The sequence below is a fragment of the Cornus florida genome, unplaced genomic scaffold (assembly GCF_030987335.1).
Source record: "Cornus florida cultivar Cherokee Brave unplaced genomic scaffold, ASM3098733v1 CherokeeBrave_3.0.0_Hap2_Chr11, whole genome shotgun sequence".
NCBI classification, from domain to species: domain Eukaryota; kingdom Viridiplantae; phylum Streptophyta; class Magnoliopsida; order Cornales; family Cornaceae; genus Cornus; species Cornus florida.
Genome location: NW_026775581.1, coordinates 139763020 through 139819612, shown reverse-complemented (window position 1 = coordinate 139819612; position 56593 = coordinate 139763020). Strand labels below are relative to the sequence as shown.

The following is a 56593-nucleotide window of genomic DNA, read 5'->3' as shown; positions in this document are numbered from 1 at the left end:
TTATGGATAATACTTCAATTCTGCCCCATCAGGACAAATTTTGTCCTACATACTATCGTGTCCCAATAAGAGGTTGACACCTATTTTAAATATAAAAAAAATACAAAACAAGGATTATACTCATTTTTTTAGGGTTAAACCCAACATGTCTATTGTTTTTCCTCTCTTTAGTCCCATCTATGTATCTGTCATCCACATCTTTCTTCTCTCTTAGCTCCGGCCACCAATCATTCCAAATTCTAATATTAAAACACAACTAATACCTTTCATGCATTACATTTATGTGTTATCTTAAAAAGTGAATCAAATTATCGTTATGTATTAAATATAGAGTCAAATGCAGGAAACACCCTTAAAGTATGTTTACAGTGCATTTCACACACTTCACGTGTAAAAAATACTCCTAAAGTTTTAATTTAGTGCAAATAGATCTCTTTGACAAATTTAAACCCCAAGTTGACTAAATTACCAACCATTTTATAAAAAATATAAAAGTAAATAATTTTGTAAAATGATAAAAAATGACACTATTAGAGGACGCTCCTCACATGCAAAAAACACATCTAAAATTTCAATTTTGTGCAAATAGGTCCCGGCCTCTGACAAATTAAAACCCTAAACTAAATTACCCTTACTAAACCATTTTATAAAATATATAAATTTGTAAAATGACCGAAAATGACACTATTTAAAATGACCGAAAATGACACTATTGGAGAACGCAGACAATGGACAAGTAAAGATAAAAATAGAAAATAAAAATAAAAGTATAAAACTATAAAAGAAAGTAAAGATAAAACTATAAAATAAAAAATGAAAATAAAGGGCAAACTAAAGAAAACAAATCTGCTCAAAACTCCGAAAACTAGTGCACATTGATATTGAGACTTTTTTACCCTTTTTTTTTTTTTTTGGTTTAACAATGTTGGTAACAAAAAAAATAAAATAAAAAATAAAAAAATAGTAGAAAACAGTAAACTAAAATCTTATAAAATTAAAATCCTTATTATACTAATTCTCAAAGTTTCAAAAAAAAAAAAAAAAAAAAAAAATTGAGATATATATTGAGAAAAAAGTTTCAAAAATATATATACAAGGTAATGTGTATATAACACCCCTATATTATGAGATTACTAGCATATATATACCCCTTGACATTTTTGGAAGAGTAAAAGGACAAAATGGACATTACAATACTAATTTATGTTAGATTTCTGATTGAGGTCCATTCAAAATTCTTTGTTTTATTACAGGTACATTATTCTTTGAATTGCATTAATTATGTTGATTTTTTTAAAATTATGTATTATTCTTTGAATTGCATTAATAATGTGAATTTATTTTATTTTTTTGTGTTTGCTTAATTATGTCATGTCACCATTTATTTTTTTAAAAAAATATCTTAATTTATTTAGATTGATCTGTTTTGCAACACGGTTCAAAATTCTTTATTTTATTACCGGTGGATTATAATTTCTTTCAATTTTGGTAATAATTTCTTTGAATTGCGTTGATTTTTTCTTTTTCACGACTCCATTTATTTTTTAAAAAATATCTTAATTTATTTTGATTGATCTATTTTGTAGTATGATTCAAAATTATTTGATTTATTACTGGTACATTATTATTTGAATTGCATTAATCATGTTGATTTATTTTTTTATATTTTTTTAATATGTTTTATTCTTTGAATTGTTAATTTATTTTTATTTTTTATTTTTTATTTTTCTGTGTTTATTTAATCATGTCATGTCAGCATTTATTAACTAAATAAATAAATTTTGTAATATTATATATTTCCTTGGCTATAAATTTTTAAATATATACATAAGGTAAAGTGCAAAAAAACCCCCTGAACTTTCAGGCATTTGCACAAAACCCCCCTGATTTAATAAGTGTCTCTCTAAACTATTAAAAAGTTGCAGTTGAGGACAACAGTGAAATTTCTGGTACTGGAAAAAAAAAAAAAAAAAAAAAAAAAAAAAAAAAGATTACTAAATTATCCTTTACTGAAACTACGTCATTTTGGTGCTTTATAAACTTGTGATGCTGATGTGTCAAAACAAAATTTTGACAACCAATAAGAATTGGACAGCTCATCGTTTATCACAAAACAACATCCCACACTTTGTGTGGAACACATATTCCCCACTTCATTTTAGTACTCCTCCTTCCATGCTCATGGCCGCCACCAACCCTCTCCCACAAATTCTTCTTCCCCAACCTCCACGGTTCCCAGCCACCCCAACCCTCTCCATTTTCCTTCTTCTCACAACACCCCGCTAACTTAAGAACCAAACCTTAGGAGCCATAAAAATGAGTTTTGCCGTAACTTTTCTCTCTCTAACCTTATTCTCTCTTCTAGCCGTCACGGCACTAACGATCTCAGGCTTCTGATTTTGCACTTCCAATCGCACCTCCAATCGCCCCGAACCCTCCTCGGTGCCAACAAACTTTCTCTCTCCACTTTACCCAACCAGTCTATTACAGCGAAGAAAACAATCAAATCATCTACCTTATCTTTGCACCAACCAGTAGTTGATTTACATGGTGGTAGCTGATGACGGCCTGGACCACATTGCGAGGGATGTATTCTCAGTGCTGCTGATGTATCAGTAGATCTAGAGCGGGAATGAGATTGCTGATCAGAAATTAATTGAAGTAAACAAAGAAATCTTTGTAATGCATACAAATTATATGATTTCTGGATTTCTATGGTGAAACGAGAGGGAGATAGAGGCGTCCGACTCTTTTCCACATTCAATTGTTCAAACAAAGATGGCAATTTGGTAGGGATAGGATTTGAACTTTCCACGACTGATTTGGGGTTCAATTTGGGGGAAAAAAAAAAATTATAACGTATCATCAATTTGGAAAATTTTGTTTTATGGTCTCCACATTCAATTATTCCAAACGTTCCAAATAGAGAAGGCGATTTGGTAGGGATAGGATTTCAACATTCGATGATTGATTGGGGTTTCAATTTGGTGATCTCGCAATTTGAAAAAAAAAAAAAAAATGAGGAAAGTATCGCCAAATTTGGAAATTTTGTTTTATTTATACATTTAACAAGGTAATAAGGTAGCAAGGGTAGCTTTGTCATTTTAAAATTACATCCTAATGTTCACGGGCCAATTTAGCCGGAGGAACCAAACAGAAGCTTGCCGGTGGGTAATTTTTGCAACAATTTTAATCGTTTAGGGGGTTAATTGTAAAAATAAAAGTTCAGGGGGGTTTTTGTAGGAAGAGAGAGTAAAGTTCAAAGAGTTTTTACACTTTACCCTATACACATATTATACAAATAATTATAACCCCTTAAACTTGAGGTTTTACTTTTAAATTTTAACCTTGACAACACATTCTGCTTCGTAAATATTTAAAATTTTAATTACTCAAAAGAGTTACTAATCAAATATTTAAAAAAGTAAATTTATTTTAATAATTTTTATATAAACATTTTAATTAAAATTATAAAATAACAATGCACTTGTGTTTTACTAATATAAATATGTTATGTGTGTGTGTGGGGGAGGGGGGGTCCAATTTTGGCGTGAGAAGGAAGATTGTAAGAATGGCTTACAAGGGAAGCCTCAGTGTATGCCTATAAATAGGCTTCTCTGTATACAACAGATGGTGAAAAAATAAAAAACAAACAGTTTTTTTTTTTTTTCTCTCTCTCTCTCTATCTTTACAACTTTCTCTCTTATCTCTTTCTTTGTTCTTTGTATTAATATTTACTTTAATTTATATTTATTACACATTATCAGCACGAGCTCTACCCATCTGAGATTTGAAGAAGAAACTTTCTCTCCCTCTTTCTATCCCAACTATATATCTATTTTGTGATATTAGTTTTGATAGATTGTTGGGTTAGTTTGCTTTATCGAAGAAAATAGTATTTCTGACTCCAAAGGGTAAGAAAATTTTAATTATGGATTATTATTCATAAAATAAATTTGTTCACTTAGATGATATATATGTATACACTATGGTTGATTCTACCACCTTTATTATTTAATAATCTACTAAGTATGGTCGGTCTTACCACCTTTATTATTTAATAATTTATGGCCGTTTTTACTGCCTTTATTGATTAATAATTTATTCACTATAACTAGTTTTACCACCTTTGTTATTTAAATAATTCATATTATGTTATTATTTCATTTAATGTCATTTTATTTATTTATATACTATTCTAAATTATATTTTTATATTGTTACGTCTAGTTATTATGAAAATATCAAACTTGACAAAGCTGCAATTCGTGGCCTTGGATATTTCTGGCAAAAATTATTTATCTTGGATTCTGGATGCTCAAATCCATTTAGATGCCATGGGCCTTCGAAACACAATTAAAGAAGGGAATGATGCATCATTACAAGATAAAGCGAAAGCAATGATTTTCCTTCGGCGTCATATTAGTGAGGAGCTAAAAACTGAATAACTCACTGAAAGAGATCCACTGTGTTTGTGGAACAATTTGAAAGAAAGATATGATCATCAAAAAATAGTTATCCTCCCAAAGCCTCGAGCTGATTGGCAGCAACTGCGGTTGCAAGATTTTAAAACTGTGACTGAATATAACTCTACCCTATTTAAAATCAGCTCTACACTGAAATTGTGTAATGATACCATTACTGATGAACTTTTGTTGGAAAAAACACGCCTCGAATGTGCTCTTACAACAACAATATCGAGAGCGTAGATTTAAAAAATATTCAGAAATAATATCATGTTTACTTGTGGCAGAGCAAAATAATTGAGCTTTTGTTAAGAAACCACCAGTCTCGTCCAACTGGATCGACACCGATCCCTGAAACATATGTTGCCTCATCCCATGGTCGTGGACGTGGTCGTGGTGGTAGAAATGGCTATAATAATGAATATGGTCGTGGTAAAAATAACCACCACAATAATGAATATGGTCGTGGTAGAAATCCTTCTTATTACCGTGAAGGATATCAATCTCACATTTTCGCAATCAGAGATCCACACCATATCCTCAAAAGAGAGATTATAATGAAATAAAGCAAGTAAAAGGGAAGGATGTGGCTCAATCTCTCAAGGCACATGATAATACTTGTTATCGGTGTGGCATGACAGGGTATTGGTAAAGCATTTGTCGTACACCTAAGCATCTGGCTGAACTTTACTAAGCCTCAATGAAAGAAAAGGGAAAACAAAAGAAAATGAATTTTATTGATCATGATGAGCCAGTTGACATCACAAATCTGGAAATGAATTTCATTAATCATGATGAGCCAATTGACATCACAAATCTGGATGTATCAAATTTTTTTGAAGACCGTGATGGAAAGATGGACTTCCTGATTGGTGATGGAAATGTCCATACCAATTAATTCTATTTACTTTTCATGTTCAGTCTACTATGTTTTTGTTTTCCTTGTATTAAAGTTTCTATTTTCTAGTTTATATTAAAGTTTTTTTTGTTATAAATGTTTCTTTTCTGATAAAGAAATTTGCATGAATAAGAATGGATCAGACCAATTCCAAAATAAATGGTGAAGACATATGTCTTGCAGATAGTGGAACAACACATACAATCCTTCGAGTTCAAAAATATTTTTCTCACCTAACTCTGACAGACGCTAGTGTCAGTACAATATCAAGTCCCACCGACTTGATTGAAGGCTCCGGACAAGCCAACATCATTTTACCACATGGAACAAGATTACAAATCAATGATGCCTTATATTGTACAAGATCTCGGAGAAATTTGTTGAGTTTTAAAGACTTGCGTCGTAATGGGTATCATATTGAGACCGCAAATGAAAGAAATGTGAAATATCTCTACATTACCTCTATTACCTCATGCAAGAAGCAGATATTAAAAAGACTCCCTGTTTTCTCTTCTGGGTTATACTATACAACCATTAGGACAATTGAGTCCAATGTTGTGATACATAAAAAATCTTGTGACCCAAAACTTTTTATGCTTTGGCATGATCGACTTGGTTACCCAGGGAGTACAATAATGCGTCGAATTATTGAAAATTCACATGGACACTCGCTAAAAGGATCAAAAAATCATCTTACCAAATAATCATTTATGCACCGCCTGCTCACAAGGTAAGTTGATTATCAGACCATCCCCTTCAAAAGTCATTGTTGAATCTCTCCTATTTTTACAACGAATTCACGGGGATATATGTGGGCCAATTCATCCACCTTGTGGACCATTTCGCTATTTTATGGTTTTAATTGATACTTCAACACGATGATCACATGTTTGTCTGCTTTCTACTCGTAATATTGCATTTGCTAGACTTCTTGCCCAAATCATCAAATTACGGGCACATTTTCCTGGTTACCTAATTAAAACAATCTGTCTTGATAATGTCGCTGAATTTTCTTCTCAAACTTTTGATGATTATTGCATGTCAGTTGGAATTAATGTTGAACATCCTGTTGCACACACTCATACTCAAAATTATACGGCTGAATCTTTTATTAAAAGACTTCAGTTAATTGGTCGTCCTTTACTTATGCGAACAAAATTATTTGTTTCTGCCTAGGGTCATGCCATATTACATGCTACATCATTAGTTCGTATACGACAAACTGCTTATCATAAGTACTCACCATTGGAAATTGTTTTTGGTCAACAACCAAATATTTCTCACATATGAGTTTTTGGTTGTGCTATATATGTTTTAATTGCACCACCCCAACACACTAAAATGGGTCCTCAACGTAGACTTGGAATTTATATTGGTTTTGATTCTCCATTTATTATTAGATATCTTGAACCCCTGACGGGTGATGTCTTTAAAGCACGATTTGCTGACTGTCATTTTTGATAAGACTGTTTTCCCACCATTAGGGAAAGAAAAGGCACAACAGTAACGTGATCTTACTTGGAATGCCCTAGAATTGTCTCATTTTGATCCTCGTACAAATCAATGTGAACGAGAAGTTCAGAGGATCATTCACTTGGAAAATGTTGCAAATCAATTACCTGATGCATTTACTGATACAAAGAAAGTGATAAAATCACATATACCAGCTGCAAATGTTCCAGCACAAATTGCTGTCCCTGAGGGACCTAATCTCAGTAATGCAGCAAATGCATCTAAAACATGCCTGAAGCGTGGTAGACCAGTCGGTGCAAAAGATATTGTTCCTCGTAAGAGAAAATCACAAAGAAAGCTGGCACTCCTGAAGAGGCCACAAAAGGAGCAACAGATATTATTGATCAATCTGAGATAATAGTCTTTGATAAGGCAGAGGCTCTTGATGAGTCTCAAGTACCTAAAAATGATGAAATAATAAATATTGATGAGGAAAAGGCAACAGATGATGATATGACCCTTGATGAGGCACATGCCCTTGAGGAAGCAAAGGTACCTGAAAATGATGAGATCTCACTTCATTATGAAACGAGATGGAATGGAAATGAAATTGTTCTCGACATCATATTCTCATATGTCGTTGCTCTTGATATTGATAATAAGGATCCGGAACCTCAAAACGTCGAAGAATGTCGACGAAGAAATGATTGGCCAAAATGGAAAGAAGGGATACAAGCAGAGCTAAATTCATTAGCCAAAGGTGAAGTATTTAGACGAGTAGTCCAGACACTTGAGGGTGTTAATCCTATTGGGTACAAATGAGTGTTTGTACGAAAGCGTAATGAGAAAAATGAAATCGTGAGATACAAAGCTCGACTGGTAGCTCAAGGTTTCTCATAAAGACCTGGTATTGATCATTAGGAAACATACTCCCCTGTGATTGATGCACCCACATTTAGATTCATAATACATTTGGCAGTCACTGAAAGATTGCATATACATCTCATGGACGTGGTTACAACATATTTATATGGATCACTAGATAGTGGTATTTATATGAAAATTCCGGAAGGATTTAAAATGCCTAAAACAAAATCACTTAGTATGTACTCGATAAAATTACAACGATCTTTATATGGATTGAAGCAATCTAGATGAATGTGATACAATTGCCTTAGCGATTACTTACTCAAAGAAGGGTATGTAAATAATCATATTTGTCCATGCATTTTTATTAACAAATTAGAATCTGGTTTTGTTATTGTTGCAGTATATGTTGATGATCTGAATCTTGTGGGAACATTAGATGAGATCGAAAAGACGGCTACTTATTTAAAGAAAGAATTTGAAATGAAGGATCTCGGAAAGACAAAATTCTGTCTTGGACTGTAGGTTGAACATTTTTCGAGCGATATTCTCATCCATCAATCAACATATACAGAAAAGATTCTGAAACGTTTTCATATGGATAAAGCCTATCCATTGAGATCTCCAATGGTTGTCCGATCACTTGACATCAAGAAAGATCATTTTCGTCCTCGAGAGGATGATGAAGAACTCCTTGGTCCTGAAGTGTCCTATCTCAGTGCGATTGATACTCTTTTATATCTTGTAAATTGCACAAGACCTGACATAATTTTTTCAGTTAATTTATTAGCACGGTACAGTTCTGCACCAACTCGCAGACATTGGAATGGAATCAAACACATATTGAGATATCTTCGTGGCACAACTGATATGGGATTGTTTTATTCAAAAGTATCAAGTTCTCAATTAGTTGGATATGCAGATGCCGGCTATCTCTCTGACCCACATAGAGCTTATTCACAAACAAGATATGTGTTTACCTATGACGGCACTGCTATATTATGGCGATCTATGAAACAGACAATGATTACCACTTCTTCAAATCATTCTGAGATACTCGCAATTCATGAGGCAAGCAGGGAATGTTTTTGGTTGAGCTCAATAATCCAACATATTCAAACAACATGTGGTTTCTCACCAATAAAAGAAAGCCCAACAATATTATATGAAGATAATGCAGCATACATTGCACAGATGAAGAAGGGTATATTAAAAGTGACAGGTCCAAGCACATCTCACCAAAATTCTTTTATGCACATGAATTCCAGAAAAAGGGTGATATTGATATTCAGAAGATGCGTTCATGTGAAAATTTAGCAGATCTATTAATTAAAACGCTTCCAACTACAACATTCAAGAAGTTGGTGCACAACATTGGAATGCGTCAACTAAAAGATCTTCAGTGTTAAACTAATGAGGGGGAGCAATTGATCAAAGAGATATTTACATGCTGTACTCTTTTTCCTTCGTCCAGGTTTTGTCCCACTGGGTTTTCCTAGCAAGGTTTTAATGAAGCAGTTTTTAATTTATGCAATATCATTTTCAGATACATAAAGAATACTATGCTCTTTTTCCTTCGCTAGGGTTTTATCCTACTAAATTTTTCTTAGCAAGATTTTAACGAGGCATATTATTAATATAGTATTGTAGATCCCAAGAAAGAGTGTTATATATAGGTACGCGCATGTGTGTGGAGTTCACAATAAAATAAATGATGACACCAATTTTGCCGTGAGATGGAAGATTCTAAGAACGGCTTAAAGATTTACAACTTTCCCTCTTATCTCTTTCTTTATTCTTTGTATTAATATTTACTTTAATATTATATTTATTACAAAATAAAACTAAACCGACATTTTACAAGCACGTAGACGGTCGTAGCATGTGCGCTGTAGACGCGCAGCACGTGCGCTAGTTCAATTTCCGATCTTAATCGCCGACTCGGATCGGTGGGGACTCAGATTTACTCTCCGACTGTCTATCTGTGATTTGAGCGGTGCGGATCGGATCAGATCAGAGGAACATGAGGAGAGCTCTGAAGGCATCATCAGCCAAGAGACCAGCACTGCTTCACCTACTCTGCGCTGCCGCCATTTTCTCTCTCATCGTTTTCGCCATACAGTCCTCTCTCTTCACAGGTTAGTTACTTAGTTATCGCCTGTTTCTTCTACTACTTTTTTTTCCTAAATGGAGGAAAATTTTCTGTTAAATGAAACAATATAATACCAGGGAGAACCGAGTGCATACCCTCACACAAAAGCACAAAAAATAATAATAATAATAATAATAATAATAAAATAAAACAGATGACAGAAGCCAAATCCTAGAAGGGGAAATTGCTAGCTAGAAGAAAAGGTAGTGACATCTTGGAGGCTGATTCCCAATATATCCATGACATCCCAAAGAATATTCATAGCCAATGTAGATGGGTCTTTTGATTTATCATTGTACAATATATCATTCCTCTCTATCCAGAGAGAATACAGTGTGGCAGAGAAGAGCAGCTTGATCATCTTGTTCTTTGTTGACGTACCCCTGCAATTTTGGTTAATCACCCATGCCATCTCTTGAATAGTTTGAACCTTCGTAATTGACCAATGACAGTAAGAAGCCAAGCTCGACCATACTTTCCAAATGACAGTAAGACGCCAAGCTCGACCATACTTTCCAAGCAAAGTCACAACTGCAGAACACATGATTTACATCTTCACTACTCTTATAACACAGGCTGCACCTGGACACAAGCGTAAAGCCTTTCTGTAGGAGATAATTGTTGGTGAGGATCGAATTCTGTAACACCAAAACTGAATGTGTTGACCATCTGGGACGGCCCCCATTCCAGCAAACAGCATGCCAAAAGACTTCTTGATTTTTGGTTCTACAAACATCCCAAGCCGATTTGAAATTGAATTGATTGGCAGACCATCCAAACTTGTCCTCACCCCCATGAATTTTGTGTTGCCGAAGTAGTTGAAGCACCCCATTTGTGATAGAATCAAACTTTGATTCATCCCAATGATTTGCAACAATAAACTCTTTTAATCTGATCTGCTTATTTCTGGAGATGTGATTAAGAGTTCTGTGATCAAAAATTTCTGCCAATAATTTTCCGTCACACCAAGGATCAAGAAACATGTTAATATCCTTCCCATCATCAATTCTAAATTTACAGCTGGGTTTGATGAAATCTCTAGCTGCAACAATGCTTTTCCAGACCGATGAATGTGTCATTCTAGGAACCACATGCCAATAGGAAGCCTTACCTTTGCTCATATAACAATTCTTGCACCAAGCCACCCAAATCCTGTCCTTAGAGAGCAGAAAACCCCAAGCAAGCATGCATAGCATTATCCACATCTCTGATTCGCCTAAAGACCCAAGCCTCCTTCTGATTTGGGTGCAGCCAATTTCTTCCACTTCAATCCATGCATTTTGGGGCTGTTATCATTGTGACCCCAGATGATATTAATTACAGCAGCGGGGAGAGAATACATAGAAGTCCAGTAGAGGATTAAAGGAATGATAGCAGCCCTGCACAACTCCACTCTGCCAGACATTGAGATGTTGAACCCTTTCCACCAAGTAGTGGTTGCCATAACCTTGTCAATAAGTTTTGCACAATCTGTTCTTCGCAACAATTTACAGAAATGGGAAGACCGAGGTAGATGAAAGGGAGCTTACCCACTTTGCAGCCAAGAGACCTGATTATTGCTTGCTTCCTTTTAACTGATCTGGACAAGAATATCTCTGAATTCTCTTTATTCACTTGGAGCTGTTTCTTCTACTTCTCCCCCACCCATTTCCAAAACCCTATTTCTCATTTACTCTCTGTATAATTACAGGTAACCAGAAACTCAATATCAACAGAGGGGAAGTTCGGATCTTATCTGATTTTCAATCAACCGTTCAGCAATGCGTGGTTAGCTTTCCGCCTCTCCCTAATCTCTCAATAAATTACATATATAGATATGGATCATCAATTTATTTTTATTTTTTATTTTTAAATTTGTATTGATTTCTGAGGTAGAAATGTTATGCAATGGAGTTGCAGTAGCTTATTTTTGTTATACTTTGTTTGTTTGTTTAGAAATGTTAACCATGACTTGCCCTCATCTAATCTTATACCAAAGCCTCATTTACTTTTGGACTTAGTTGAGTTTTTAGAATCAACAGTTTGTTAACAATTATAATTAGATCATTGGTTCTAGCATACTAAAATGTACACTATGCAGATTAATGCATGTTCCAGGATTTTGCATAGTGACTTCCAGTCATATATCGGAGTGCACTTTTAATGAATTTTGATATAACATATATTTGTTGGGTGGCAGCAGACGCGAACAAAGAACATGCATTATCATTTAACAAAATCAAAATACAAGTGATTCACTCAAACTCTGGGCTACATCCACAGATGAAGATATTCCACTATAATGATGAGGAGATATTACAATTTGTAGAGAATTACCAACACCGGAACAACATGTACACTCACTCTCATCTAGAGTTTTCTCTATGTAATATGGCTCCCAGGGCAGAGGCAGAGATACTTGAGTCTAACACCATCTACTGCAAGACACTCTTTCGTCGCAAGACACTTGCCTTCAGTGTCCACTCTACCAAACCTAACTCTCTCCACCCATCATCAACTCACACACAATTTCCTCATGAGACTGCCCTTACGGGCTACATGTCTCTCCACCCTCAACCCTCAACCTAGGTATTTACAGTGTTGTTAAAGGAGTGCCTAGGCTTGAGGTGCATGTCTAGCGCCTGTTGTCATCCTAGGCTCTTCCTTTGGATGGAATATGCAGTGCCCATATTTTACAATATACATTTCCCTATTATACCTAATACATCTTATTTGGAGCCAGCAGAGCCCCTATGGAGCTTGACCCTTACTTCCAGGGGATTAGCTTTAAAGGTACTAACCCACCAGCCGCTCACTCCCTTTGGTGACAATAAGAGGAAGCTCTTTGAAACCATAAGAAAGTCCTCCTTTGTGATGTTAAACAAAACTGAGCAAATTTGTGACAGGGAAATTGGAAGCTTTAAAGATGGTGTTAGACCACTCGTAAGAGAACGGTCGACGCCTATCAGGCATTGCTATTTAAGGGACAAAAAATGCTCTGTAGTAGGGCCCAGGGCTGCAAATGAGCCCAGCCTAGCCGAGCTTTAGGCTGTTCGGGCTCGACTCGCCTAGGTCAGAGAGGTGCTCGGGCTCGGGCGAACTTGGACTAGCAAGGCTCGAGCTTGGCTCGGCAATTCTTTGATGAGCCCGGGCTCGGCTTGGATCGGGCTCGTGTGTATCATGTATATATCGTCGTCGTCTCCCACTCTGTCACCCATCTTCTCTGATTATCAAATGAATAAACTGCTCAACACAAAAAAAAAAAAATCACCACCAATCTCCTTCGAATTGACTTCCAAGTTCATCTATTAATCACCCATCTTCTTCGCAAAGTTCGGATTCATCAAGAGAATATAGAGAGAGAGGGAGAAAGAGAACACCAACCTGTCGCCAAGGATGGTGCAACGGAGGATTGCCGTAGAAGAGTTCTGGTTGCAGAAGCGTGGTTGTGCCTGTACTTTAGGGTTTCATCTAATCATTTTAACATAATATACATCCAATGGCTGAGATCAATAATCAGTTGGGCTAGTGGGCTATTTAACTTAATGGACTCTATTTGTCAATGGGCTTCTAATTACTAATTAACTAACTGCACCAATTAAACAAACATGAATTTGGGCTAGTATATATGGATTAAACTTTTTAATATTATTATTATTTAAACGAGCCTACTCACGAGCTCACGAGCCGAGCTTAACATTGCTCAAGCTCGGCTCATTTACTAAACGAGCTTGAAAAATGAGTTCGAGCTCGGCTCGTTAACTAAACAAACAAGCCCGAACCGAACTTTTAACAAGCCGAGCCCGAGCTGTTCATGAATAACTAGGTTCATTTGCAGCCCTACTAGGGCTAAACTTGATTAGGTTTGGGTCTCGTGCTTGCGCTTAGTAGGATCCCCATATTCTATACTTCTTGTAGTCGCTCTTGCCTTTTCTCTCAATCTCTTGGAATTCTTTTGATTCCAATGGTGGGGGTGCTTTCCTTACCTGCACAACAAGAAGCTCACTTCGTCGCAAGGAAGCCACCAACTCTAGTTCAACTTAGGGGGAGAAAGGAGCGAGTTCCACAAGAGTACTTTGAGATATTGTGTCGATATCTAAGAAGTACCAATATCAGACTAATACGCCTACTCTACCTTTTACTTTACGAATAGATCGTAGTTCGTCCTTGTGGCGTGAAGGCGAATGAAAGAAAAGATGATATAACAACAGATACGTGAATCAGTGCAGTCTCTATTGGTTGATCAAGTGTTACCTTAATGAAAAGGTTAGTACGAACCCACATTCATGGATCCCACTAGCTCCTCAATCCCCTACAAAGCGCTTTATTGGGAGATTTTGGCGAGACCGAGATAGGCTTTCACACTGTTTCTGTCAATTCTCAGATCTATACACCTACGGAATCGAAAGAGGCACAAAGAAAAGAAAGAAAATCCAGAGAGAGAGAGGAAGCATACGCTCCCATCTCAAGAGACAGGGAGATATTCTTTCGCTTTATATGATAGTTCGTTTTTTATAGGGAAGGTAATGTTGACACTGTTTAAGCCCCTACCTTGGCCCTATGGGTGGCCCCTTCTAAGTGCGGAACGGAAACTAAACGAAGCTAACTCCTATGCTGACCTTTCTGGCTAACTTTCAAGACGATCAGGAAATAGGGCAATCAAGGCCAAGAACTCAAAGGGATTCATGAAGGTTATTTTAATGACCTAAGCGATTCCAACGGTATGTTCTGGGTTTGCTTAGTAGAGCTACCGGCCGAACGGAAGTGACTTGATGGGAGGGTGAAGCCCGTGTGCCAGACCTAGTTTGATCATTGATCAGGCAAATGGCACAATATCTCAAAAAAGAATAAAATCGGGGGTCCTGAAGTGGTAAGAAAGGCAACTAAGGAATAGAAAGAAAGGAAATAGGTAAATAGAGGTCAGACGAAACCCCGTATGTGGGACCTGGCCCAATTGATAGAGATTTGGCTAGCTATTGATCATTGCATTTTCTCTGGTCGGTAGTCTCACCCCTTGCTTGAATGCGCGGAAGGTACTTGAGATCATCTTTCTCATCTACAAGAGCACAGGACTCTCCAGAGTAAAGGAAATAAAGGTCAACATTAAAACTATGCAACCTTACTCGCTGCCCCAGGAGTTGCTGACCCTGTTTCATAAACCACTCGAATGGGGGAACCCGCTGAGGTGAACCGTGCTTACGACCTAGGTGGGGATGCCGCGCCCCCCTAAATATGCTTTGGGTTTTCCAAAGTCATGGCATGGGTGGAGGGGTTGAGAATGGAGTCACCTCGCTGTTTATCATATTCCTGCTCTGCTGCTCCCTAATAACGTAGCATTGCCTTGTTAAACCGGGCCCTCTTCACTCACTGAGATTGATGAGGGAGCGAGGGAGTTGTTTCCTAAAATAGAGTAACAGAATATGAGTACGGGGCAATACTACATAAGAGATTATTTTCTTTCGTAGTTGTTGCTATAAGGCTACCAATTCTTTTTTCTTGGACTTTGAGTGTGAAAAGAAGAAAGCCGAGTACGAAGCACTCATTTAAGTCCTATTATTTTAGACATGGGAGCCTTTCACCGCGCAGGTTCAAGGTGATTCTTTCCTCATTTTGAACCAACTCACAGGAAAATAAAGAAAAATTTGAGAGTTAGACTCTTAGAGCATTCCGCTGTCCATCTCACAGCTGATTGGAAAGGTTCGATCGAGTCGAACTCATACATTGCCCTTTTTTCTCCCATCTGACTTGCGGGTAAATGAACTAGCGGCCGGAACTAGCCAATTCATATAGAGCAGAGCTTTCTAGCCCGTCCAACTCACTGCTCAAAATCAAGATATTCTTTGTGAAATTGAAGTTTCATCCATACATCCGAATAGATTCCCCGCGTACAGAGGCGGGAGAGCTGTTTCTAATTTCACGTCCTTAGTTGTAGAATTCTGTGAGATTGCGTTCACAGGTTCCATTTCTGGACGCTACTGGTGGTGTGGGGTCCGGCTATGGTATGGATAGATACCCTTTGTGCGATATCCTCTCAAACATCTTCGTTCCATTAAGGGTTGAACATAGATTTGTGCAAAAAAAAATGTTGACGAATATGAGTGAGCCAGAGGGAGAATCGGGTCGTTCAATTCGTCTCAGGCAGTGTGAACCTTCTACTTAGGGTTTAGGGTGGAAGAGGGACTAAGTAAGGATCAACCCCTCCGGCTTCAAGTTCCGTTTCTTCACTACTTCTTCGTGCTAATGACTTCTTGTGGAACTCTAGTTTCCACTTCCTTAAGTGCAAGTTCAGAATTGAATAGATGAATTTCCTCTTCAAAGAAAGATCAAGTATCAGGGTCAACCACACACACCGTACTAGTGAAGGAATCTGGCCAGATTCCTTCACTATGAAAACCTTGCCACCTATTCTAACATGGGCGGGGAGGCCTTTCGAGTTGGAGACCGGGTAAGAGCTTTCAAGATATGCATCTCAATCCATCGTTAGGAACCTGCCATTGCCATTGTGGGTCTGCATAAAACGCCGGGTTCATTGGCTTTATCAGCCAAAAGAGGGGAAGACCAGACATTTGACTTTGACTAGAAATATGCCCTGGTCCGTGACCTCCTTCTTCTAATGGTTGCCCTAGGAAGGGTGGCACCCGAAGATCCTAAGTTGGAGCCTTGAGCCAAAGCCATTGACATTTGAAACTCCTCTATTCCCAACTAACTCGGAGATTGAGTGAAAGGGGCATGCCAACCACAATAGAAAGTGTAAGTCATCCAGTAGCTACAATCATCTTTTGTTGCACAAGATTACCCATTGAGAAAAATCCTTGACTTTCGGACACAAACTAGTGAAGAAGCGGCGCAAAGGGCTTCCCCAGGGATCCGTCTCCTATTTATGGTGTGGTGAGAAAGAAAGTCCTTATCTCTCTGGTTTGTCTACTATCTTTTGAGGCCTCTATTTATAATGATTTATAATGGCGGGTTTGACTATGAATAGAAAGGGTCTGGAACAGGCTTCGCTTATGAAGTGAATGAGTGGTTACGGGCTTGTCCAAGGAAAGGAGGGCCTTTCAAAGAATATCCATTTTTTCTTCAACAGCTCTCACTTTGAAGCCGTCATAATTTGTATATTCCTTCATTCTTCAATAGACCAGTTCAGTTGAAAGCTCTGAATCGCCATAAACTGTTAAGGGGTTTCAATGCCCATTCGGAATACTGATCTTACTAGAGCAGTACTGTGGTTGGAGTGACATCCTAATCATCTGTGTAAGGCGACCCAAATTTATATGTCAATTTGTTCAAAGCTCAACTCTAGTGGAGATGGTTCTGTAGCTCACTAATTCATCTGAGTTCTTTGTGTGAACTGGATGATGATGTTGATCTCAGGGTGTAGGTGTATAGTTGGCTGTTGGATCTGATGTTTACCAAGCGCACAAATTGGTTGCACCTCGTCCTATTTGTTAGGCGCGCCTCACTTTTTTTTTAAAAATGATTATTCTATTTCTTAAACCAAAAAGGTACTTCTGGCAACTTAATAACCTAATATAAAGGCCTAAGCGTATGAGAGAAGGAACTTTTGTTCAAAAGAATAAATAAATAAGAAAGCCAAAGAGTCAAAGTGTCAACCGAACATAGAAAGAGTGAGACTGTGAGACCAACGATGAAACCCTAGTTGTAGAGACGAACGACGAAGGCATGTCAGTTCTTTCTTCTTCTTCTCTCTCTTCTCCTCTCTTTTCATATTTGTTTACTTCTCTCCGCGTCTAGTTCTCTTCTCTCTCTGTCCTTTTTTTTTTTTTTAATTCTTTTTGGGCTCTGTTTTTTCTTCTTTAACACTTTATCTCTCTTCTTATCTACTTCTCTATCTTCATATACTTCTTTTGTCTTTGCGTCTTTTTTTCCTGGCTCTGTTTTTTTTTCCCTTCCTTTTCTTGTTAATAGTTATTATTTTTTCTTTTTGGTTAATAGATTTATTTCTTTTTGCTCTCTGTTTTGCCTTTTAAAAAAACAAATTTTGTTTTGCCTTTCAAGAAAACAAATTTGTGCTCTGTTTTATGGTTCTTGAATGCTTATATGGTTGATGGATATAATTTTTTATATTTGATAATAATTTTAGAATATTGATATGACTTATGAGATAAGGATGTTTTTATGGTAGTTTTAAATTTCAATTGTGTGCCTCACTTCACTCGGGCGTGAGCCTCGTCGTGCGTCTAGGCTCCAATGGACCTCTAGCGCCTTGAGCCTTTAATAACACTGGGTATTTATAGAGCCAATACTCAATTCCTTATTGGACAAAGATTACAATTCTTTGAAGCACAAGACTTCTTTATCAAGAAATTACCTAATAAAACACACCTTTAGAATTGAAACCTAATTAAACTAGCACTTGAGACATAATTACTAAGAATTTCCAGCTTGGCTCAAATTCTATCATGCCAATCAGTGCTTCCCACAGCATTGATCAAGACAATTCGTTGCAGCTTCAATCTTGCACCCAAACCGGATTACCACCATTCCTATAGCCCAATCTGATTTAAGGTTTTTCACCAAGGACTCAGTTCCTCTTTGCTATTCAAAATGCATGTCTGGATGTCATAATCCTCTTGCAAAATTCTAATTGTCCCCATAGTACGCTACTCGATGAGTCAAACCTCAAAGGCTCCATCTTGACTACTGGATCTCCATGCCATGTAACGTAACCATCACGATTTTCTAACTATCATGATCAAACAAGTTGATTGATTGACTCCACCTGCCACTGAAACCCGTGTAACACCTGTTGAGATGCATTGTGTTTTTTGGATCTTCTTCAAATTAAACCTAATCCTCCACCCATCAACTCACTCACAACTCCTTCACGAGGCCAGGGACGGATCTATCTACAAGTCAGTGGGGGCAATTGCCCCCACTGAATTTTTTTACTTTTAGTAATATAGCCCACTATTTTATTTATTTTGATATATATACTTATAAAATTACACAACCGCCCCCACTAAAATTACTAAAAAATTACACTATCGCCCCCTCTCACACAATTTCCTGGCTCCGTCCCTGCACGAGGCTGCCCTTACGGGCTACATGTCTCTCCACTCATAACTTTCAAGCCTCAACCTAGGTATCTATTTATAGAGTCAAAACCTAATTCCTTGTTGGACAAGGAATGTCTACCAAGAAATTACCTAATAAAACACCTCTTAAATAGACACCTAAGTAAACTAGAATTTGAGACATAAATCCTAACACCTATATGTGTGTGTGTGTGTGTATCATATGTAGGTATGGGTTTGGTCTTCTTTAGTCCTTACTAACCTTGAAAATGTATGTAGGCAAGCAGAGGGCTTGGACTCACTGCACATATTATTGATCACTGCAAATTGATTCTTAAGTTCCCCGAAGGCACTAACAGCACCTGGGTCTGCCTCTTCGTTTTATTCTCTCTCTCCCCACCTCTCTTCTGGATGCATTTTAATTTGATATCTGATATTTGGTCTTCACTTGCAGTACAATGAGCAGTTTAAGATCTATGAACCTTTAGAGTACAAGTATGATGTTTGCGAGGCAATTCTATTGTGGGAGCAGGTTGGTTATAATGGTCGTGCCTTGCACTAGTTGCTATTCAAGGACATAATTTAAACTCAGATTTCTTGAAATGCAGTATCGTAACATGACTACAGTATTGACGAGAGAATATCTAGATGCTCGGCCAGATGGGTGGTTAGACTATGCTGCCAAAAGGATAGCACAATTGTATGATCTTCGGACATCCTGCATTTCTTAACCTGTTCGTGGCATTTCTTACTTAGTTTGAGTTCAAATTTAGTGAAGAGAATACTTCTAAATAGCAAGTTTTCCTCACTTCATTATTTATTCCTTTCATGGTTGTAGGGGTGCAGACAAATGCTACAATCGGTCTCTTTGCGAGGAGCACCTTAATTTAATTTTACCAGCAAAGCCACCCTTCCACCCTCGTCAGTTTAAGACATGTGCTGTTGTTGGGAATTCAGGAGACCTTTTAAAGACACAATTTGGGAAAGAGATCGATAGTCATGATGCAGTTATACGAGATAATGAGGCGCCCGTTACTAAGGTAAAGTAGCGGCATGTGTGTGTGAGTACCAACTAAGAAAAAAAAAAAAACGTAACACTTTGATTGTCGGTTGTTTTTTTTTTTTTTTTTTTTTTTTTGGTCTTCGCTAGAACTTTTATTGTTATTTTGGGGATGAATTTACCCAGTTAATCTACCTGTCAAGCAAAAAAAATTATTGTAATTGGTGTCCATTGTCCAGTAACACAGTAATTTTTCCATCAATTAGAACGATTGTCTTGCATCTAGCAAGTAACGGTCGTACTAATTTTCTCTTTATTTTTCTTACTTCATCTGAGTGATTATGAGTATTGACATTGTGTACTTGCTTTATTTGGGAGATGATTGTCAAGTTGTTATGAAACCACTAATTTATTTTGCTGTTATGAGTGCCTTTTAGAAATATGCCAAGTATGTTGGGCTGAAGAGAGATTTCCGCCTGGTAGTAAGGGGTGCTGCACGTAACATGGTTACCATTCTCAATGGATCATGTAAGTACAAGTTACTGCTAATAATACAAAGTTGATTCTTCCTCCCCCACTCCCCCCCCTCCTTTTTTTTTTTTTCTTCTAAAAATTGTTTTTGCCATTTTATCTTTATTACATTTCATTGATATAGAGCTTAGGTGCATCTATGTATGAGTTCAATAATATCATGGGAGGATATGAGATGCTTTATGGCTAATTATCCACAGCAATCAAATGTGAGCATTATACTCCTTTGGCAGTGTCCTAATCAGTTTCTTCGTTGTGGCTCTCCTTCATTTTTATTTGGAAGAATTTTTACTAGAGCCTTTTGCAAGACTACATCTTAGTAAGGAGACCTTTTGCAAGACTAGATCTTAGTAAGGATGTCCCGAGTTTACTCAGTTGATGATAGGCCAAAAAACCCACTGAACTATCAAAATGTTCTAAATCAGGACAAAATGTAAAATCTCCATTAACAGGAATGCAGAATTACCAAAATACCTTCCCTTTTATCATACCCGTTCTATTATGTGGGAGCAGATTATTATTTATGAAGGTGCTTTTAGTGCCTTCAGGGAACTTAAGAATCAATTTGCAATGATCGATAATATGTGCAATGAGTCCAAGCCCTTTGTGCTATTCTGAGGGATTACAGTTGGCTGTGGGAGGAGATGGTGGGGGCACAGTGGTGAGGATGGAGGTCATGTGGGAGGAGATGGAGAGGAGAGAAAATTAAGATAGTGGTGGTGGTGGGAGTAAATAATAATAATAAAAAAAAAAAAAAAAAAGAAAGAAAAAAACCGAACGAAGAAGAAGAAAAGTAGAATGAGAGAACTTTGATTGGAAAAAAATTACAATTTGATTGAAGAAGGGGGAATGCAAAATGTTTTGAAGGGGATCAAAGAATTTTTTTTTTCCAGAGGTTTAATCCAGTAGTGATTTGTGCAAACCCTTGGCGGTCTCAGAGAAATTTACTGAAAGGAAAAATTAAAGGAGATCATATGTAAAAATTTAGTAGTTTAGGGATTTTTTTTCTTTTCAATTTTCCCTATATGATTAATGAAAGCCACAGGTTGAACTGTTTGTTTTAGGTTGCTTCATGCAATAGTAGAACAATGTTTTTGCTATATGTTCTAGCTCTATTTTTCACCTTCCCCTAAATGAAATTTTCTTTCATTTCTCATGTCCTCTAATTAAGATAAAAGTTATTTTATTTATATTTATTTATTTATTTTATTGTCATGAGAGAGATTCATATGTATCAATACTTACTATATCTTTTCTTGTGCAGCTGATGAGGTGCTTATTATCAAAAGTGTAACCCACAGAGATTTTAATGCAATGATAAAGGTAAAAGTGTAAGAGATTGCATCTCAGAGGAGCAATGTACTTATTAGTTTTCACTAGATAATCAAGTGAAGGTCTAAGAGATAAATTAAGCCATAATGATGGCCTATCTGAAACATAGAGACCAGAACCAGATTCTTACGGTCATTAGGTATTTGCCATAGGAGCATAGCACAGTGGGTGTGTGAGTTATTTTCCAACAAAAATAAATAAATATTAAAAAAATTATGCAAGACCTAGGGTATTTTCTATATTCTGTATTTATTTGGCATATGGTTGTACTTGGGTGCAACGTTATTCTTCCAATATATTAATATATTTGATACCTGTAATGCCCTATTGGACGTTGAAAACGACACGAGTGCGTCCATGTAGCGGAAATGAGAATGTTATGTTGGATGATAGGAGTAACTCGAAAAGAATCAAAAGATAAGATTAATAATGAACGTGTGGGGGAAACACCAATTGTAGTGCCTATAAATGATAAAATTAGAGAAAGTAGACTTAGGTGGTATGGTCATTTTCATCGTAGCCCGATGATGCACCAGTTAGAAGAGGAAGAATGGTTTGTCTAGAAGGTAAGCGACAGCGAGGCCGACCAAAACTTAAATGGGAAGAACCAAAGAAGTAATTAAAAATGATTCAAAAATATTGGATTTAAGAGAAGACATGATATATAGTAGAAAAGAATGGAAGAGAGAATTCATGTAGCCGACCCATCTATATGGGATAAAGGCAAGGAGTATGATAGAAGTAATTAAAATTGATTCAAAAAAATTAGATTTAAGAGAAGACATGATATATAGTAGAAAAGAATGGAAGAGAGAATTCATGTAGCCGACCCATCTATATGGGATAAAGGCAAGGAGTATGATAATGATGATACCTGCATCACCCATTCTTCAGGTTTGCATACTTTTCTGGGTACTTCGTTCATGTAGAGAATAAAATCACTAAATCTAAAAGAAGAGTTCTCTCTTGTTGAACAATATACATACTTTTGAGTTGTGAGCTGAATGAAGCTTTTTGTAATCCAGAAAATGGAACCCAAAAACAAATTAAGTAATTAAATAAAAAGAAGCCGAAAAGGTTGCCATTTTCCATCATTTTTTTGAAAGTGCAGATTAGTTATTAATATAGTATCTGTACTAATCAAAAAAAAAAGTTATTAATATAGTATCTGTACAACCTTGTGCCGCAAAAAACAACAGTAATTGGGGGCTTTTGAATATGATTCCAGCATTGTCTACTTCTAAATTCCAAATGGTGCCTTTTGATGGTTGAATTTGTTGCATGAAGCATCGAATCAAACTTTTTGAAGGCATGACTAACATCTTGTATCTATATTGCAGAGTATCCCGAATCCGGTTTACCTCTTCCAAGGTATTGTGCTACGCCGAGGTGCTAAAGGAACTGGAATGAAATCCATAGAACTGGCACTGTCTATGTGTGACATTGTTGACATATACGGTTTCACTGTAGATCCTGGCTATACTGAATGGTTAGTTCAATTCTGAATAGAATTTTTATCTACAGGCACCATATCTATGTTCAGGACTTTGATACTCTCTCTCTTCTCTCTCTGTGCACCAACCCACATGCGCTAACTGTTGTCATGACCTTCTCTAGGACCCGATACTTCTCCACACCGAGGAAGGGGCACAATCCACTTCAAGGAAGGGCATATTACCAACTCCTCGAATGCCTTGGTGTATGTATTATACACATATTGACATATATTTGGTTTTTAGAAGTTTGTGTTCACAACGTAATATCATGTATTATATTTGCCAAATGCATGGCCACATGTTTAATCTAAGTGTTGTTACCTTTTAGGTTATCAGGATTCATTCTCCCATGAGAGCTAAGAGGAAGCAAGACTGGTCAGATGTGCCAAGTCGAGAAATGATAAGCAGAGCTCATGCAGCAGCATTGCGCTTGAAGAGGAGTCAAACTGGTCAAGTTGATGGGTTGAGACAGTTCGGTAGCTGTAAGGTGTGGGGCAATGTGGGTCCCAATGGCAGTGGTCCCATCTCTGGATCTCCAGACATGAGTGATGTCAGGAAGTCTTCAAATTACAGCAAGTGGGAAATCACTCCCTTTGAGAGTCTTAGAGGGGAAGCACAGGATCACTATATTCAAATGGAAGGCGTCAATCTGTACAAAATGGATGGCAATAAATTGGATGATCTGGTATGCGTGAGACATTCCTCAAAATCCGTGGTATAAGCAAAAAGCTTTTCGGTTTATGAACATGTCAATTGGTTGAGATCACACAATCAGGATGGATGGATGGATGTTAACTTCTGTTAGTGCTGCCACTCCTTTTACCTTTGAAGCACACACAGGGATGTGACGTGGGCCAGGTATGCATCGCGCTAGTGGCAGTGGCCTGTTTGCATTCAACCCAAACAGTAAAAGCGGCAAGGAATTCTGTGTGTAAGATTTCTATGTGGGTGGTTAGAAGATGAAGGCAATGGAAATTTGGAGAAAGCCATTATAGTTGTGTTTGAATTTTTTGTTGGAATTAAAATATGTTACTGCAATCAACAATGTTGAGTATTTTGGGTGAACTCTAATTTAGCATATACTATACTTGGCCAAAATTAATTATTTTGAAATGTATCCTAGTACATGTTTAAACATGATTGTATGTTGGTCAATTTATATTGACGTGTATCTACCTCGACCTTTATCACCATTTTAGGTGTGGTAGCTGAATGCAAATCTTCTCTTTTCAATATATTTCCTAGACTAACTAGTAGTACGGACTTACTCTTGTATGAATATTGCCAGGTGATTGCAACTGGGTTCCTTGCAATTACAAGCCATTGCAGGCGCTCATCAGTCATATATATATATATATATATATATATATATATATATATATATATATTATTTTATTGGCGTTACGTGCAAAACCTTCGATCTTTTTCTAAATATGGATAAAGTGGGTGCGGTGCACTCTGGTGGCGTGGCTACCTCTACATCCAGTTTTTATTTTCCTTTTTTTTTTTTTTGAGTTGCATTCGATGGTTGTGTTTGTACCACAATTGTAGCCCATTACTAAGACTGAAATGTGGCCGATTACTATGTAATCAGCCTACAAACAATGGAAGATTTTTAGGCACTGTGGGTCTGAGTCTCAAAATTTTGAGAGACCTGGATGAACTTTCAAACATAGACTCTTTATAACGTTTCACACGTGTACAAAATTTATAAGAGTGCGTTGAGATGATAAATAACTCATAAAGTATATTAATGTTAAAAACACAAAACAAAATTCGGCACTGGTGCTTTATAAAAGAGCACGGTCCAGTTTACATAAAAAAAACCTAAAAGAAATATTTAACATAACTTAGTCACAAAAATCAAAATTTAGCTTCATATCAAAGTAAATGTGATCGTTTTACATTTTGTGCTGCAAAATTATAAATTAAAAAAATAAAAAAATAAAATTCTTTTCTTAGTACTCACACACACATACCTCAATGGAAGTTTGAATCCCTGATCTCTCTTTGGAAAGTAAAGGTCTGATACCGTTAGGCCACTGGCCCGTTGGTGGCTGCAAAAATATCAATTAAAGCTGCAAAATTAAGTTTAATTGATAATTTTGGAGCACTTTAATAGCTGCAAAATTATCAAATAAAGTGTTTCGATCAAGTTTCTCCAATATATCTTTTTCAATAGATATCATGGCCAATCCATTCAATCTCTCTTATGACATTGTCGACCGTAGGTAAGATTTGATCAACTTCAACTTTGACAATTTTCTTTCAGCAGATGCAAATGTAATTGGAATAGTCAATAATACTCTATATGTAATCCAAGCATTCGAAAAATAATAACTTAACCTTTATATAAAATCAAATACTTCAATGGTCTTTTTTGTTCTTCTTGGTAAAAATTCTCTTAAGAGTTATAACTCTGAAAATAATTCTATCTCATCAATATAAAAAGCCATGTCATATTTTAGTAGATCTGACAAGATTATTTTGAAAAATGTGACAGTTGATTTTGAACCCAGAACTTTAGGTAAGGAGCGCAAGACTGAAATTTTGTAATAATTTGGGGGGTAACACCCGAGGCCAAAAATAATAATATAATAATAAAATAAATCACCTTGTGAATTTAAATATAAAAAATTCTTTTTTTCTTTTCTTTTAAATGCAGGGGATAGAAACAAGGTATATGTATAACATATATAAATTGATATTATAAGTGTGTTTATAGTCATAAATATATATTTTTTAAAAGTTATTTATTGCCATAAATTTACATCATATATAAGTATATATTGTCTTTTAATTATGGCCTGAATGTCATTCATATATTATTATATTTGGACTATGATCCTAAATTTGAGAACCCCAGAAGGTTGTGAGGTGTAAACTTTAGAAGTTGGAAGTTGGAGAAAATGGTGGACCGTTATTGGCAGTTACTAGACTGTTAGTAATAGAAAAGAAAATGACTTGTTACCAGGTTGTAGGAGAATATGGCCCATTTATTGGCTATTAACAGTTACAATGTAAAAGAAATTGCTCATTTAAAATTCTATAAATAGTAAAAGTGAAGGCATTTGAACCCCTCCTCTCCTGACAATACATCAACATCGTTACTTTATTTATCTTTTTCATTTCATGTCATGACTTTACATTTCTTAGTGTAATCTTGCGCTTTTAATTTAGGGTTATGTGCAATGACTACTCCTGAGATTTATTGTAAGGACATTTATATATAACTTGGCCTATTTTTGGATAATGACATCCCTTAAGTTTGATAAAGTTAATAAAAAAAAAATCATGACAATAGTGAATTGACTTTATTACCCTTGAACACATTAAATTATCAATTTAAGCAATACAACAAATTTTGATTGACTTAAATACCCTTGGATCAAATATGTTTAAATGGATTATCGGGTAAAACCCATCCAAAAAATCCAATTTTTCTCTCTCCTCACTCTCTTCTTCTCTTTCCCCTCTCAAACCCTAACCTAAACAGAAAGAAATCCTCTCCATTCGCATCTCACTGGAACCTATCCAGTGCTGGGCCCTTCGGCTGATGTGGCAAAGGTGGTAAAATGGGTAGTTACTGTAGTTTTTATGTACATACTTATTTATATAATACATCGTACCTGTAGTTTTGCTTATACCCTTTCTGTACCCTTTCTTTACATAATACATGATACCTGTATTTGATTTTCAAGTTAAAATTCCCCCCAAAACCAAAATTAAGGTTGCCCCCAAAACTGATACTGATATATATATACAGATTCTGAAATATGCCTCTACTCTGTAAACCAAGAACTCTCTTCTCAAACATCTAAACTGAACTTTAAGGGAAAGAGAAACCGAGAAAGAAGGCAACCAAGACATTAGACACATAAAGATAAAGATTTTTGAAGAGAAATTCCCTGTTCAGAAGCTCCGTTCGGAAAAATCACTATACATTCTGGCGAGAAGTTGAAGTTGCGATCATCCTTCCGACGAGAAGCTGAAGTTGCGATCATCCCTTCCGATGAGAAGCTGAAGCTGCGATCATCCAGTCCAGCAAGAAGTTGAAGGTCCAATCATCCATTCCGGTGAGAAGCTGAAGCTCCGATCATCCAGTCCGGCGAGAAGCTGAAGCTCTGATCATTATAAGTATTAGGTTATTATTTTTAAATTTCTTGTAACTTTATTCACAATAATATATCAAACCGGTATTGATTATTGGTAATCCAAAAATCTGAAGGTTGGGTTGTTAGTCCTGATGAGCATGAATTCATCTTATTTTCAAGCAACCTGAGAATTGGAAAGCTTGTTCTTATGCGTATTTTATATTCCTATTTATTTGTTTTAGCCTTGTTCTCTATTTCTGACTGAACCCTATTAGTCATCAGTGAAAAAAAAAAATTAGGATTGTATATGCATATACCAGATTTTGAAGCTTGTTGTTGTGCATATGATATGTCCATATTTATCTGTTTTAACCTTTGTGAAATAACTTTATTTATGAATGAACTCTATTAGTCATCAATTATAATAAAAGTTTAGGATTGTATATGCATATACCATTTTGAAGCTTATTCTTGTGCTAATGTTATGTCCATATTTATCTGTTTTAGTCTTGTTCAATCCTAAACTTTACAGAATATTACTTTTCAGTTTGAATAAAATTGTAGAATAGTTTTTGTATATCCCAAATATTGAAAGATGTGATGTATTTATGAAAGCGTTGACATATGTTATAGAAAAGTTATGCTGTGAAGGTCAAAATATGTATTGTACCAATTATTTTCATATGAAGTGTACAGTTGAAGTATGTTAGATGTATTGGATCTGCCAACATATGCCACATATTATAAAACGGTTGCATTAATGGTAATGCATTATAGTAGTGTAGAAGTCAATTATATGTGCGTATGTTAGGTTTTCCACCAATTGTGTTCATATCTAGTGTACAGTTGCCGTATTTGAGATGTATTTGATCTACTAACATATGACACATGTTAGGAAATGGTTGCATGAATGGTAAAGTATTATAGCAATGTAGAAGTAAATTTTTATGTGGATATATTAGGTGAAAGATGTGATATTGTATTTATAAAACTGTTGACATATGTTATAAAAAAATTGTGTTGTGAAGGTAAAATTATGTTTGCCACTAATTATTTGCATATGTAATTTAAACTTGAATTATGTTAGATGTATTTGTTATGGCAACATATGCCACATGTTAGAAAAAAGTTGCATTAATGGTAATTCATTATAGTAATATACAAGTAAATTTTTAATTGATATGTTGGGTCAAATATGTGATATATTTATTAACTTGTTGACATATGTTATATAAAAGTTATGGTGAGAAAGTCAAATTATGTTTGACACCAATTATTTTGATATCTAATGTACAGTTAAAGTTTGTTATATGAATTTGATCTGTTAATATATGGCATACGCTAGAAAATAGTTACATGAATGGTAAAGTATTATACTAGTGTAGAATTAAATTTTATGTGAATATGTTAGGTGAAAGATATAATGTTGTATTTATGAAACTGTTGGCATATGTTATAAAAAAGCTGTGATGTGAAGGTCAAATTATATTTGCCACCAATTGTTTGCATATCTAATTAAAACTTGAATTATCTTAAATGTATTTATTATGACAACATATGCCACATATTAGAAAAAAGTTGCATTAATGGTAATTCATTATAGTAGTGTACAAGTAAATTTTTAATGGATATGTTAAGTCAAATATGTGATGTTGTATTTATTAACTTGTTGATATATGTTATATAAAAGTTGTGGTGAGAAAGTCAAATTATATTTGATACCAATTGTTTTGATATCTAATGTACAGTTGAAGTTTGTTATATGAATTTGATCTGTTAATATATGGCACATGTTAGAAAATGGTTGCATGAATGGTAAAGCATTATATTAATGTAGAAGTAAATTTTATCTGAATATGTTAGGTGACAGATATGATGTTGTATTTATGAAACTGTTGGCATATGTTATAAAAAAAGTTGTGATGTGAAGGTTAAATTATGTCTGCCATCAATTGTTTGCATATCTAATTTAAACTTGAATTATGTTAGATGTATTTGTTATGGCAATATATTCCACATGTTAGAAAAAAGTTACATTAATGGTAATTCATTATAGTAGTGTACAAGTAAACTTTTAATAGACATGTTAGGTCAAATATATGATTTTGTATTTATAAACTTGTTGACATGTGTTATATAAAAGTTGTGGTGAGAAAGTCAAATTATGTTTGACACCAATTGTTTTTATATCTAAAGTGCAGTTGAAGTATGTTATATGCATTTGATCTGGCAACATATGCAACCTGTTAGAAAATGGATGCATGAATGGTAATGCATTATAGTAGTGTAGTATTGGATTTGATGTGGATATATTAGGTGAAATATGTGATGTTGTATTTATAAAATTGGTGACATATGTTATAGAAAGGTTGTACTGTGAGTGTAAAATTATATTTGCCACCAATTGTTTGCATATCTTGTGTATACTTGAATTATGTTACATTATTTGTTATGGCAATATATGCCACATGTTACAAAGTTCTTGGCTGAATGTTAATGCATTATAGTAGTGTACAACTAAATTTTCTATGGATATGTTAGGTAAAATATGTGATGTTGTATTTATAAAACTGGTGATATATGTTATAGAAAGGTTGTGCTGTGAATGTAAAATTATATTTGCCACCAATTGTTTGCATATCTTGTGTACACTTGAAGTATGTTACATTTATTTGTTATGGCAACATATGCCACATGTTATAAAGTTTTTGTTTGAATATTAATGCATTATAATAGTGTACAACTAAATTTTTTGTGGATATGTTATTTTAAATATGTGATGCTGTATTTATGAAACTGGTGACATATGTTATAGAAAGGTTGTGCTATGAATGTAAAATTATATTTGCCACCAATTCTTTGCATATCTAGTGTACACTTGAAATATGTTAGATATATTTGATCTGCCAACATATGGTACATGTTAGAAAGTGCTTGCATGAATGGTAATGCATTATAATAGTGTAAAACTAAATTTTATGTGAATATATTAGGTGAAAGATGTGATGATATATTTATAAAAGTGTTAACATCTGTTGTATAAATCTTATGCTGTGATTGTAAAATTATGTTTTCCACCAATTGTTTGCATATGTAGTGTGCAATTGTAGTATGATAGATGCATTTGTTATGGCACATGTTAGAAAATGGATGCATGAATAGTAATGCATTATAGTAGTGTAGAAGTAAATTTGATATGTAATATGTTAGGTGAAATATATGATGCAGTATTTATGAAACAACTGACATATATTATACAAAAGTTGTGCTGTCAAAGTAATTTTATATTTGTCACCAATAGTTTGCATATCTAGTGTACAGTTGAAGTATGTTACATGTATTACATGTACCAACATATTGCACATGTTAGGAAATGGATGCATGAAGGTATTGATATGCAAACAATTGGTTTACCACCAATTGTTTGCATATCTAATGTACAGTTGAAATATATTAGATATATTTGTGATGGAAACATATGGTACATGTTAAAAAGTTCTTGCATGAATGGTAATGCATGATAGTAGTGTAAAAGTAAATTTTATGTGGATATATTAGGTGAAAGATGTGATGTTGTATTTATGAAAGTGTTGACATATGTCATATAAATGTTGTACTATTAAGGTATACTTACTTTTTGATGTTTTTGTAGGTCTGCTATTATAATTATGGCTATTGAAGAGGCAATTATTAATATTGAAGAGACAGATAGTGATTCAGTCTGTGAAATTCCTGAAGTAGAATGGATACCCTGTGTTGACATTCAGTTTGATTCCGAAGAAGTTGCTTATGATTTTTACAATGAATATGGTGGAAGAGTGGGTTTTAGTATTCGGAGAGAGTACAAAAACAACAGTCGGAAGGATGAAAAAGTGACATCTAGAAACTTTGTGTGTAGCAAGGAGGGAAAAAGAGGTGAGGACAAGAGGGACAGGAAAACAAAGAATCGAAGGGCTGAAACACGCACTGATTGTCGTGCACGCATGCTTATTGCCTTTAATATGGAATTTGATAAGTACATTGTCAAAGATTTTAAAGATACTCACAACCATCCCCTCATCAGTGAGGAGTGTGCCCACATGATGCCGTTGCAACGAAAAATCAAGTTAGTGCAAGCTATTGATATGGAGTTGGCTGCCGATTGTGGAATACCCATTCGTAAAGCCTTTGAGTTAAGTTCAAGGCAAGCTGGTGGTAGAGAAAGTATTGGCTTCACTAAGGTTTATGTACAAAATTATATTCGAATGAGAAGACAGAACGACCTTGAACTTGGTGATGCGAATTGGCTAATAAATTATTTTCAGACACAGTGTTCGGAAGATCTATCATTCTTCTATGCCATGCAATTGGACAGTGATGTAATGATAACAAATATATTTTGGGCCGATTCAAAAATGATATCAGATTATGGGCATTTTGGAGATGTGGTGACATTTGATACCACGTACAAACTTGTTCATGGGAATCGGCCTTTTGCAGTTTTTCTCGGTTTGAACCATCACCGGGAGATAGTTGTGTTTGGACTAGCTTTCATGTATGATGAGACAACCGATTCTTTTGGTTGGTTATTCAATACATTCTTGAAAGCCATGTCCCATAAAGCACCAAGCACGATCTTGAACGACCAAGACACTGCAATGGTAAAGGCATTAGTCCAGGTCATGCCTGATATAAAACACCTTCTATGTACATGGCACCTAATGCGAAATGCCCAAAAGAATCTTGGGAATTTGTCTGTTGGTGAGAAAGGCATAAAAAGTGAGATATCAAAATTAATGTACGAGATTGAGGGTGAGGAAGAATTCTTGGTGGAATGGGCGTTAATGGAAAAGGAATTTGCTGTAGAGAATAACAACTGGTTGGCCAACTTATTTGGTTTGAAACATGTATGGGCCAAGGCATACGTCAAACATGTGTGGTCGGCTGGTATGCGTACTACACAGCTTACTGAGAACTTCAATACTCGCTTAAAACAGTACTTAGCGAGATAATATGCACTGTTAGAGTTTTTCAAGCATTTTGAAACGCTTTTGTTCGACAAGCGATACAACGAGTATGCAGCTGAGTTTGACTTGCTCCACAAGATGTAACACCCCCACATTTTCCACGCATAAGTTGATCAGGCTTATACACGAAAAACGAGGGATATCAAAAACAATTGGCAATATACAAGCATGGAATACAAAATGATGGAATTAAAAGAATTTAGACAGGAAAGAAACATTAAATAATACAACATCCATCCAACCTTTATTTAATGCAGTACTTCATTACAACTTGGAAATCCTACGTCAGGGATCCTTAAATATAACCCTGAGAGTTCAACGTCAAAAGTAAATAAAAACTGAAACTGAAGTATTACATAAAACTTCTACCCTGCACTGGATCGTAAGAGTAGATGAGTTCGGATGATGGTCCCACACTGCTAACCTCAGCCTTGAAACGGATACTGACCGTATCCTGAAATAACAACAATGGTGGGTCAACCCCACGAGCAAGTCCTCTCTACTATGACCCAAATCAGAGAATCAAATAAATTAATCATTATGAATCGGATGAGTACTATATCTGTATACATCCTACGGGAACTATCCGATGTATAACATGACCTCAACCAGAATAGACGGTGATCACTTAGACTCACACTAGGTGGTTAAGTGTCGCCTTTCCCTACCCGGGAAATCAGCTATTATACATGGTGCACGGTACTGACAACACAGACTATAACGAACTACACAGTGATAACACCTCGCAAAGTACTGATGAATATACTGAGCATATAAATTAGGCAACACATGCCAACAATATTAATAAAGATACCGAGAATGTCAATTTAGGCAACACATGCCAATAATATTAATAAATATACCAAGTATGTCAGTTAGGCAACACATGCCAATAATATTAAACCACATACCCCGACAGCCACACATCTGTCTATCGCAACGAATGCATAAGGTATAAATGAGTCTAAACTTATTAGCCAGCTCATATGGTTCTATATGGCAACACATCCATATAATATAAATGCGACATAATTAAACAGTCCATTTATTTCCTGAAATGCACACAGCATAATAATCATGGTTTATATATCAATTAACAGTATAAACATCCTATAAGATATCATGGATAATTTATCTGACTAAAACCATGGCCTTATTTAATTTAACAGTAATGTTTGATACCATTAAATACGATAATAACACTTTTTATATTTAACAATGTCGTTAAATAAATCACATTAGTATCCGTACTGCGAACGAGCCAATAAATGCTTAGAAAAGATTAATCGGCCATAAGAATAAGTAACGGGTGTTAAAATAATAATTTCGTGGCCCGTTAAACCCGTAATTACCAACACAGTACCTAAAAATCCAAGTTTAAGGTTCTGGAATTTACAAAACAGGCCCTAAGGGTATTCTGGTAATTTCCAGCAGCTGTAGGGACCCCACACGCGCCCTCACGCGCCTCCCAGAGCCTCACCACGCGCAGCCTAACCTTCCCCACTCTCCCACGCGCCTCCACGCGCGTCTGGCATCAGCCACGCGCTCCCACGCGCGTCTGGAGAGTCCCACGCGCGCGCACGCGCTGCCACGCGCGCACTAGGGGTGCCTTGCTGACGCGGCGTGTGCTGGTTGGTCGGTTGCATCAGATTTCCTACGTGCGCGCCACACCGGATCAATCCACCTACATCTCCTCCATCCAACGTCCACGGATCCGGGTGTACCGCGGTATCATGGACCGCGATGCACCGGATCAATCAGACTCCACTAATGGCCAGGATGCGCGCGTACACCCTCCTATGGTGCGCCGCGTTGCACCGGATCACTCCGGTCGTCTCCCCCACTGCCGGCGACCGGAAAACTCGCCGGAAGGTCGCCGGAAATTGCAGAAAATGCCCGGAAAAATCTAGAAAATTCTAGAAAAATCCCTAAAGTCTTATTTAATTATTTTTAGCCATTATTAATTTCATAGGACATTAAATAAATATATACCATCCTATATAATTAAAATTCCATTAATTGAATAAAATAAAACTAATAATTTATTAACCTCTAAACCTTGGCTCTATGCATAAAACTAAGCTAAACAATTAATTTATTAATTCAAAGGGGAAAAGTAGATAATAACTTGCCTTTTTGGATTTAAAATAAATCCGCCGGTCTGCGCGTAGTCGGGTAAAATTGCCTACACCGGTCCAAGCTTCTTTCTCTTTCTCTTTTCCTTTCACTCTTATAAAATAGCTCTCTAGAATTTATACTTTGCTTCTAACTCCCTTTTATTTTTTTCTAAGGCAAGCTAGTTAATTTATACACAAAATATATAATATAAATATTACAAATATCTAATTTATAATAACTTCTCACCCATTTCTCATATTCCTACCTATATGGCTTTAATTCCAACCATAACCATTGATGCAATCCTATCCTAATCTCTAATTTCATCATGACTTTGGTTTAATACTATTATTATAAATATTATTATTATTATTACTAATATTATTATTAATAAACTTTTATAATAATTATTATTATTATTATATTATTATTATTATTATTATTATTAAACTAATATAATTATTATTATTACAAAATAATACATTATATCATCATAATACTATATAACACAAATATAATACTCTAATTAACTAATATAGCTTTATTAAACATAATCAACAAATAAAAGTAATTAAAATAATACATGCACAATTAAATGAATAAATTTACTATTTTAACATACACAATTAATTTACATGCACAATTAAATGAATTTAATAAAATAATGTAGTATGCACAAATAAATAAAATTAATTAACCTAACACAAAATTAATTTAAATACATTCTTTAAAATTACGGGGTATTACATTCTCCCCCCCTAATAAAGGAATTTCGTCCCCGAAATTCACTACATACCTGTCTTAAAAAGTTCTGGATACTTGGCACGGATAATATCTTCCCGTTCCCAAGTAGACTCTGTAGCACTATGATGACTCCACTGTACACGTACTAATGGAATAGTCTTCGTGCGCAGTATCTGATTCCTACGATCGAGAATACAGTAAGGTTGTTCCAAATAGGTTGCATCGGGTTGCAACTCAATCTCACCCACATCAATGTGTTGGTATCGATCTTCATCCCGTAGAAATTTTCGCAGCATAGATACATGAAAAACATTATGTACCCTATGAAGATTATCTGGTAGAGCCAGACGATAAGCTACTGCCCCAATCCGATCTGTAATCATAAAAGGACCCACAAAACGAGGCGATAACTTACCCTTTGACCCAAACCGCATTACTCCCTTCATAGGAGAAACCTTAAGCAAAACCTGATCACCAACCTTAAACTCCAAAGCACGAGTTCGACGGTCAGCATAACTTTTCTGTCTGCTTTGAGCTGTACGCATCCGATCCCTAATGATAGCGATCTTTTCTGACGTGTCCTTAATAAATTCAGGACCCAAAAAGCTGTTCTCACCAACTCCAAGCCAACAGACAGGAGACCTACACGGTCTACCGTACAAAGCCTCAAATGGTGCCATACCAATAGTTTTCTGATAACTATTGTTATAAGCAAACTCTGAAAGCGGCAAATATTCCTCCCAATTGCCCTTAAAATCAAGAACACATGCCCGCAACATGTCTTCTAAAATCTGATTAACTCGCTCAGTCTGTCCATCTGTTTGAGGATGATAAGCAGTGCTAAGATATAGTTCTGTACCCAAAGCCTGCTGAAAGCTCCTCCAAAATCCTGATACAAACTTCGGATCTCTATCTGATACGATGGACAATGGTACACCATGAAGTTTCACCATTTCTGCAATATACAGCTTAGCATACTGTTCTGACGTAAAGTTTGAACGAACAGGCAGAAAGTGAGCGGACTTGGTCAATCTATCAACAATGACCCAAATAGAGTTGTGATTATGCTGTGAAGTAGGTAATCCCTCTATAAAGTCCATGGAAATACTTTCCCATTTCCACTCTGGTATGGGAAGTGGCTGTAACGATCCTGGCGGTCTCTGATGATCAATCTTAATCATCTGACAGGTGCTACATTTAGAGACAAAGATAGCTATATCTCTTTTCATGCCGGCCCACCAAAACTGGCGTTTCATGTCCTGATACATCTTGTCTCCCCCTGGATGTACAGAGAACTGAGAAGTGTGTGTCTCTCTCATCACAACATTTCTCAAATTATCAGCTGAAGGCACAATTAAACGTCCCTTGTACCTCAATCCTCCATCAGTCCCTATAGAATAAAAAGGAACATCTCCGGAGGCTAACTCCGAAACCCGATCAATACACTGTTGATCTGAGAGTTGCGCTTGAATGACCTGATGAATGATAGAAGGAGTTACTACCACACATGCCATAAAAGCGTCTGCTAACTCATCAACCGTCTTCAAAGCATCCCACTCTGTTGTAAACAAAGCTGAAAGGCTGACATAGGGTCGGCGGCTGAGTGCGTCTGCTACAACATTCGCTTTCCCTGGATGATACTGAATAGAGAAGTGATAGTCTTTCACGAATTCCAACCATCTGCGTTGTCTCATATTCAGTTCCCTCTGTGTGAACAAATACTGTAGACTCTTATGATCGCTAAACAATCGAAAAGTCTCCCCCAAAAGATAATGTCTCCAAATACGCAAGGCAAAAACCACTGCGGCGAGCTCTAGGTCGTGAGTCGGGTAATTAAGCTCATGAGGCTTAAGCTTCCTAGACCCATAAGAAACTGGTCGCTCTTCTTGCATCAACACACAACCCAAACCCTTCAGAGAAGCGTCGGTAAATACTAAATACTCGATTCCACTCTGTGGTGTGGCTAAGACAGGTGCAGAAGTTAACTTACTCTTCAATTCAGCAAAAGCAGTCTGACAAGAATCATCCCATACAAATGGTACATTCTTCTTAGTTAGATGAGTAAGTGGACCCGCAATTTTGGAAAATCCCTGGATGAACCGGCGATAATACCCCGCTAATCCCAGAAAACTGCGAATCTCTGTCGGTGAGGTAGGCTGTCCCCACTCCATAACGGCCGCAACCTTAGCTGGATCTACTGCTAACCCTTCTTCTGACACTACATGTCCCAGAAATTTGACCTCTTTCTGCCAAAATTCACACTTCTCAAACTTCGCAAACAACTGATGTTCTCGAAGTGTCTGCAATACTGTGCGTAAATGTCTGGCATGGTCCTTCTCCGACTTAGAGTAAACCAGAATATCATCAATGAAAACAATGACAAACTGATCTAAGTATTCTCTGAATACTCTATTCATCAAGTCCATAAAGACAGCTGGAGCGTTCGTCAAACCGAAAGGCATAACACGAAACTCATAAGATCCGTACCTCGTGAGAAATGCTGTCTTTGGAACATCTTGTTCTCTGACTCGTAGCTGATGATAACCAGACCTCAAATCGATCTTTGAGAAGTAAGTAGCTCCCTTCAACTGATCAAACAGGTCATCAATTCTGGGCAACGGGTACTTGTTGCGAATAGTGACCTTGTTCAGTTCTCTGTAATCAATACAAAGACGAAGAGATCCATCCTTCTTCTTGACAAACAGTACTGGTGCTCCCCATGGTGAAGTACTCCTGCGAATAAATCCCTGGCTGAGCAACTGTTGAATTTGATCTTTCAACTCTCGCATCTCCACTGGTGCCATTCGGTACGGTACCTTAGCAATAGGCGTAGTGCCTGGAGCTAAATCAATAACGAAATCTATCTCTCGACTCGGTGGCAAGCCTGGAATTTCCTGGAATACATCCTGGAATTCCTGTACTACCGGGATGCTGTCAAGAGATACCGCAGTCGCTTCCTGTGAGTCCTCCTCAAGAATGAATAAATAAGTGCTAGGCCCTCTATCAGGTTGTGGTACAACAAGAAGATACATCTCCTGTCCTGGTATAGAAAATACAATAGACTTTTCGTAACAGTTAACCTGAGCATGGTACTGAGATAACCAGTCCATCCCAAGTATAACATCATACGAATGCATATCTAACACTAACAAATTTGCAAGAAATCGAAGCCGGCCCATATCTATAAGGATATCACCGCTATACTCTCGTAAAATTGCGCCAACTCCCAATGGTGTATAAATATTAAGAGGTTGGTCACATAACTGAGTCGTCATACCAGATAAGATAACAAAAGATCTAGACACAAAAGAATGTGATGCACCAGTGTCAAACAGTATACGAGCAGTTCGACCATGTATAGAAAACATACCCTCAATAGCCTGAGGAGCTTGCGCATTATGTGGCATGAAGTTATAAACTCTGCCATGATGCAACTGCTGTGGAGGTTGTCCCGGAGGAAATGGTGGTGCTGGAAGTGCCGGAAAATTCTGAACTTGCCCACGTGGCATCGGTGGGGCCGGTAGAGGTAATGGCTGATTAGGTCTCGGCTGCCCATACTGTCCCTGCTTAGCTTTGGGACACATCTTGGCCGGATGCCCAATCTCTCTACAGTGATAACAACGTCCCGTAAAAGGACCTGCCTGCCTTCTCTGTTGATTTCCCGACCACTGTTCCTGTCCGGTCTGAGGTATCCCACCTTGTCTACCCTGATTAGGGACTCCATCCCTCTGCACATCTAGGTTTCCTTTGTTTTTCTTCCAAGGTGGATGTCCTTGAAATCTGCCCCGATCATTGGACTTGGCACCACTGCTGCTTCCTTTCTCCACTGTCTGGTAGTCTCGGTTAGTCCGCTTATCTCCCTTGGACTTCCGGTAATCACTCCTCATCTGGCAGTGCTGTAAGGCGGCATTAACCACCTGGATATAAGTAGTATATGCAGGACTACCTAAGATCACCACTTTAATCGGCCATATTAACCCCTTCACAAAGCGGTCTCTCTTCTTTTCTTCCGTATTGACCTCCTCTGGTGCAAATAATGACAAATTTATGAACTTCTGTTCATACTCAGCCACAGTCATATCTTCCTGTTGCAGATCCAGAAATTCGGTCTTCATCGCTGATCTTACTGACATAGGAAAATACTTGCCGTCAAAGCGAGTCTGAAATTCAGCATACGTCAATCTGGTCCTCTCATCGACAGTAGTAATAGACTCCCACCACTGCAATGCATTGCCTATCAGCATAAACGTAGCCAGCATCTGTTTCTGCACTTCGGTACAGATTACCATCCGAAGATGACGCTCGCTCTCCTGTTTCCACTGATATGCTAACAAGACATCTGTGGACCCCGCAAATGTCGGTGGATTTCCCCGAATGAACGAGTGACGAACTTTGTCCCATGACATTGGCTGTGCCACTGGTTCAGGAACAGGTACTATCGGAGGAGGTTGCTGGTTTCGTAGAGCAGATGCTACTCCTGCTGCCACAGCTCGTGCAATGATGTCAGCAACTTGAGGAGAAAATTCCTGATTCTCATTTTGAGTTGGGGAAATACTGCGATGACGGTTCGCATTCCTTGTCCCACGCCGAGACATCCTTCTTTTAAATTCAGAAAAATCTAACGTCAGTACATTATAATGGACCGACTAAAAGAATACGAAGAACCCTAATACTTAGGCTCTAATTATCAGAATACACAACGCGGAAGTATAGTAATCACAGATCCCTAAGACACTCGAACCTGGAATGCTCTGATACCAACTGTAACACCCCCACATTTTCCACGCATAAGTTGATCAGGCTTATACACGAAAAACGAGGGATATCAAAAACAATTGGCAATATACAAGCATGGAATACAAAATGATGGAATTAAAAGAATTTAGACAGGAAAGAAACATTAAATAATACAACATCCATCCAACCTTTATTTAATGCAGTACTTCATTACAACTTGGAAATCCTACGTCAGGGATCCTTAAATATAACCCTGAGAGTTCAACGTCAAAAGTAAATAAAAACTGAAACTGAAGTATTACATAAAACTTCTACCCTGCACTGGATCGTAAGAGTAGATGAGTTCGGATGATGGTCCCACACTGCTAACCTCAGCCTTGAAACGGATACTGACCGTATCCTGAAATAACAACAATGGTGGGTCAACCCCACGAGCAAGTCCTCTCTACTATGACCCAAATCAGAGAATCAAATAAATTAATCATTATGAATCGGATGAGTACTATATCTGTATACATCCTACGGGAACTATCCGATGTATAACATGACCTCAACCAGAATAGACGGTGATCACTTAGACTCACACTAGGTGGTTAAGTGTCGCCTTTCCCTACCCGGGAAATCAGCTATTATACATGGTGCACGGTACTGACAACACAGACTATAACGAACTACACAGTGATAACACCTCGCAAAGTACTGATGAATATACTGAGCATATAAATTAGGCAACACATGCCAACAATATTAATAAAGATACCGAGAATGTCAATTTAGGCAACACATGCCAATAATATTAATAAATATACCAAGTATGTCAGTTAGGCAACACATGCCAATAATATTAAACCACATACCCCGACAGCCACACATCTGTCTATCGCAACGAATGCATAAGGTATAAATGAGTCTAAACTTATTAGCCAGCTCATATGGTTCTATATGGCAACACATCCATATAATATAAATGCGACATAATTAAACAGTCCATTTATTTCCTGAAATGCACACAGCATAATAATCATGGTTTATATATCAATTAACAGTATAAACATCCTATAAGATATCATGGATAATTTATCTGACTAAAACCATGGCCTTATTTAATTTAACAGTAATGTTTGATACCATTAAATACGATAATAACACTTTTTATATTTAACAATGTCGTTAAATAAATCACATTAGTATCCGTACTGCGAACGAGCCAATAAATGCTTAGAAAAGATTAATCGGCCATAAGAATAAGTAACGGGTGTTAAAATAATAATTTCGTGGCCCGTTAAACCCGTAATTACCAACACAGTACCTAAAAATCCAAGTTTAAGGTTCTGGAATTTACAAAACAGGCCCTAAGGGTATTCTGGTAATTTCCAGCAGCTGTAGGGACCCCACACGCGCCCTCACGCGCCTCCCAGAGCCTCACCACGCGCAGCCTAACCTTCCCCACTCTCCCACGCGCCTCCACGCGCGTCTGGCATCAGCCACGCGCTCCCACGCGCGTCTGGAGAGTCCCACGCGCGCGCACGCGCTGCCACGCGCGCACTAGGGGTGCCTTGCTGACGCGGCGTGTGCTGGTTGGTCGGTTGCATCAGATTTCCTACGTGCGCGCCACACCGGATCAATCCACCTACATCTCCTCCATCCAACGTCCACGGATCCGGGTGTACCGCGGTATCATGGACCGCGATGCACCGGATCAATCAGACTCCACTAATGGCCAGGATGCGCGCGTACACCCTCCTATGGTGCGCCGCGTTGCACCGGATCACTCCGGTCGTCTCCCCCACTGCCGGCGACCGGAAAACTCGCCGGAAGGTCGCCGGAAATTGCAGAAAATGCCCGGAAAAATCTAGAAAATTCTAGAAAAATCCCTAAAGTCTTATTTAATTATTTTTAGCCATTATTAATTTCATAGGACATTAAATAAATATATACCATCCTATATAATTAAAATTCCATTAATTGAATAAAATAAAACTAATAATTTATTAACCTCTAAACCTTGGCTCTATGCATAAAACTAAGCTAAACAATTAATTTATTAATTCAAAGGGGAAAAGTAGATAATAACTTGCCTTTTTGGATTTAAAATAAATCCGCCGGTCTGCGCGTAGTCGGGTAAAATTGCCTACACCGGTCCAAGCTTCTTTCTCTTTCTCTTTTCCTTTCACTCTTATAAAATAGCTCTCTAGAATTTATACTTTGCTTCTAACTCCCTTTTATTTTTTTCTAAGGCAAGCTAGTTAATTTATACACAAAATATATAATATAAATATTACAAATATCTAATTTATAATAACTTCTCACCCATTTCTCATATTCCTACCTATATGGCTTTAATTCCAACCATAACCATTGATGCAATCCTATCCTAATCTCTAATTTCATCATGACTTTGGTTTAATACTATTATTATAAATATTATTATTATTATTACTAATATTATTATTAATAAACTTTTATAATAATTATTATTATTATTATATTATTATTATTATTATTATTATTAAACTAATATAATTATTATTATTACAAAATAATACATTATATCATCATAATACTATATAACACAAATATAATACTCTAATTAACTAATATAGCTTTATTAAACATAATCAACAAATAAAAGTAATTAAAATAATACATGCACAATTAAATGAATAAATTTACTATTTTAACATACACAATTAATTTACATGCACAATTAAATGAATTTAATAAAATAATGTAGTATGCACAAATAAATAAAATTAATTAACCTAACACAAAATTAATTTAAATACATTCTTTAAAATTACGGGGTATTACACAAGATGCCCAACCTGAAAGCAAGGTCTCCTATTTTAGATCAAGTCAGACGTCTGTACACTACTAACATCTTTAACCTTTGTCAGGCACTGTTAATAGTAGCTAACATGAGAGAAAATGTCCGTAAATGCAACGACCATGTTAACGGGGTTTTTTTCATATAAAGTTGCGGTTTATAATGATAACTTCCATCGGCTCGTCACAAGGACACATGACGACTTATTATCATGTTCATGTGGAAAATTTGAAATGGAGGGTATCATGTGCAACCACACTCTGAAAGTCCTTAAAGATATGATGTATGCCAATGAAATACCCAGCCGCTATATTTTAAAAGGTGGACCAGAAATGGCAAGGACGGCAGGGTGGAAGACATACTTGGTAGCGATGTTATTACAGATCCTAGATTAGAAATTAAGCGACGACACAAGATCCTTTATCGTTATCTAACTGAAATTTCTGTCATTGCATCAGTGAGCGAGGAGGGATTCAACAATGTTTTGGTGCAGGCGAAAAGTTTGAAGAAGATTAATTAAAGAGCAGAACCTAATCCCAGGCTTGCATGTAAACAAACCGCACGAGCTAATGGCATAGGAAACAGCATTACAAATACAGAGCAGAATAGTCATGTGCAAACCATAGAAAGATTGACTCCAAAAGGGATTGCCACGAAAGTTACATTGAAAGGAAGAAGGCGTAGCCTGATACCTGCTTTAGAAAGAGCCACTGTGAAGAAGAGAAAGGCCGTTACGCTAGGTCGCAGTTGTACTACGACAACCCCTATGTAAATTTTAAACAATGTGAGTCTTGTTTTGTGTTTTATATATCTCTTACCCGATCTATAGTTTAACGTACTGATGAATTGATGATTTTTGGTGAAGGGTGCTGAAATACCAGTAGAGTTTTTATGCTCCGATGAATGTTATATGCCAACATGTTCAACACAGGGCCACGATTGGGATAACAGTCCGGCTACTTATTTTGGTCAGCCCATGACTCCATTAAATAACCAGGTATGTGATGTCATCTAAATTAATTAAAGTCATGAAATTAATTAAGAAATTTAACGAGCTGTTTTTCCATGCATGTGATATAAAAAGGGAGTTGATGTAGATGTTGTACGTGAAACAAATTTCTCGCCAATGATCCAAATGCCAAACATGAATTCTACATTTGAGCAACAAGGGTTCCAAGAATTACCATGATATGGTAGAAGGATATAAAAAGTGTACTTCATCGTCATTTCGTCGTTATTGCCATGATTGCACTTCCTTTATTTTGCTGAGTGCTCAATATATTATAGGGGTATCACTGTACATAATATCTTCTACTCCAGTAAATTTGTTATGTTAAAAATATTGTATTTAAGTCAGAAATGCACTTTCCTTTTTATATTGAACACTTTATATTTGACCATTTATTCCTTGTCTTCATTGCAATTGAATGGTTTGTTTAGAACATTAAAGACCCTACTTATTATTTTCAACCTACATAACATATTTAGGGCATCTGTATCTCCATACCAGTCGTCTCATCCCATTTTAAATTGACATCCCTTCAAAGTATAAGCAATGGTTAGCCGACGGTTTTACCTTGTAGTGAAGGGCCGGAATGTTGAAGCCCTGGGTAGATGGACTGCCCACTTCCATGGTGAACTGTTAAACATGGATGGTGCGGTAGAAGACGATATTGAAGTTGTGGAAGGCGATCTACCTCCACATCCGCCTGATCCAGAAAGTGAGCGACAACATCGAATTAAGTATAATAAGTTAACAAATGCTAGGGGTGTAATTGTGGCAGAGTGTAGAAGACAAGGTCTCTCAATTCCAAGACCCCGTTCACTTGAAATGAAGCTCTCAGGTACATCAAATATGGATTACGTGATCGGTTTAATCAAACGCGGATCCGGCAACTATATGTGAGATGGCGTAAGTTCCAGAAAGTGAAACATGCTAAAGAAACATACGAAGATCCGGCAGAACAGTTGGCCACTATCTTCAATGACTCAGACCTAAAATCAGATTCAGACATGTCCGATTTTTCAAACCCAGCAGATGATGACTTTGCAATTCCACCTCCAAGATATGGTAGAAAGAAATACTGTAAGTGGATGTAACAAATATTATTTCTGGAGTTCTACCTTTATTGTAATAGTTATTTTCCATTAAATTACTGGGAATAACATCAAAACGATTTCATATGTTTTGTCGTAATTAATTTATATGTACAGTTGGAATGATTTCGTAACAGAAGTTAAAACAAAATTTACCGTTCAGACAAAATTTTATTTTATAATGTATACGTGTATACTTCGACAACATAAATGAACTTTAAAAAAACGTATTAATGGCCAAGACGTGACAATAAATATTATTTCTAGAGTTATACCTTTATTGTAATAGTTATTTTCCAATTAAATTACTGGGAATAACATCAAAACGATTTCATATGTTTTGTCGTAATTAATTTTATATGTACAGTAGGAATGATTTCGTAACAGAAGTCAAAAGAAAATTTACCATTGAGAGAAATTTTTATTTTATAATGTACATATGTACACTTCGACAACATAAATGAACTTTAAAAAAATGTATTAATGATCGAGACGTGGGAACTTCCATCTTACCCTTCTAACCGTTGTTATATTGAAACGTTTTGACTTTTAACTGCCCTAGGCTAAACGGTAAATTTATGCCTCTATTTATATTGCCATATTCAGTCACTGCATGTATTCGAAAACCATGGATTCTGTTCTACAGACTGAGATTGATGATGTGGTTAGACGAGTTGAGGCTATAGCTTTTACAAACAGTGTGAAGAAGCATGCATGGTGAGTTATGTTTCAGTTTATACTTTACAATTTACATGCATTATCGGGTTATGGGTCTACATTACTAAAGTGAGGAATATGGGTGTTCTTCATATTTAAAATGCAGGGAAACGACATAACTGGGCACTGGACCATGGATGACGGGTTTACAGTGATACGATGCAACAATTGAATTACTTGCACGTAATGGGCCAGATGAAAGTATCCCAGCAATACGTATGTACCTGAAACAATGTTTTCAATCTAGGGATCATGTTGCAAAGTTCATTAGGGGAATGGTATGTTTACTAAGATCATGTGTACTCTTTTACGCATTACACTTTGTAAGGTCTAACATTCAAAAAAATTTGCATATGTTGATTAGATTGTTTACAATGAAAAAATAGGGTTGGCTTTCCTCCGTAGAAATGGTTACGCGTCCCTCTATCCTATGTGGATTGCATTATTGTTTTCCAATGAAGCAGACAAAGATGCGGGGATTAATTTGTTAACCTTGTTAAGGACAAATTCAATACTGAACCCTTCTATCAAATTTGCCCGTAGAAAAATGTTAACAATTATTCAGAGGATTTCTTCCTGCAATCGGTCATTCTTTACGCATGTTCCAAAATGTTGTCCCAAAGGCAACCATATTGATTGACATTGTTGGATCCTTAACGAGGATGTCATCAATTGTAATCGTTGTTAGTGTGATTTAAATATCATGGTTTTGCAAGGTCGTCTTTCGCCACATCACATAGAATGATTATTTGGATAGTTCTGTATTGGGTAACACGCAGTGGACTTTCACCACATCACAATGGATTTTATTCATTAATATTTGTAATTGTTATTTAATTTCTGTATGGACATTTGGGTACTTCTGTTTTAATTTCTGTTTCCATTGTATTTTTGTATGAACTCTAAGTTGCAAATGCACAATGATGCACAATTATTTCAATTCATTTTCTCTTGTATTTGGTTATTTTTATTTTGTATTAATTACTTATTTTAATTATTTAATAATATTTTAAAAATAATCTTTTCAAGGAAAACAATCATTTTAAGTCTTTTTATTAGCCTTTCTTACCATCCTACCTCAACCTATATACGTACATGTGTATTTGTGTTTGTATAAACAATTATCCATATGTGAATTGTTCCCATCCTTTCTTCCTTTTTTTCAGCGGTCCCATTACCCCTTTTTAACTTCACACACACACACACACACACACACACACACACACATATATATATAGTTAAGGTATGAATTCATTCACACTAACCTTATATAAATATATATTATATATATACACACACATATATATACATATATGCTTTAAATGTAAATTTTTATACTTATAAACCATTGAAACCATTGATAGTAGAGGGAAATCAAAAGAAGGAAGTTTAATAGTAATTGTTATCCTGAAAATGTTAGTCCAAAAGATACCATATTTATTAGTTAATTAAATAAGTTTGGTAAATTAATGATGGCATGATAAGTTGGTGATGTGGCGCTATAAAAACAGTAGGATTAAATCCTTGGAGATGCTAAGAGAGAAATTTCCTTGGAGAGGATCCATTCCCACATCACATAACATATGTCACAACTTTATATATGTTTTAAACATGTGTCACAACTACGTAACATAAATAAAATATTACAACAAAACCATGAAAAATCACAAAACACTTATAAAAGTTATTTCATCCATCCACCTCTAACCTTTCAAGTCACAGTAGTAGATGGATAAAAAACAGCTAGCTAATGGATAACCCATTCACTGTGTTTCAAAGAAAACAATGATCATTCTACAGCCGCCATAATGCAATTCAAACATCCTCGCCATATCCGAATCGCTGCTGACCACCATTGTGTCAAGTGTCGCAAGTATAGAAGCAGATACGTTTATAGCAAAAGAATGTGGAATAGCACGAATGAATGACAGTTCACACAAATCTTCTAAAAATTTCAGGTAACCATAATTTTCTAGGTTCACATTTCTAATTTCATCAATATGCCGACCATAATGAACAATAATGGAAACCATGCCGCCAATGCAGTCTGAAAAGTAAGTACACAAAACTGAATAGTTCAGTGGTCAGACTGCAAAGTATAAATTATATATACACAGTTAAGATTAAAAAAAATATAGTTAAGAAACGAAAACTCACCAACTTCTCGGGTTGCAAGAAGCTGCCTTGGATTTCTTGGGTTGCAAAAAGTTGCCTTGGATATATTCAGTAAACTGAATAAAAATTAATAGTTAGGCACCATTAAATTTTCATTTATACCCAACAATTTCATTAAGTAAACTTGTTTTACATAAATATCTTAGTTATTAATGCAATGCTGCTGCATTTCTATTTTGCCGAACAACTAATTGAATGCAGCATTTTCTCTCTGTTTTGCTGAACAACTAATTGAATGCCACTACATCTCTCCTTTTGCCACACAAACCTCTCTGATGCATCTCTAAATACATTTATGTATGGTCAGATATGGTAGTTAAATTTTCACCATATAAAACCAAACTATCCACACTTTGTCTAACCACAAGCACAACGAATATGGAAAGGAAACCTAACCCATCTCCTCCACCACCAGTCCTCCAACCTCAAACAAGCATAGATGAAACTGATGAGTTTGATATGAACCATCCTAGCTTTCCAAATATTATCATGGGTAAGCTAACCCGTGTCATCAAGAAGATGTAGATAATGGAGAAAGAACTACGCTGGGTGGAACGTCGCTTAGCAGACCTGGAAAACGAGCACGATTATGCCCTCATGAACGAGCTCATTCCTCTATCTCCCATATCCTCTCCAAATGAAGGTCAAAACCCAGATGATGCGTAGAAGGGAGCCAACAGTTCAAGTCTTTTGTTATGTCATATATAGATCCATGTATTTTGCAAGCCTTTTGTAGTTCCTATAAGGAACTTACTTTCATACGTATTGCATGAAATATGAAATGTGAAATATGTACTTTTTGTACTATATATTGTTTTATGTATTACATATATGTATTTGTTACAAGTAACTAAGATAAAAAAATATCATATTATTATACTAACTAACATCACAAATAGAATTCATATAATGTAGGAACAAATTTATAACATCCGATTTATATTACCTTTTTACACTATTTTTTATTTCAATAAATATAATGATTTATAATATTATTTAGTATGAACTTGGGATTATGAAATATAGTGATATTATTTTATTTTGAAAAATAATTTAACGTACATAATAAGATGTAAACACTTTTTGTATATTTTGAACATTAGGTACATATAATGTATTTGAAAATAATAATATATTTTCTGAATAATTTTAGAATACGGGGTTCGAGTTGCTAGCAATTAAATCCAAACCTAACCCTAATTATATAAGGGTTCATATTTTACAACACAAACCCAACCGTAATTGTGAAATATCAGGCTATTAATTAAGGAAATTTTTACTTTATCTATTCAGGAAATTTTGACTTTACCTATTAAGGAAATTTAAAGAATTGGAAGAGTAAAAGATAAAATAAAGATAAAATTTTAGGAACTACAAAATTGAGGGAGGCACTGTAGAATTGTTTTCATATATATAGAAAAAACTTAACAATTTACCACTTATATTATAGCCAAACATAGCTTAACCACCTAACTAGATATTCGTATTTATAAAACAATATAATTATAATATTGTATTTATGAATAATAGTATAATTTTCAATTTTAAAATTCTTGACCGTTGAAATACAATCGTTACGTTTGTGAAGGCCTGGAGCCGTTACAACACTGACAGAGGCACGTTTATATATATATATATATACACACACACATATGCACACCAATACAGACACTTATTTTCCAACTCCTACCTTAATCTTTTTTTTGTTGGGTGGTATATATCTTTCTGACATAGGTCTTCAATGGCTCAATCCAACAACAATAGAATACGTCGTAAGGTTGAATGGCACACCCAAAATGTTTCTGTGGAGAATTGAGTCTGTTGCATGTTTCGCAGACAAGAGAAAATCTAGGGAGGCGATTCTTCAATTGTGCAGCAAGACGTTGTTCTTTTTTTGTGTGGGTGGATTCACCAGCACCTATTTAAAACCCAGTTGATCATGCAACTACTTCTGCTCCTGCTCTAGATACTGATCTTCTTAATCTATATTTATCAATTGCAAAAGCTTTCTTTATCTTCTTTTTTACAGCAATGGTCTTCCTTGGATTGACGGTTTTTTTACTTCTCCTCACCTTGCTGCATAAATGATATCTTATTTAGAATACTACTTTTATACTGGGGTGATATGTTATGTAATTGCATAAATAAAGTCTCAGATCGCATTACAGTGGCGGTTATCTTTTTGCATGTTTTTTTCTTATTTACATCATAATATATTAGTAAGTAACATCACAAATATTTTTCATCTATTGTATGAACACATTTAAAACATAAGATTTATATAAATAATATTATACATTTTCTGATTTCGCCTACATCATGGTGTTTTATAAATTAACATCACAAAGATATTTCATGTAGTGTAGAAACATATTTATAACATAACAGTCATATAAATAATTCAATGCATTTATCAGATTTATTTAATTGTCATACAAATAAATGTTTTGTAATCTCACTATATGTCTACTGTTACATGCATATACCATCACAAACACGTTTTTATCTGATTTGTCATACATCATAGTGTATTAATAACTAAAATCAAAAATATATTTTATCTACTGTATGAACACATTTATAACATAACATTTATGTAAATAATATTATACATTTTCATGATTTTGCCTACATCATAGTGTTTTATAAATTAGCATCACAAATACATTTCATATAGTGTAGAAACATATTTATAACATAACAGTCATATAAATAATTCAATGCATTTATTTGATTTATTTAATTGTCATACAAACAAATGTTTTATAATCTCACTATATGTCAACTGTTACATACATATGTCACCACAAACACGTTTTTATCTGATTTGGCATACATCATAGTGTATTAGTAACTAACATCACAAATATTTTTCATCTGTTGCATGAACACATTTATAACATTTATATAAATAATATTATACATTTTTCTGAATTCGCCTACATCATAGTGTTTTATAAATTAACATCACAAATACATTTCATATAGTGTTGAAACATATTTAAAACATAACAGTCATATAAATAATTCAATTCATTTATCTAATTTATTTAATTGTGATACAAACAAATGTTTTATAATGACATTTCTCACTATACGTCAACTGTTACATGCATATACCATCACAAACACATTTTTATCTGATTTGGCCATACATCACAGTGTATTACTAACTAACATCACAAATATTTTTCATGTACTGTACGAACACATTTATAACATAAAATTTATATTAATAAATGAACAGACATTATTTTATTTATAACATATTTTTACCAACTAACATCACAAATACAAATCAATGGTAACTACCTAATTCTGATTAATGTTATACTGCCATCAATGGTAACATATGAACAAATATTGGTTTTTTGTTTTATATTCATTGATGGAAGAGATGCCGCCAGCGAGTACAAATCATGTCTTCTTTCATTCTTATCGTCATCAATCAATTACAGTAGCGTCTCAAAACGCATTACTTTCGTGTCTTCCTATAATATTATCAATATTATATGAATAAATGTAAGTATCAATTAAATTACTTTAAATATATTGTACCATTAACTTATCAACATATTTACTTACATGTTCAAATTCATGATAAAAACATTCCCCATTCCACGTCTCCATAAACCTCATCACATAAAGTCCACATGATTCGCTGAAACGAAAATATGAAAACAAGTCAAATCGATCAACTGTTTTACAATTGGTTTACAACTAACCTGTCAAAACCGTAAAACCTCATCTTTACATGAAAGACACATTCAATTATACATACCTAACAGGTTGCTCGGGTATTTTAATTGGTATGTACGTATGATATTTTGTCAAATTTTCACTCAACACAATCCCAGCAAACTCTTTCTGTTGTTCAAAGCAACTTTTTTTTAAATATATTGCCAGTAAAAATTCTTTATATCAACTGAAACTCTATATACGTACCAACAAATTAAGATAGGAAATACATGTATAGGGTCTCCCTTTGAACAAATGCAATCCATTATTCGCTTGCGACGATTTACCACAAACAATAACCAATGCCCGTCTATGCATGACGGGAATAATAACTGCACCAAGGTCAGCATAAAGTTAATCATACAAAAATTAAGGTTTAAAAATTTATATCCAATAAATAAAAGACATACTCATCATCTGCGCTTGCATGGAATGTGGAAGAAAACTCATCTCAGAATCCTTGTGGTATTTTGACCAGACTTGTTGTAGGACAGGCCAGCGTCCAGCTTTGGTCTTTATCTTCATCAGATTAAAATCAATAATGAATTGTACCGCTCTACTACTAAAGTAGTACTTTTCCCCCCCAGGTCCTTCCTCCATGTTTAGTATATTCCCAAAGAAATTAATCACCTTTAAATAAATACATTTCATTTAGATACATTCAATTTTTATACCATTAACAACCACAACTATGCAATAGTAATGTACGAAATTCATTAAACTCACATCATCGGAAAACCACTTATCATGGAATACACTTTGAATCTGATAACGACTTATAATGCGACCAAACATAGAAACGATTATTTCACTGAAGAGACAATTAACAACGACGCTTGTAAATTAAGTATCATACTCACACATTACATATAAACACATGCAATAATTATTTATACGCAAACATACGTAATACAGAAGATAACAAGTGTGCATTAAAAAACTTACGAACTATCTCCATCAAACTTTCCCATATATGTCAACAGCATTTTCCGCTCCTTGGTGAGACAAACCATTTTATTGTTTTTCTTTATATAGGGAGCGTAAGTATATCCACAGCGCTTTAATTTCCTCTTCCCCCTTACAACCTTTACAAGTCCTTCATTCTTTGTTAACTCAATGTGGTCCGAACTTAACTCACTGTCTCAACAAGTGGCCGTAACAGCAGCATTCAACTCATTATTTTCCTCGGCACTTAGCAAAAGACTGTGAGTTGGACTAGAACAGCTCTCATTCTTTTCACCATGCTCCTGCTCATCATCATCTTTACACTCTTCCTCACTTCTTTAATCACTTTCTTCACCTTCGCTTCTTTCATTGCCATTGCCAGACTCTCCATCATTTTCTTCATCCTCACCTTCCTTATTGGCCTCATTGCCATCGGCAGAGTCTCTATCACTTTCTTCATCATCAGTTTTCTCATTCTCACCATCACTTTCTTCATCCTCAAATTCTTCATCCTCACTTTTTTCATTTTCAACTTCGTCATCCTCAACTTCTTCATCCCCACCTGATTCCTCAACACGGTCACCATCATCATCATTACCATCTGCATCACTTGGTTGCCCTCCCAACCCATCATTCTTCTCTTTGTTGTCCCTTGACAGTCTTGCTTTTTTTCGCATGTCCCGCTTCTTGAAGGTAGACAACATTTTTTATAGACTTTTTTTGGATTTTATTAGATTCAATTCAACCATTTGTATGTCCATTCGCACTTTACTTATGCAAGTCTGCGTAAAATAAGGACAATTAGTTCACATAACTTTTTCAAACAAATCATGTAAATAGAAAAAATGTATTTTACAGCACAATTACCTCCACATCCGAGTCAGAAAAATGATAATCATCAAAATCCGTATTTAAAGAAGGGCCGAAACCATCTTCGGTCGGCACATCATTACCACTGCTGCTACTGCTACATGTTTTCGGCTTCAGAGGAATCAACTATTTCCATTCCATATTTAGATAACACTAGTCTATCATCAAATTAGAATATATATATATATATATATATATATATATATATAACTACTTTCAACAATACAAAATACTATTCGTAAATATACCTGTCCATGTCCAAAACCTCCATTACCCATCTCCCATCTGATGCGTGATCGTACAACCTATGATGTCCAAAAACCAAAGCTTTTAATATCTCCCTCAGGATAAGCTCGATATTGCGTATCACAACGCATCAAATAAAACAGCTGATTTAAAATATCAATAATTAACCGTCTGCAGATGGTTCCAGGGTTCTCACCAAACAATCACGGACATATCCACACCAGTTGTAACTGCTAATTGCATTCACATCATCCACAGTTTTCAACAAGCCCCAATGACAATTATTACGACTAGTGGGACTGAGTACAGTACTGCAAGTAAAGAGCACAAACGCTTGCTTGAATTCATCCACTCCCTTTACCGTTAAAACCTGCTCTAACAATACATCTTGGTGCATTCCACCAGTTTCCTTGTAACCACCTTCATCTATCCACTTAGAATCAAGAAAGTGATTATTTTTCGGCACTTTTGGAACACTAAATGGTATGCCAAGGATCGAGTAGATATCAGCTAAATGGATGAGTATAAAGCCTATGTCCTCAACTTTTATACAACATTTTTCAGAGTCAAAATTTTTTATTAAATACATACAGAACTCCTGGGACAAAAAAAGGACATTTAAGTTCCAGTAATTTTCCAAATCCAAGCTCCTCAACAGCCTTTATCTTTTCCTCATCAAGCTGTGACACTACTTCGCGGAACTTGGAAAGAGAGCATCTGTGCCTGGTACCTTGGGTCAGATTGATCTTTTCCTTTTTCTTCTGTTTCAAAAACATATGATTATAACACATCATGCATACATTCTGGGTTTCGTCATCAAATAAAATATTTACATCAAAATTTAATTACCCTTTTTTTTTTTGGGCATTTCTTTCTTCAGGAAGCTTGTCGTACTCTTCCTTTGGTCTTGTACACTCCCTGATCCATGGCTCTTTATCAGCAGCAGACACTGCATTCCATGTCTGTCTAGCAGATTTGTGCACCGCATGCATCACTACCTTCGGTAACCTGTCATGTTTTGAGTGCTCTTTCTGGTACTTTCAAATGCAGTGCCCTTCATGTATGCATTACATATTATCATAACTTATTTTTACATGTATCATGTATGAATTGCATATTGCATCAACATATTTTTCTAACACGTTAAAACAATTAACTTCCCCAACTCAGTTTCACAATTCATAAATTAATAATAAGAACCGCAAATACTTTCAACATATATGTAGGAAGATTTGCATATTTCATCACCTACTATTTGTAACGCAATACAATACAAAACTTGGACATATCAATTTATTATGCTCACAACTTATCTAAACATGTATCATGTATGAAATTAACTTATCATTTATATTGCATCAACATATTAACCTAACAACTTAAAAAAAATTAATTTCCACAACTCAATCTCACAATTCCTAAATTAATAATAACAACCACAAACACTTTCAGTATATGTAGGAAGATTTCATATTCGGAGATAACAAATTATTATTATCACAACTTTTTAAAACATGTATCATGTATCAATTACATATACCATCATAATATTTTCCTAACATGTTAAAAAAATTAACTTCCAAAACTCAATTTCACCATTCCAAACCTTAAAATCTGAAATAAATTTCTAAACCCTAAAACAAATCGATACATAATCAATGTTTACCTATACATTAAGAATACTGTGGGAGGCCGGTTCACCAAATCCTGCTCACCACCAGAAATACCAACATTGCTTCGTCATTCACATGAGGTTTGTCCTTCATGTGAGACGTTTTATGTTCTTACATCATTGGTAAAAATTGACTTCTTCTTCTTAGGTACCTGGAACGTACGTTTATTCATTTTCTTCCTCGCTATAGATTTTAACCTAGCCATTAAATTTTGAAATTTTGAAGTTCAGACTAAGACGAAAAAGAGAGGACAGGAATTAGAAGGAAAAAGAATAGTGGAAGGTTCAGACGACGTGACGAAGATGAAGAGGAGAATATAGGAGTGAGATTAGGGTTCTGTAATTTTACCCAAAGGTAAAGTTAAAGGTAATTTTTAACCAAAAAAAAATTAAATTGTATTGTAAATCATGTATTCTTATACATATAATGTATAAGTATATGGTGTATTAGTATAAGTGTATGAGGTATTCGTACATGTAGTAAATGAAAATAGTATATCAGTAACTTTATTGTGTAAATGCTGACTGGATAATGATGTGGCAAATGGGCTGAGGTGGGATCTGCACTGGATCTGTCCAGTTAGAGGTGCACTAGAGCAGATTCGCGTCCAACCTAAACAACCCACCACTGTTCCCCTCCCCTAGTCAATACACGCACAAACATATATATATATATACACACATCTACACAAACACATCGCCATCACCCCTAAATGCACGACGGTAGTACAAAGTTAATCCGGTGGACTCCCCACCACATGGCGCCACCAAATTGGACATCGGCTGGATCTACTTCACCGTCGACCACGTCCAACGCGGTTTGATGGCTAGGTATTCGGAAACAGTGATGGCGAACTAATCGGGCCCCATTAACGTTGACATTGATGACGATGAGAACAAACCGAGCAACGAGACATGACGATAACCATTATCTGTGTCACCTTGGGGTAGATTAATGCCGCCATGACCAATCTCGAATCACAATAAATTTCTCCCACGACCGCTGCTGAACGCAACATTTGTTCCCTAAATCCTTGCAAAGCCGGTACGGGTCATCTTCTTCACCGCCGATAATTTTAAACCCAGTTTAGTTCCGACTTCTTTGCATCCACAGCCTGCTCGTATCAACTCCGATTAGCGTCTCGACGACATTATCATGAGGCTTTACACGCAGGTAAAGTTGAGAACAATATGCAAATCCATGTCGTACACCTCTTGAACAGTCGTATGATGGTTCAATACGACGAGCTTAACCCACTTCGGCTACTAGTAACGATTTGGGTGAGAATAAATTCAAACGCATCAAAATCAGGTGGGGAATCAATTTGGATGCATTGAATTGGATCTCACGCTTTGGGGCAAAGGTTGTGGTGGTGTCAGCGCCGCCTCCACCGCGGCCA

The 56593-nt window shown here is 35.9% G+C and overlaps 4 protein-coding genes across 5 annotated transcripts; 3 read left to right on the top strand and 1 right to left on the bottom strand.

The window, feature by feature from the left end:
* The first annotated feature begins 8279 nt into the window (after positions 1 to 8279).
* LOC132282277 (secreted RxLR effector protein 161-like) lies at positions 8280 to 8999 on the top strand. Its single transcript, XM_059783887.1, has one exon. The coding sequence runs from the start codon at positions 8280 to 8282 to the stop codon at positions 8997 to 8999; it is 720 nt and encodes a 239-aa protein (XP_059639870.1).
* Positions 9000 to 9568: 569 nt separating this feature from the next.
* LOC132283231 (sialyltransferase-like protein 1) lies at positions 9569 to 24440 on the top strand. 2 transcript variants are annotated; one of them, XM_059785154.1, is made up of 11 exons: positions 9569 to 9820; positions 11525 to 11601; positions 19128 to 19214; positions 19303 to 19380; positions 19457 to 19548; positions 19687 to 19888; positions 20286 to 20376; positions 21644 to 21702; positions 23052 to 23200; positions 23329 to 23410; positions 23536 to 24440. In XM_059785154.1, exons 1-11 carry the CDS (start codon positions 9706 to 9708, stop codon positions 23926 to 23928), a joined length of 1425 nt encoding a protein of 474 aa, XP_059641137.1. In that variant the 5' UTR covers positions 9569 to 9705; the 3' UTR covers positions 23929 to 24440. The 2 variants fall into 2 exon arrangements, with proteins under 2 accessions (XP_059641137.1, XP_059641138.1); XM_059785155.1 differs by lacking the exon at positions 19128 to 19214.
* A 6339-nt stretch (positions 24441 to 30779) lies between these two features.
* Positions 30780 to 43922, top strand: LOC132282276 (protein FAR1-RELATED SEQUENCE 5-like). Its single transcript, XM_059783886.1, has 5 exons — positions 30780 to 30811; positions 30954 to 32276; positions 43055 to 43220; positions 43599 to 43730; positions 43818 to 43922. Exons 1-5 carry the CDS (start codon positions 30780 to 30782, stop codon positions 43920 to 43922), a joined length of 1758 nt encoding a protein of 585 aa, XP_059639869.1.
* Positions 43923 to 52743: 8821 nt separating this feature from the next.
* On the bottom strand, positions 52744 to 53082 carry LOC132282275 (uncharacterized). Its single transcript, XM_059783885.1, has one exon. The coding sequence runs from the start codon at positions 53080 to 53082 to the stop codon at positions 52744 to 52746; it is 339 nt and encodes a 112-aa protein (XP_059639868.1).
* Between the last annotated feature and the right edge of the window lie 3511 nt (positions 53083 to 56593).

Bases quoted from the DNA above. Each gene is read 5' to 3' on its own strand.
- LOC132282275 (XM_059783885.1), bottom strand. From the start codon at position 53,082: ATGCGAAAAAAAGCAAGACTGTCAAGGGACAACAAAGAGAAGAATGAT.
- LOC132282276 (XM_059783886.1), top strand. From the start codon at position 30,780: ATGGTACATGTTAAAAAGTTCTTGCATGAATG. The intron at 43,221-43,598 runs GTGCAGGCGAAA...TTTTTGGTGAAG, and splicing joins AGGGATTCAACAATGTTTTG to GGTGCTGAAATACCAGTAGA. The intron at 43,731-43,817 runs GTATGTGATGTC...TGATATAAAAAG, and splicing joins TGACTCCATTAAATAACCAG to GGAGTTGATGTAGATGTTGT.
- LOC132282277 (XM_059783887.1), top strand. From the start codon at position 8,280: ATGGATAAAGCCTATCCATTGAGATCTCCAATGGTTGTCCGATCACTT.
- LOC132283231 (XM_059785154.1), top strand. From the start codon at position 9,706: ATGAGGAGAGCTCTGAAGGCATCATCAGCCAAGAGACCAGCACTGCTT. The intron at 19,381-19,456 runs GTTGGTTATAAT...CTTGAAATGCAG, and splicing joins CAATTCTATTGTGGGAGCAG to TATCGTAACATGACTACAGT. The intron at 19,549-19,686 runs GTATGATCTTCG...TCATGGTTGTAG, and splicing joins GCCAAAAGGATAGCACAATT to GGGTGCAGACAAATGCTACA.